Below are 72,089 nucleotides of genomic sequence, written 5' to 3' on the forward strand. Positions count from 1 at the left end.
ATATTATAGTAAATTAAAAATAGAATATAACCATGAAACCATATGACTTCTAATACAATAATCAAGTTTAGATATACTCTGTATAATTTAATTTCTGGCAATTTATTGAGACATCTTATGGCTAAGAATATAGTCTATCTTGGTGGGTGTTTACTGTGATCTTAAGAAAAAAATGTGCAGTCTACAGTTGTACAGTGGGGTGCTGTATAAATGCCAATAAGGTCAAGCTTTTTTATTTTTTATTTTTTGGTCTACGTGTTCTATTACCAGAGATATGTGTTGAAATCTGAACTATGATTGTGGATGTGTCTATTCCTTGCTTTATTTCTATCAACTATTGCTTAATGTATTTAAAATTCTGTCATCAGGTACAACTATACTTAGAATTTGATTTGATCATTTTACTATTATGAAATGCACTCATCTCTGGTAATAGACACTCTGCTTGAAATATATCTTATTTGAAATTCGTATAGCTATAACAGTTTTTTTATACTCATTTTTGCATGATATAGCTTTTTCACTCTTTTCCTTTAAACTTCTTTATATAATTATAGTTAAATTTTGTTACTTACACATAGCATACAGCTGAGTCTTGTTTATCCAATTGGCATGTTTATTCTATTTTCATCTAGTGTAATTATTGATATGATTATATTTCAGTCTATCTTTTTTTTTTCAATTTATTCCAAACATTCTTTGCTTCTCTGTTTCTCCTTTCCTGTTACCTTTTGAATTAATTGAGTATTTTGTCGTTTTCTATTTTATCTCCTCCATTTACATTTTATCTATAATCTTTTGTATTATCTTTTATGTGCTCTCCTAGAGAACACAAAATTTATCTTTAATTTATCAAAATACACCTTTAAAAATTATTAGAATACATTATAAACAACAGTACATTCCCATTTATCCTGTTCCTTCCTTTTGTCTTCTTAAAGTCTTATATTTTACTTCTCCATATGCTACAAAACAGCACTTTGTATCCCAAGCAAGGACATAACCTTCTCCTGTCAGGATGCTCCTAATGTTAGGGACAAATCAATCTAATCTAGAGTTGTACTCCATCTGTGCTTTAGTTAGATTCCATTCACCACCAAATATTAATACTAAAAACCAGATGAACCTCTGAATGTTACTTTCTTCACACAAAATCCTTAAGGTCACTAAAAAATTAGTTTCCAAATTCACCTAAACATTACCTAATGATCATAGATAGAACCCCACAGTAGACATTTTTTTACGTTGATGGGTCAGCCACCCTTTTTAGGAATTTCTGTTTAACTTTTTTATGTACCCAATCATTTTAGATTGCTATGTAAGTACTCTAGGTTAAGTAAGATAATCCCAATGACAATAGGTAATTTTATTATATGTAATTTCAAGGAGTAAGTGAATATTTTTAGAGTGTTAGCAGAATATAACAGTTAAGAGTATTGGTTTAACAATCAGCCCAGCCAGTTCCTATCCTGACACTTACAACTTGACCTCAGTCAACTTCCTTAACATCTTCTACCCCCAGTTTCCCCAGCCAAAATGAACAATTTTAGAATCTATTCCACCACATTGATTTGATAATTAAATCACATAGTAATAACAAACATTATTGAACTCTTAGCTCTTATCAGCACTAAAACTTGCATATAATTTACTTGTGTTAACTAATTTAATCTTCACTATTATTAATTGATAATGAATATAATGCATCTAGTACATTGTCTGTCACATTTTTAAAACTCAGAAGTTGCATCAGTTATAATTTCAATACTCCAAAGTATGATGGTTTACTTAAATAAGTTAGAAACCGTGTTACATTCTTAGCCAGGGAGTAGTTAAATATCATAACAACACCAGCAAATGCATACTCATTTATGCACACACACACACCCCCCCCCCCACAGAAATCAGTACAACACTTTCAAATGTCTAACAAAATATCTCATTTGATCTTAACAGTCCTGTGAAGTAGGAAGGTTGCATTTATAAAACATTTTAAAAATGAATAAATTAAAGTATATCATAGTTTAGTAATCTACTAAAAATCCCATGAGAACTTCATGGCAGATAACAGACATGTAAACAGACATCTCAGCTGAAGGCTCTTTTTTCTCTTAATTACACCCAGCAGTTTTTACTATATGAAGAAAATGATTTTCCTTCGTAATTTTTCATTCTATTTCTCAAAGCCTCTCTAAAAATGTCACTTTACTAGAATGTGTGACAGTGATTCGTGCCACCCAAAATTCATCACCTTCAGAAGATTTTTTTCACTTGATATTTGAATGGAAATTAGGATTTAATATATTACTCATTTTATATATAACTTCCCACAAACAAAGTTTTAATAAATTACTGTACCAGCATAATAAGCAACTGACGGCTCTAAGTAATCATAAACAGTAATAACTATGTTCACTGTTAGCATTTTAGTAATAATTTATAAAACATAATGAAGTTCTAATCAATCAAAAGCACACTATCAAAAGATATTTATTGGGCTTCCCTGGTGGCGCAGTGGTTGAGAGTCCGCCTGATGATGCAGGGGACGAGGGTTTGTGCCCTGGTCCGGGAGGATTCCACATGCCACGGAGCGGCTGGGCCCATGAGCCATGGCTGCTGGGCCTGTGCGTCCGAAGCCTGTGCTCCGCGACGGGAGAGGCCGCAGCAGTGAGAGGCCCGGGCACCGCAAAAAAAAAAAAAAGAAAAAAAAAAAAGATTTGTTTTGGTAAGGACTTACTCTAGCAGAAGTAGAAGTTATTGTTTCAAACCCCATAAAAGCATCCCCTAAATGTTCTTTATTTAGTAATAGGTTGTATGAATGTATCCAGAATTTTGACACAGTCTTCTTACTAAGAACAGAAAAAGAAACAGCTGGAATTCAAAACATCTCAAGACAAAACATATATGAACTCCTCAGTTTTTGTCAAATATCTTAATGGTTGCCTATTTAAAAATTAGTTATCTTGTAAAAAGAAGCTTCTGAGTTTTTGATAATCATATGCCTTGAATTGAGAGTATGCTATTCATTATGATTTAAAATGCTTCGTCTATGTTGAGTTTTAAAACAACTAGAGAAACAGATGTCAGACATCTAATGTTGCTATTCTCAATCAGAGATCATTTTTAGTTTAACTGTTCCTCCTCGCTGACTGTAATAAATTTGCTTTCACATGCATTTCTGGTCAGAAGAACTGCAACCCGTAAAAAATGTGAAGCAAGCTGAGATTTGCAAATGTCCCAGACTTTGTCAGTCTCCGTCTCGCCTAAAAGCAAGAATGTAGGTGTTAATTAGGAGTGTGTTTAAAGAGTTCTCTAAGTTTAAAAACAAAACAAAACAAAACAAAACAAAAAAAGTTTCTTAGAAGTGCTCTTAATGAAATCATTGAATAGATACAATGTCGTACTTTTGTAGAAGAGGTTAAAAAAAGGCGGTAGTGACTCAAAGACTATTTTCTTTGCAGTTTATTTCCTGGTTTTATAAATACATCGTCCAAATGAAATGGAAGTATACCCTTCTGCCTTAATTTTTATTTAGGTGAAGAACAAGGGTCAAGTAAGTATGAGAAATATTAGGTAATGGAGCAGGTGTGGCCGAATATGCAATTTAGTTCATTAAATTCTGCTTGCAGATGCAAGATTTCCTACAGACTTACCAGAACTATTCTCCAACCCACAGACTGAAAAAATGGGTTATACATATGTAAACATTGTTCCTTTAATTCTTTCAAGTTCCTCATATCTTATTAAAAGTGTATTTACTAACTCATGCTTAGCACCTACAATAACATTCTCGTAACTATACAAAATCACACCAAAGCATAAAACATGACTTAATATTATTCCTCTCTCATACTCTTCAAGGGAATTTAGTTACTGAGATGACTAGAAAGATCACATCAGGACAGTCCCGCCTATAATATCTGCATGAAACAAGGATCCAAAGCAATATTTTATAATACTCTTCCCTGCTTTTTCCATTTTAACCTTCTTTGTATTTATGTGCATTTATATAAATCCAAGCATAATACACAAGGTACAACAAATAAGCACATTGCTGACAGTGACTGTTAGAATTGTATTTCAAGAGAAGAAACAGCATACTTTTGAATTAAAATATCATTTAATATTTACCAATTATCAAGTTGTTCTACACCTTACTTCTGCAACCTCTTGTCAAAAGCTGCATGTGCCTTGCTATTTTCAGAGTAAATTTGTAACAATGGAGTAATCTAATTGTTAGTTATTTGGTTATAGCCATCTGTGGCAGGCCAATTAGAGAGCAGCCTGGAACTGGTTGAAGCACTTGTGAGGCACAGTTTATTTATAACTTGATATTTATGGGGAACTCAGTAGTAAAACTCAGTCTCATAAAGGACCAAAGTTGCTGTTTCTGCAATCCACAGTATATTGCACATAAAGGCCACTTCACCAGTCATTCATGAACTCAAGAGAAAGACCCAAGTTTTCAAAACAAATTTTTTCACTTTAGTAAGGCAATAGTCATGAGTAGTACACTGAAAAAACAGCTCAACTCATTTTCATCCAAATTTGGATAGCGGATTAAATACCAAACTAAAGGATCTTATGAGCAGCTCTACATAACTATTCCAAGTATAAGAAAAAGTGTTTTCAAATTGTTTTATCAAAAATCTAATCTAATCTGTAGCTAAGATCCTACCCCTCAATAAACTGAAAGAACACATCAGATTGAAATCAAGTCAGGAGAGGAAGCAGAGTAACGGAGGAATACCAGTACCAACAAAGAGCTGTGTGCCTGATAATACTAATCGCCACTTTCTTAGTCTGCAGAGATCGTTTTCTCTCAAGATGGGAGCTCAGCTGTATCTAAATGTGCAGACGCTGGCCAGGCTATAAATACAGTTTAAGAAATGAGTACATATTTGTAAGACTATTCCTTCTTAACTTGAGAGGCAAAATTAACCTATAGGTATTAAGATGCTTCCATTTACTAGGTTGGCAAATATAGTATATCCATATAAGTTCCGTATAACTGTTGCCAATGAGATGTTATAACTTTTAAAAATATTCTTTAACACTTTGTGCTTGATTATTAATATGGTATTTTTGATGAAGTATGGCTATGACATGCTAAAATTATCATTAAAATTTATTGAACATCAGCTATGTCCCAAGCACTTTGATTGCATTTTCTTACTTAAATTCTGCAACAAATTTGTGGGATTGTTAATAGTATCCTCCTTTTAAAACTCACAAAACTGAAAGCCTTATAGGTTAACTAATTTATTTAAAATCACATGGCTAATCATAGGTATATGTGGAATTTAAACCCAGGTCAGCTCTTCCTACCATATGAGTATAAAAAACATAAAGGGCTTCCCTGGTGGCACAGTAGATAAGAGTCTGCCTGCCAATGCAGGGGACACAGGTTCAATCCCTGATCCAGGAAGATCCCACATGTTGCAGAGCAATGAATCCTGTGGGCCACAACTACTGAACCTGAGCTCTAGAGCCTGCGAGTCACAACTACTGAAGCCCGTGTGCCTAGAGCCCGTGCTCTGCAACAAGAGAAGCCACTGCAAGGAGAAGTCTGCACACTGCAACAAAGAGTAGCCCCCACTCGCCGCAACTAGAGGATGCTGCGTGAAGCAACAAAGACCCAACGCAGCCAAAAATAAATAAATTAAAAATTTAAAAACCCATACATTTTCATACTTACATACGAATTGATAGATATGTATATTTATAAGAACATAGCAAACAATAAAGACATAATACAGAAACATAAGCCTTGTGAAATATCAGTGTTCTCAGTTTACACAGTAATTAACCAAAAGATTATATTGCAGAGCCAGATAATGGAGACAATTCCTAAATGTACCATATTGGGGGAGATGTCTTCTTCTTTTTTTTTTTTTTTTTGAATTTTATTTTATTTATTTTTTTATACAGCAGGTTCTTATTAGTTATCAATTTATACATATTGGTGTATATAAGTCAATCCCAATCTCCCAATTCATCCCACCACCACCACCACACCCCCTCTGCCCACTTTCCCCCCTTGGTGTCCATACGTTTGTTCTCTACATCTGTGTCTCTATTTCTGCCCTGCAAACTGGTTCATCTGTACCATTTTTCTAGGTTCCACATGTATGTGTTAATATACAATATTTGTTTTTCTCTTTCTGACTTACTTCTCTCTGTATGACAGCCTCTAGGTCCATCCATATCTCTACAAGTAACCCAATTTCATTCCTTCTTATGGCTGAATAATATTCCATTGTATATATGTACCACATCTTCTTTATTCATTCATCTGTTGATGGGCATTTAGGTTGCTGCCATGACCTGGCTATTGTAAATAGTGCTGCAATGAACATTGGGGTGCATGTGTCTTTTTGGATTATGATTTTCTCTGGGTATATGCTCAATAGTGGGATTGCTGGGTCATATGGTAATTCTATTTTTAGTTTTTTAAGGAACCTCCATACTGTTCTCCATAGTGGCTGTATCAATTTACATTCCCACCAACAGTGCAAGAGGGTTCCCTTAGAGGCTAGATGCCTTCTAATCATCAGAATCCCTGTGAATGTAAAAAAAAAAACCCACTTAAAAAAAAAGATTATAATTCTATAGCCCCTTTCCAAGTAGAGTGAACCAAAATATCCAGAGAGCAGGCCCAATAATTATTCGAGCTCATCAGGAGATTCTGCTGTTAAGTTGAGGAACCCCTTGACCCTAAAGTCTCAAAGGTCTACTAGTTTCCCTAACTTTTATATTCTGTGAGACCATTATATTAATCCCCAAACTTTGGTACAATTAGGAATAGGAAAAGAAAATAATTCTATTTGCAAACTATTTTTGGGAAGGTAATGTGCAAAGGTTATAAACACAGGCAATCATGATTTACCTACACCATTAAAAGCCAAAATCCAGGGCTTTTGCTATATCTGTTGTGTTTTTTAATATTACTCTCCTTTTTTTCTCAGATGATTTAGAGATGAATCTCATGGCTGCTATTCAGCCACATGTGATATTGGTACAATTATATAAACTTTCTGTGCTTCAATTTCTTTTTCTATAAAAAGTGCTCACACCACATACATCATTATTTTATTGTGAGGATTGAGGGAAAATTCCTGTGAACAGGCTTGGTAAAATTGAAAGACCTATGCAGTCATAAGCAGTTATGATTATTGATTCATAATAGAATACTGAAGTTAAAAATATATACCAACTCCATTCATAGTTCCAAGATATATCCTTACGTGCCCCTCCTATGGTCCTTTTAAGAAAGCTATCTCATCAGCGTTCTTACTTGTTTCACTTAAGCCTTGTCTGATTTCTCTTTGGCTTTGGACAGTAAGTCATTATTTTCAACTCTTTTTATCTTTAAGCATACTTATTTTAAATATTTTATAAAAATATAAGCCCCCATTAAAATAATTAATGCTTTCAGGCTTCTATGGTATCTATCAAATTCCAAAACATTAATAATTATACTAAATATATGATAATATTGGTATTTATATTGAACATTATTGAACAGCAAGAGAAAGTCAATTTGAATTCATAAAGCTAGTTGAAACTCAGCAATGCTGGTATAAGTCTCATTATAAAATATTGCATAGTTTATAATGGAAATGGAGTAGTCTTTCTCAACAAGGGAAAATGTCAGTTACAACTGGAGATTTATTTCAAAGTCCAAAGCCTGAGTCTCCACTAAGGTGTATGTGATATTCCCTCTGTGTTGAAAAGACGAAGAAAAGGAAAGGGGACATACTAGTTGGGGAAAACAAATATAAACAATCCAGTATGAATACAACACAAAGCAAAACAATTATTTTTTGTTGTGATTGGCAAAAAAAAAAATATCCTAAGAAAAGTTTAAATCTTAAATTCACTCCTAAATGTATTACTAATTGTAACATTTTTATGATATTCCCATTTTTAATGGGGTACAAAACTTTATTAGGAGACAATTCTCCATGTTCTGTCATGTTTCTGCACATCTATGAGGAGAGGCACTGATGTTGTTTGTCTCAGAATATCTTTTCAGAATGTTTGTATACTGAGCAACCTTGGAAGGAAGAAATGTAGTCTCTCCCTCTGAGCAAAGGGCAGATTAAGTTACAGCCTTTGAAATTAGAGATAGTCTCTCCCTTTGGAGCAATGAGCAGGCACACTTACTGTCCATTATGAGCACAGAATTTCTCTTCTGTAAAGCAGTCCATCAAATGTGCAGGTGTCCCCTGAATCTCTTCATGTCGTCCTGTGAAAATTGGTCCAAAAAAACTGACACAAGAAAAATGATGATGTCCCTGCTACTGCTATTGCTCTGGGTAAGAAAATATCCTTTGTCTCTGACCCAGGAGTCTCATGCCTTCCACCATGAAACTGTGGCAAGGCTAACTTGTTAGCCTGCAACTAGGATAAAATCTTGGAACCTTCTCAGTTCTTGACACATTTTCCAGATAAATGGAACTTGATGCCTTAGGCACACTTAAATAAATCTGATGCTCATACCTCTGAAGTAATGTTTCCTAAGTTTAAATTCAAGCTTTGTTAACTATTATCTGTATGGTCTTGGAAATGTCACATAATCTCTACAGGACTCAGTTTCATCATCTGGAAAATAAGGATAATGATGTTTTTCCTGTCTCTTAGGATTGTTTTGACGAGTTGAGCAAATATGTGTAAAGTACTTAGAATAGTGTCTCACATTTAATAGATGTTTAATTATTGCTTATTTTTATTACTTATTATTTTTATATAATTTGGGGGGATAGAAATATGAAAAAGAAGTCCATAATTTCATCAACTGTATAGGTTGTTATCATTTAGATACTCTTTCTGTTGTAGTTTTTTTTGATATTTATTTCCATAATTGTTAGCATGCCTAGAACCATTCTTTGAAGAAAATCTTTTAAAAATATATTACACAGGTTTTATTTAGGCACTTTTGGTTGCAAAGAATAGAAACACATATAGTTTAAATCCTGGCTCTGCCCCTTACAAATGGAACAAAGATCTTGGACAGTAAGATCATCAGAATGGTCCAAAGGAACTAGAAATTTGGAGAAAGATGCCATGTGTACTTGGTTTATTAAGGAATTTCAACTCTTTGAAATATAAACACAGAGTTGCGACTTAGGTTGCTTTTTTTTCAAAATAAGTTTTTACATTCTTTTTAAAAATATTTATTTATTTAATTTATTTTTTTGGCTGTTGCGGCATGCAGGGTCTTTATTGAGGCATCGGGCTTCTCTCTAGTTGTGGTGTGCGGGTTTTCTCTTCTCTAGTTGTGGCTCATGAGCTCCAGGGCGCACGGGCTCTGTAGTTTGTGACACGCGGGCTCTCTTTGAGGCGTGCGAGCTCAGTAGTTGGTGTCACTGGACCACCAGGGAAGCCCTTTAAGTTGCTTTTGATCGTGGTATAATAAAGTCCCCTTTTCATTATTGGTGACATTTCACGAGATTCCATACGTTTTTTGCACACTTAAATAACATTACCCAATAATATAGCTGGTTCAAAGTCTTCCCTATCCATGCTTCATAGCAATTTATATTTGTAGTTAGATGGAATTGGATGAAGAGAGGAACAGCTGAGCTGTGCTACACTTTCTTTTGTGGACAAATTCCTCCAGTGGTGAAAGCAGAGAAGAGAAATGAAGAGGCAGGTATAGTACATAACTGGTTGCCTGTGGATGTGGGATGTGACCCTGTTTTCTAATTTAGTCTGGTTTACCCTGGTACTAATAGGCTCCCCATAGTTTGCGTGCATGGTGTTCTTGGGGGTAATTTAAAGCTTTACTCTTGCTTTTCCTGATGCTCAGGAACCCTCTTAGAGAGAAGTATACTGATTTCCCTTCAATTTTTCCATTCAGAGAAGGCCTCCAATTCTCCTTTCTGCATGGTGGTGAGGTCTTGTCAAATTCTGTATCTTAACCTATGTACTTGAGATGTTAATTCAGATGTCAATTTTTCCCTATGTAAGGTAATATCTAAGAACAACTCCTCAAAGACAGCACCCCACCTCCCCAACCTGACCAGAGCATTTCCAGCCAGGAAGATAGATTCTCTCCTAATTACTGTCCTTACAACAAGGTGCACTCAGTTTTCTTTCTTCCTCAGTCTTCTTAAATAGACTGATAGTCGACTGTGTAGGGTGTCATGGGTGAGTAGCGGTTGGGCAGATTCTGCAAGTGTCTGAAATCTCAAGGGTGGCAGTTTGTAGCATGTGGGTAGTTTATTGCTTTTCAGTGTTAGCTTTCTTCATCTGTCATTCTTGAACACTTGGAAGAGTCCAACTTAACATCCTCATACAATTGTACATTATCAGAGATATAATAAACACTATTTTAAACATTAGATTATTTCGTATGTAGTATGAATTTTGGGCCTACTTTCGGAAAAATATAAATCCAAAAATATTATATTACAAAAATGATTTCCTAGTAATTGATTTTCTAGAGTTTCCCTGCAATCAATGACCTATTTTTTGTGCGGTACTTCCCTACTTGGTTCCATTCCATGTGCCTAGGAAAGGATGGGGCGTGACAAACACTTCTGTTTACCTTGTTTGATTGTTGTTATTTTATTTTTTTAAGTTTAATAGCAATAATAGCACATTTATTAAGCATTTGCTATGTCCTAACAGCTATAATAAATATTTTTAATACATACTTCATTTAGTCTTCATGCTAATCCTGGATGTTATTTTTTCATTATTTCCAGCTTTCTGAAGATATAACTGACATGTAACATTGCTTAAGCTTAAAATGTATCACATGACGATTTGATATACATGTATATTGTGAAATGATTACCATAAAATGGTTAGCTGACACTTCCATCACCTCACATAGCTACCATTTTTTATTTTTGTTGCTGATGATTGTTGCTATTTTAAATACACAACTCTTTGAAAATTATAAAATGATCTTTGGTAAAATAGAGTAGAGCAATATCACACTGAGTACATCAGTTTAGAACAGCAGCTTTGACCATAACAGGCAAAGTTCAAGGACAGAATTCTATTGTTCTGAACTACTAAATCACATTTACAAACCAGTTTTAAATTCATAATTTTTAAATATGTATCTCTCATAATTCAAAAGTGGGAATGCTCACGCACTTCTACACACACACTAATGACACAACATAAAAATGTCAAAAAAACTTTGTAAACACTTTATGCCAAACAAAAATAGAATGAATAATCCTTTTCCATGAAGTAAAAATGTTCTTGTCACAATTTTTTTGTCTGCTCTTCAGTACCTAAGGCAGCATTAACTAATAAATCCTGAGGTCAAAGAAGTAGATTCTCTGCCTTAGAGTTAAGAAACATGGAAGGGGATAGGAAGGTGGGTACAGCGAAAAATGTATATCAGAATATGAATTGGTACTTCGGTAGTAGGTCTTCCAGTTATTTTCCTGAAAACAAATCTAATTCCCAGCAAGAGCTGTTAATCGTAAAAAGACATAATCCATTTTTTAAAAAAAATTTGTTTGAATGGTATTTCTCCATAGGTGTTCAGCCACAAAGAGTTATGAACCTTTGCTTCCAATGTATCCATAGCCTTCCTCAAGCTGTGCCTGCATGGATCAGACTGCATCAGCCTCACTTTAGGGAGTATATCATTATGCTTTTATTCCCAATTGATGCAAAGTGGCTCTGTTATAACAGGAGGTCTCACAGGGAGTTTACAGAGTAATCTCCTTTGCTTTCATGTTGTCACTCCGTGAGTGTATCAGGCAAATTCTTGCCTTTCATACTGGTGAAGAGATGGGTAAAATCTCAAGCTTCTTAGATCCCTTAGGAGGATGTAAAATGTAAGGTAAATTCTCATAATACGATTGACTTGGAAAAGTTATCTGCAAATCTCAGTGGAGAAAACATGGTGAATGATTGTCTGGGCAACATGGAATGGTTCCTAGCCATCTGATAGCTCTGGACAACAAAATATGTCTTCTTGATAGACACTGCCCACATTTCTAACTGTTATATTTTGCAACTGTCGACTCATGTCATTAGACATGATTTTGAAGGCCAAAGGAGTAATATTTCATAGAACCAAAAATCAGAAAGTGATTTAAAAGTCAATAACTCCCATCCTGAGAAATATCTTGACCTCAGTTTCCAAAAGTAAATACAAGGAATAACATAGACTTACCTCCAATGCACCCATGTCAGAGTTACTAACGATAATTATTTGTTGTTTTTTCAATATTTGTAAAAATCTTCTTTGTGAATTATAAAAGTTTGTTGGTGTTAGTGACTTGGGAGAACTAACATTCTTTCATTAGAGATTGCTAAATTCTTAATGAAAAATAAGAAACTAAAGAAAGCTTCTTTTAGAGGTCCCAAAGGGGAAGCTTCCAGAAGGACAAAGCTGATCTTTAGTTTCTCTTTTTGTGTGATCAAAGCCTGAGCTAATTGGCCTGTAAGGACAAAATCTGATCCAATTTAGGACCCCCATAGAGCGGCCTTATAGAGGACAGGGAGTAGATTAAAGACAAACTCAGATCACTTGGGAATAGAGAGTGACTGTCTGAAAGCAGCACTTTTACATTTCAAATAATAAAGTACCTGACAATACAAACTTAGAGTTAGCTATGCTTTGAAGTAGAAATGTTAAAGCAAATAAAATTGAATAACAAAGAGTTATAGAAAAAACTGTATGAAAGGAAATTTCATAAATAAAACTTTTAGCAATTAAATGATTTAAACTAAAGTAGGAAAAGGAGACATATACTGAAAACTTGGTTTTTTTTGCTCTAATACTACCATTCACTGTGATGTTCTCTTAGGCTCTAGGAATTATTTTTGGTGTTAACCTCAGGGCAACTTTTCAGACTCTGTAAGTTCTTTTTTCTTATGAAAACTAGGAAGGCTTAAATTTATTTTAGTCTTCAGATATGTTTTACAGCAAAATTCTGAAAACATTTCATCGGATCACGTCTAGGAGCCCAATGCAAATTTCAGCACCCACAATAATTTGCTGTAATTCAACAGTACTTAATTTTATTGGAAATATTTCCTCTGTGCTGAAAAATGATTCTCTGCCCATCTTGATACACACTCACATACTTATACACAAACATGCACACACCTCATTTCACACTCACACATTTTGGAGAGCCTGGTTATACAGAGTGGAGAAAAAAGTTTGCTATAGAAAGAACTGCCCTCCCTGGGCTTCATACAGGCCTGTCCCAAGCCTTGGAGCTCCTGAGATTCACAGGAGAGCTTTGTTCCTGTTTGAGTTTCTATCTTGGCCTCATTCACATGGGCATTCCTTCCCCTACACACCTCCTTGTATCTTAAGTTCCTTTCTCTTTTTTCTTCAAGCCCTTGCTCATTGTCTCTGATTTTCACTTCATTCAAAATTTAAACCATTATCATAAGAGATAGGAATGCTTGGGAGTTAAGAATATGCAGGCTTCACAGTTATACAGATAAAGGTTGAAATCCAAGTCTAGAGAAATTGAGCAGTAATTATTAAATTATTTAGCCTCACAAATGATCAATTTCATATATATGTATCTAAATATGAATATGAGTATACATATGAAAATATATTTGTATGAATACCTACCACATTAGGTTTAAATGATTAAAAATAGTAATGTATATTAAATTCCTAGCATAGAATCTAAAATATAAGCAATCATAAATAGTCACTGCTATTAACATATCTAGATGTCTCCCAAATCATTGACTTTAATATTTCTCTCAACCCATTTTTAACTGCCCAATGGGACACTTTAACTCAGACTGAGCACATCATTTCCTAAACTACATTCACCTCCACATTTTCAGCCTAAACCTTGAAAGCATCTTTTCCTCATCCTTTCATCCTTCATTCCTTCTATTTAATCAGTGACCAAGTCATAGTGCATTTACTGAAACAGGTCCACATGTCACACACACTACAAGTGTCTCCTACCTGAACTTCAGATTTTTAGAAGTACTTTTAATCTTCGGAAGTACAGCTCAAAGAATATTACTATCTTGGTTGAAAAGTTCTGGTGACCACAATACCTGCTAGTTTTGAACAGAGTGGAATTTCATCTACGTCGTTAAGGTCTTCACAAAATCTTTCCTTACACTTTATATTCTAAGCAGATAGAATCACTTCCTCACGTTTAAAAATTTGTTTGTATCACACCTTCATTTGTTATATGATTTGTTTATTTGTATTCAGAAATATTTGGTGAATCAAATTCCATCGTAAAAAGCTGAATTCTGAACACTCCTGGATGCAAAAGGTAATCTAGAATATCAGTCTGTCAAATTTTAAAAGGTTCTTTTCTTACAGCCCATTGTTTTAAGTCAAACAAATCAATTCTCTTCCAAGGTAATTCTCTTAAAAGCTAAAGTAGGAAATTGATTTTTAAAAAAAGCTTAACAATGTACTCACATATATAACTAAAATTAATAGAATTCACTGACACATTCTTATACAAAGGAAAGGAAATAGCTAGAAAAGGATGGGGAAAAAAGCCCAATTCTGAAAATAGGTTTAAGGTATATCGAAATGCTAAGAAGTGAAAATCTAAATTTGCTCAGGTTTAAGCAGCCTTTGGGCACAATGAGATCAGAATAGGAGTAATGAATAAGATTTTGCATCCTCATTTTCCTGAAGTGATTGATACAAAACTGCACCTTCCTCAAATGTCTCTAGAGGTCTCAAGGGCTTTCTCATTTGTGCTTACCACAAAAATCCATTTCCACAGATTCTCTACTGCCCTGCTCGGCACAGCACTTTCCTCGAAGTCCGTTCCACTTCCAAAGGCCCCTGAGACCTCACCACACCAATATCACACGGTACCATGATTTCCTGACCTGTGTCTTGCTTTGCCACTTAAATATCTCTTCAACAATAAGCACGCCAATGTTTTCGAACGAATTTAAAGAGGGATTAGGCAGGGGTCACAATGCCTAGCTTTCTAAAGCATCTCTCTTTCCCTTTGACTTTTAGGTTACAGTATATTCTGCAAGTTCTCATGTGCAAAACTTTATTCTAGAAGGTCTCCATCCTGCGTGCAAATCAGCTCATGCGTGTGGACACCTGTGTGCAGCCAGTCACTAATTTACTAGACAAATATTGAATTCTCCTTTGCACTCAGCTGGGAATATCCGGCTACAGATGAAAGCATCCAGCATTTTTATCATTTGAAGCCAAGAATAATGGAAGAATTATGCTTGTAACACAGCAGATATGTTGTTTTCATTTTGCTTCTTCTTGGATAGTGAGCACCAATATAGATCATTCTGTATGTGAGAGTTTTATTGAGTCAGTATACCATACCACAAGTAGTGATTTGCAACCTTAGCTGAATTCCAGCTTGAAACACGTCTGCAAGTTAGAATTCTAAATTAGGGAAGAGTTTCTGGTAATTGATTACAAATTATATTCACTGAGAAAGACTTATATATGTTTATCTGTGGGATATTTGGATACCATTCAATAAAATTTGAGTCACAACTATGGCTGTTTACAAGGCAAACAACCTAATTACATGTTAAAACTATGTAAATCAATTTTAGTGAAATCTAATCATTCTGCACCGACATAAAGCCGGTCTGGCAAACAACCGTGTCAATACTAGAAATCATGATTTCAGTTTTCTCCCATAAACAGCAAGTATAGATTTTAATTAAACTATCCATACCTTCTATTAAATGTGCTTCCAATACAGACCTGTATATTGCTAGACAAATTTTGAAAATATAGCAATCCAATGATAATAATACTGGAGAAAAGTTCTCTGTGAGTCTTTTGAGATTTTACCTGTCCTGCCAGTGTGGCATTGACTGCCCTTAATTCTAGACTGTATTCATGAGGATGTTTGCAGGGTGAACAGCCTTGGAATATAGAGATAGTGTTTCTCTTCAGTGTAAAGGATGTGTTTGCTTACTGCCTGTTTCCTTCTAAAGCTAAGAGCAGGAATGCTTATATATAGAAGACTCAGTTTCCCTAAGCTCACAGTTCTCCTGAAATGCCAGCCATTCACCTGGTCCCATCTGTGTCACTCCCATAGGACTTAGGTTCAAGGGAATTTGATGCACACATACACATTTTCATGATGTTTATGGTGCTGTGAGTAACAAAGATCTTTGTCTCTGACCCAAGAGTCATGTATCTTCTGCCAGAATCCATGAAATTATAAAAATCTAAGAACCTTCATAGTTCATGATGGTTTTGGGGGATGGGACTGTGATGCTGACAGAGACAGTCCAAACAAAGCCCTCATAGGCTGAATAACAAGATTAGAGGGAAGTCCATGGGGATCAAGAGTGAATATTGGGTTACATTAATTAAAAAAGAAGGCCATTAGGCCATGATGGCTCTAATGCCATGGTGGTCTAAATAAGCAAACCAAAACCTAAACCTGTAAAGGTTTCAAGGTTACAAAATCAAAATGCTAAGGACAGCTAATCAAAGACAGACAACTAGGCTTTAAGCTATAGCCAGTTAAATAATTTCCTTTCTTTACTTCTGTACTTTCTCTATATAAGTCTTTTCCCTGGTTTCTTTTGGCAGGTAACTCCTAACTGCTTCCAGTTGGTTCTGCCCAATTTGAATCCATTTTTGCTCAAATAGACTTAAAATTTTTAACATGCCTCAGTTTGTCTTTTAACAATATTAAAGCAAATTGTATGGTCAAACAGACAATAAATAGTCTTCTACTTTATTGCCTGTAAACAAAGAGGAATTGAGAGGTGGTTTTAGGCCTAGTAGAGCGGAGTAGGTTCAAAGATAGCTGCTAAAAATAGTGCACCAAACTACTGATTTATGTTGCATGCCCTTGACTAACTGTAAGTGGATGGGGAATTATTTATTCACCTGGATTACTGGTGAATTACTGGTGATTACTGGATTACTGGTGGAAAGAGAGGAGAACAGCAGAGACTAGAAGTGTCCGCCATAATGAAACGTTCATTCCAAAATTTCTCTTTCAAAATACATAACACTGCTGCATCTGTTGCAGGCGGTCATTTTGTTAGTCACATTATAAATATGACAGAGGCTAACTAGTTATTTGTCAGACTATTTTCCCTTTCCTCTTGAGCATCTAGCTCAACGATGTCTCCTAGTTTTCCTTTTGGTTGGGTCTGGCTCAGTAACTGAGTTCTGAACAATGGAATACTGGTGAAAAGGAGAGATACAATCTGCAAGTCCACGGAAATTTCTGGTGAATTTCCCAGGCATTTTCTCTCTGCTCAGGGCAGCTGGCCTGATGCAAATAATCCAGTGGAGGACTCCAAAGCACTCAGGAAGGGATCAGTACATTTTTTATGGAAAGGGCCAGGTAGTCATTATTATAGGCTTTGCAGGACACATAAGGCCTCTAACACATACTATTCTTTCCTTATTTTTCACAGCCCTCTAAACTAGTGAAGAACCCAAGGCAGGTGACGAGAGAGGCACAGAGGGAAGGAAGCTGCATCACTGCAGGGAGCAGAGACCTCCAGTATTAGTATATGATATGAGCAGGTGATTCCTTGAGATTTTGAAATTATTGCTTTTTTTTTCTTGTAATGATCTACCTAATACTACTCTGAAAATATTTCTGACAAGTTCAATCTGATGATAAATTTCCTCAGATCATGAATAATTTGTTTAATTGAAGGGGAACATAAATTAAATTTATACTAATTCTGACCTTTAGAAAACACAGCAATACCAGATAAAGAACAGGTAACAATCTTTAAGGAGATAGAAAACACCTAAAAGATTCACAAACAACCAAGAGAAATTGATCTATTTGCCTTTATTTTACTGACAGTTAGCAAACAGCAGATTTGCCCTCAAGTATTTGTATTAAACTAACATATTGTAATATATGTGGCAGGTTATATTAACTCTGATAGTTGCTTCTTTAGTATTTAGAACATGAGCAACGCATTTTTTAGAAATTAAAAAAATCCCATTTTATTTGAAATGTTGACATCTTTTCTATCCATCTGCTAAAGGTAAGAATCACTTTCAATGAATAACTAGTTGCCTGCTCTCCTAACCATTAAACCAGTGTTCTTCCAAAAGTGGCAAATATATAATATTTTAAAATCCTAATATGCTTTGTGACCTAAGATGTGATTTCTCCAAAAGTTAAATGCTTATAAAATGTCAATATACTCCATTAAGCTCTAAATCACGTGTACTGTAAAGCAGTATAAATCCATTCAGGGCTTCAATACTTTAGACTTCACATTACATATACTTTTATACCCATATTATTCTGGTTAGAAATAAATCAGTTAGAGTGATAGGCTGACATTGAGGATAGGCTAAAATATTACGCTCAAGACAAACAAGCTTTCTTAAATGTGGTCAAGGAGGTGAAATGTTTGGGTATTGTTCTACCCCACAAGGTTACGGTAACTTGGAAGATAAATGAAATTATCTTGACTGAAGGCTGAGGGAGAGCAAAAGGACAGCTTGCCAGCATGAATCTTCTCATTAGAATGATATGCAATTGCTTTGAATTCAGCTTTGTATTTTTCATCATGTCCATACCATAACTAACAAAATTAATGGTCGGAGTTATTGTGCAATTACCTACCTTTTGACTATACAACTGCATTTAGATACACAACTTTAGTTTTTTTCGTCTTCTTTTCTGATTTTTTTTCTTTGTAATTGTTGACTTCTGTTAGAATTTGCATCTAGTTGTTTATACAGTAGTTTCAAGAAGAACTTGGGTGGCATTAAATAACCAATGATTATAATAAAGATGGATAATATCTAGATGTCAAATTTTGGCAATTTTTTCTAGGTCATGTATAGGAAAGATGTTTCTTGAAGAATTTCACATATATACATTAATATATGCACAACATACACAAATTCTACAAGTTTGAATTTTCCATGGATTAACAACCTTAGAGATATGAACATGTAATAATATCATTGTGACTTAACAAATATATACACTCAAAAAAGGAGATAACATGAGCCCAAATCAGGCTTATGTTAAAAGTGAGGCCACACATAGCACGTCTTACACAGTCTTAGAATTTAGGAGTGGCCTGGAATTTCAGATAAAATAACACAGACTGCAATTTGCAAGGAGAATAACCAACTATGAGTAAAATTTACACATATATTAAAAGGATGAAGAAATTAACACACAGAGATTAGGTGTCTTCCTCAAGTTCAGAATTCATCGACGTGAAGGACAAACTCCCAAATAATCAATCTATTGTCTGGCAATACCACCTCACATGTCCAGAACAGGTGACATATCTGGAAACAGTATGTGGCTTCAAATGTATCTTATTGCTAATGCTTCACTGGAATATGTATCACAAGCTCTAAATGTATTTTGTGGGTAAAACGGAAACTCTTTAGCAAACATTTAAAACATATCATTTAAATAGAATCTATTGCCTAAGTAGCTGCTTTGCAAAAGTAACTACAACCTGAGTCATCAGTATTTACTCTCAACTTTTATTAATAAATAAAAGTTGCTATTAGAAATACAGCATTCATGTAATAAAAATTCTAAAGAGTCCTGTTGAAATGCTGTACTTAAATGAGCTCAAAGAACATTTAAAATGTCATATATAGAAGAGTTTGAAATTTTAAAAAATATTATTAATTAAGAAATATTTAGTAATAGATTAAAATGCAAAATTCGGTTTTTAAACATCATTTGCACAATTAGGTTTTATAAAACTGCAAAAGATTTCCAGATTTAAGTCACAAAAGCATCCTTATTTAAGATAAAAATATCAGCAGGTCTATTATGATCAGCTTGTCTAAAAATTTTTCTAAATAAAATTCTTAGTTTTCTCTTCATCCTTCCAGATTTTAGCAGAGTGGTTCTACATTGGTAAAATTAACATCAGAAAGAAAAACCAATTTGTACAATAGCTGTCAAATTGCTTGACGACTAAACAAAATAAATGTGGGCATTACATGAGCAAAAAAATTAAAGGTAAGAACTTGAACATCAAGTTGAAACTCCAAACTATCTATTGCAGAGGTATGGAAAGGAGTGCAAGAGATGATGTCTGCTAAGTTGATACTTGTATGTGAAAAAGGGTAAAGGCATGAATTCACACTCTATTCCATTGAGTGGGTGGAATGAAGTTTAATATGTACAGGTCTGAGGAGGGACCTCCATTCACCACAGTGATGTGCTTAAAGTCTCAAAAATGTCTACAAATAGCTATTGGGTTTCCTTCTTCCCTTATCTTCCTCTTGAAGTACCATGGAATGAATTGTAACCATCACATATTGTGGGGAGGAAAATGCAGGTAATGTCTAATCACAGAAGAGCATATGCTCATTTTTACTGATATTAAGGCAGTGCTCCTAGTTCTACTGAAGTTTTAATAATAAATGAAAAAATAAATCTCCTATGGGTAAGTTTCTCTCAAACCTCATTATTTAGTTAATCTTGAACTTTGTGTTTTTTAACAAAACTTTTGCAAATAATGACAACAGACTAATATTGGAGTAAATATAGCAAATTAGATCCCAAATTATTTCTCTCTATATAGCTAATCAAAAATTGAATTAAAACTATCCAAAATAGCATTGCTTTTTAAGAAATAAGGAATGGATTTTGTTCCCACCTCTACCCTTCACATTCTTTATTGCTAGTCCTCTTTCTTTTTTTTCTCTTTTTCTGCTTCCACTTTCTTCCTCTATATACTAATCATTAGATCCATGACTTACTAGGTATACAGTGTGTACCAAGGCTTTTCATATTGTATAGCAAATTTCACAACACAGATACAGTGTGATGCCCAAGAATGCCATAACCAAGGAAGAGAAAAGATTTGTTTTGTCATCAAAGGTAAATTTTCTCTAAGCAAAAGAAAGATCAATTCTTCTTATCTAATAAATCTCCTTATCTTCAGCTGCAGCCCATTTATTTTACCCCTTCTATGGACCTAGAAATTGGGTTCAAAATTATTCCAAAAATCTTTACATGTTGTCACAACAGGGAAGAGTTCTTTAATGTTTTCTGGTATATGCAGAAAATTTTACTCTATTTCACTGAAGATTCTGCCATCTGTTACTGAGAATTTGTGGTGGGCCAAGAGGGGGTTGATTAGGGAAAATGTCAGGTATTGACCATACTTTCATGTTAACATCCTGAAAAAAACAAACGTTTAAAAATGAAAATTCAAAAAGACATTGAGGGACCTTAAATGCATACTATTATGTGAAAGAAGCCAGTCGGAAAAGGCTACATACTGTGTGATTCCAACTATTACATTCTGGAAAAGGCAAAACTATAGGTACAGTAAAAAGATCAGTGGTTACCAGGGGTTGGGGGTCAGGCATCTAAACTCAAAGAAATTCTGGCTTAAAATAATTTAAACAATGTCACAGACCAGAGTTCTCTGTTAAATATTATGTCTCTCATTGCATTTTTCACAGATCAAGAATTAATTATTTAACTAAATATTTAAAAGTATATCATTGAAACAAAATAGGAGATACATTTTGAATTGGACCATCATAGTGTTCTTCAAAAGCAAATTTAATAATGCCTGAAATGCAATGGTTCCCACAAGATATCTCTAGACAAGTGGCATTGCTGGGATGAGAAACTTGACTATGCAGAGCAGAAACTGCTATTTATCTACCACTCTCCATTCTATCATTTTTCCACTGACAGCATTTTAGCTAAGCATTTCATCCCCACCCCACTCCAAAAAAAGACTGCATTTCCCCACTTCCCTCACTAGGGTGGTTATATGAATGTCTTACAGGACATGAATGAAAATGTGCAGCTGTGCAGAATTTCTGCATGAAACCATTACCTTCGCATGTTAATCCTGATCTATCATGGACCATTTTGGACCAGGTCCAGGAGGGTAACTTTCCATGTCACTGTTTACCAGTAACACAGAAGGAGCTTGAACCCATGATGACTTTCAGGATGCAGCTAATTATTCGTTCAAACTCTTTAACAAAAGGTATAAATATCTATCTTATTTTCAGCTATGGCTTTCAGTGTCTGTTACACACAACCAAGGAATTTCCTACCTACCTAACAATATGAATATATCCTACTCAATCTAGGTATGCAATGTTAAGTATTCAAGAGGAAAATATTAAGCATAGTGTCCCCATAAAATGGAGTATTACGTGGCCATTACAAACTATATCTTGGAAGATGAGAACACCTCATTATAATTTAAATAAAAACATAAGATTTATTTAATTTTATAATGTGATTTCAAATGTAAAAATGCACAGGAAAAAAATAGTATGGAAGGAATGTATGCAAACTATCAATTACATATTTTTACATATGAAAGTTTTAGAGTAAATATTCCAAATAAACCCCAATATATAAGGAGCAGGAATTATTTTCATAATAGGAAAAATTAACCTTTTAAAAATTATATTATGCCTTTTCCCTCAGGTGTCTCTCATCTTTATTATGTCATTAATTTTCCGAATATTGCCACAAGATTAAAGTCTACTTCTCTCTCTTTAGAGTCACCAAAAAGAGCTTCTACATGCTATACTCAGACATTTAGTTTAGGTCAACGATTCTACAGTTACCAGAAATACCTACACTAAGATGTCAACTGATCATTTCCCCTCGTTCTTCAATTTTTCTCCATTGGTTAGAGGCTGATACACTCTTCCTGTAATGCTGATGTGACTCTTACTCCCACTTCCCTTTGTGTCTCTCAAAATAACCAGGCTGCTTATAGATCATTAGCATAGGTTCTTACACTTTCCTCTCAATGTCCTAACACTTAGGGTTTTCCTCAACTTGAGTTGCCTTTTCCCTACTTGGGTGCCTGGTTCAAAAGCTTCCACCCCTGTGAAAACTAAGGAGATTTTTCTCAACAGACTTCCATGTATTCATTTGCTCCATAATACACATTTACCACCATCTATTCCAAACATTTCAGAGGGCTGGTATTCAATGATAAATAAAAGAGATCAGACCCTTTCTTTCTCATAGTTAAATACAAAAGAGAAAACAAAAACAATTTTGAATAAACAAGATGACTGAATAAAATAGAGTTTTTAGACCAAAAACCTGAGGATGTGGGTGATGGGAGTAGGCTTCTTTAGATTGGGTGCTTAGTGGAGAGGGATTCCTCTTTGAGAAGATAAGATTTGGGCTGAAAATTGAATAAAACTGAGAATTGAATAAAAAAAGGAAGCTACTCTGATTATATGCCTTCTTTTATAAACAACTCATTATAGCAACTATTGAACTGGACTTAAAGATTCTCAACATCAGTGGCCAGGTCTTCTCATTATTATATTCTCAACAACTAGAGCAATATTTGCTCTATATGAGGTAATCAGTGATGTTTACTGAATACCTCACACATGACTAAGTAATTTTCTTACTCGACTGAAAGCTAGACAAACAGAAGAACTCAAGGAATTTTTTTCTGCTCATCTACTCAGCAAAGAATCATGACTTACACAGGAACACATCTGCAGAAAAGAGAGTTAAAACTCATTGAACAGAGCATATGTGCTACATACCGCTGCTGGAATTTTATATACAGTATCTCAATGACCACAACCACCTTCTCAGGCAGGTAGCATGGTTCCAATTTTACAAACTTTGAAACACTGATTCCAGAGAGATCATAAAAGCTATCCAAGGTCACAGGGCTGTTACGTGGTAATGCCAGGATTTTAAATAAGACTTCTTACTCTAAACACCAACTCCAATATACTACTGGTTTCAAAAGTGTGGCCCCAGAACCAACAGCATCAGTATCACCTGTAAATTTGTTATTAAAGCAAACTCGTGGATCTCACCTCAGACCTACTGAATCAGAAACTCTGGGGGTGGAACCCAGCAGTCTGTTTTACCAAGCTCTCCAAATGATCTGAATGTGCACTGAAGTTGGAAAACGGTTTCACTCTATAACAACAGCAACAAAAAAAGCCACAGAATTTCCTACTCTGCTCAGAACTTTCTTCTATTGCATAACTTATTTTGATATCCAATGAAAGTTTTACTATGCTCACCACAGAAAAATCATCTGGAATGCACTAAGTGTATTTTCAAGGAAAAAATCTATTTTTATGTGGGCATAAAGAGGTGGAAAGTACTAAATTATGCTCCTCGGCTAAGGTAAAGATTTTCTCCTGTCTCCATTCAAAGACTGAATTAATGTGAAACAGTTTCAAAAATTTGTCAATAGTGTTTACCCATCAAGATTATACTGTCTATGAGAAAAAAAAGATCGGAAGATATTTCTTAAGGTATGAACGAGAGATAAATCCCAGGAGGCTGAACAGAAATGTGATTAAATAGAATTTAGCAGTCTTAAAAATATGAGTGCAAACACATTTGAAATTTTTGATAATGTCTCCCTCAAAATTTTGTATTATTAATCAAACGAAAATTTTAGAGCAATTTGTACTGATTTAAAAAAATGCTGTTTTGTTCAGAAAAAAAATGAACAGATATGGAATGGTCTTAAATTCTGGATCATAAAACACCTTGCTTTATATGTACAATTTGTAGAAAATATAAAGCAAACCTGTATTAAACAGTATTATCACAGGCTCTTTCCCTGCCTGAAACCATGAGTCTCGTTTCATGTGACCTTAGGCAAGGGACAAAGGAGTCATTCATCTCAAAATTTCTTCATGCATGAAACACAAAGATGACTTCTAGTTTTGCCTTTCACATTAGAAATTAATGAATCAAAATATCACATCTGTGCTTCCTATTTTTATTTTTGTAGTAATTAAGATAGTCTCAAGAGTTTTCTTAGTCCAGGTAATGTATTAATGACAGAAAATATTCTATTCATTTAAATAACCTAGGTATTATTTAAATAGAACAAAAATATAGGATGTTAGTGTTTCCCTAGATGTGGGATTGTAGAAGGGACTTTGATGTGGGATGGTTGATGCAGAGATGCCTGGATATCAATAAACATTGATCATGGGCTGAGAACATCAAATCATGGGGTTAAAACCAAGCGACAAAGAATCTTGAGCCATAAAGGAAATAAGAACCAGATAGGCTGAAAGACTTTAAGGAAGAAAATGAAATGGGATCAAGGTTAGACTTAGCAGCAATGAAGGAAGGTAATATATAAAAAACAGAAGCTTGTGGTTGAAAGACAAGTTTCAGAGTCAAAGCTGCTCGAGTGGCTATACGTGAAAAATAAGTTTTCCTAAAAGCTAGAAGCAAGTTACCTCGTGTGATTTTCACAAATGATAAATATTTTTAACTTGCTCTGTATTTTAATTATTTTCCCAAGAACGTGTACTATAAATATACAACTTGTATGTTTAGAAACAGAAAAAAAGTTACAAAACCACTTTTATCTTTATTCTTCAAGATAACTTGCTTAGTATTTACTTTATGACTGAATTCTTGGTATGTTACCACCCATGGGCTCCAAACACTCAAAAATCTATATCTTACTTATTCCATTTAAAGTGGTGGAAAGGTGCAAAATGATAAATCCTACTGAAGGCAACTGTAAACAATATTTGATTCGTATATACTGAAACTTGTTATAAGTAACAAATGATTTAGATAGAGCACATTTAACACTGTCGAGCAATGAACATTTATTATGGGAATATCACAGCAGCTGAGGCTGTGGTAGATAGTAAACCATCAATCAGATGTGACCTCACAACAAATTGTACCTCATCAACTGCTTTAATATGTCATGAAGCTTCCAAACAGACATCACTGAACCATTTGTTAAGCCCAAACTACTTTTTCACTGACAAAGCTAAAGATATTTGGTATTTTCATTCATATGTAATATCAAAGTGAATCGATGGGATCTAGTCAACCAAAATAGAATTTCTATAAGGATGGGCCATTGAAATTCAGACCTTAGCTCCTCTACACAAATTACGTTAATGATGGTCTTTTATTCTATTTTTTTACAAATGTTGTAAGAATGAGGATTACACTTAGATTCTGAAACTCTAAAAAAGTCAACATTATTATTATATTACTTACAAAGATATGTTTTTTGCTTAAGTACATTGGAAGGAAAATGTCCTTTTCACTTATATTCCTGTTACAAACCTAAGTGTTAAGATATTCCCAAATAACACTGCAAGAAGAGCAAACATAAAAATAGCATAGTTGAAGGCTCATATACTCATACAGGCATGATAATCACACCATCAAGAAATGCTTCTTTGTGGTACAAAAAGAACTTATTGCAAAAGATGGTAGTCAAGCTTAGCTTTCTGATATTAAAGAATCCCCTTTATTCCTTTTGACACGTTGATTACTTATGAACTTTGTTTACCTCTGCAATTAATTGGGTTTATTTCTCTCTCTCTTGCAAATATATTGATACATAGTTCTGTTTTATTTTGTGTTCTTCCTTAGACTGTAAGGTGCTTGAAGGTATAGAGAATCTACCTCATTTAGTTTCCGCTCCATAGGGCCCCTCTCAGTTGAATGTACATTTCTTATATGTGTTCTACTGCTTTATAATCATCTCCCAAAAGTGGGCTTTAAAAAACGTACATAGAGCTGGTGAATTAAGAAGACTATTCCTAATCTCAAAACTCAGAGAAACAATAATAGACAAGAATTCTGCCTCTAGTCACTAGACAGAAAACATTCCTCTGTTAAAGAAATGAAAGAGAGACTTCCGGGGAAGATGGCGGAAGAGTAAGACGCGGAGATCACCTTCCTCCCCACAGATACACCAGAAATACAGCTACACGTGGAACAACTCCTACAGAACACCTACTGAACGCTGGCAGAAGACCCCAGACTTCCCAAAAGGCAAGAAACTCCCCACGTACCTGGGTAGAGCAAAGTGGAGAGATTCCCGCACAGGGGATCGGTGCCGACCGGCACTCACCAGCCCGAGAGGCTTGTCTGCTCGCCTGCCGGGGCGGGCGGCGCTGGAAGCTGAGGCTCGGGCTTCGGTCAGAGCGCAGGGAGAGGACTGGGGCTGGCGGCGAGAACTCAGCCTGAAGGGGGCTAATGTGCCACAGCTAGCCGGGAGGGAGTCCGGGAAAACTCTGGAGCTGCCGAAGAGGCAAGAGACTTTTTCTTCCCTCTTGGTTTCCTGGTGCGCGAGGAGAGGGGATTAAGAGCGCTGCTTAAAGGGGCTCCACAGACGGGCGCGAGTCGCGACTGAAAGCGCGGAGCCCAGTGACGGGCGTGGGACGCTGGGGCTGCTGCTGCTGCTGCCAAGAAGCCTGTGTGCGAGCGCAGGTCACTGTCCACACCGCGCTTCCGGGAGCCTGTGCAGCCCGCCACTGCCGGGGCCCCGGGATCCAGGGGCGGCTTCCCTGGGAGAACGCACGGCGCGCCTCGGGCTGCTGCAACGTCACGCCGACCTCTGCCGCTGCAGGCTCGCCCCGCACTCCGTGCCCCTCCCTCCCGCCCGGCCTGAGTGAGCCAGAGTCCCCGAAGAGGCTGCTCCTTTAACCCTGTCCTGTCTGAGCGAAGAACAGACGCCCTCCGGGGACCTACACGCAGAGGCGGGGCCAAATCCAAAGCTGAGACCCAGGAGCTGTGGGAACAAAGAAGAGAAAGGGAAACGTCTCCCAGCAGCCTCAGAAGCAGCGGATTAAAGCTCCACAATCAACTTGATGTACCCTGCATCTGTGGAATACATGAATAGACAACAAATCATCCCAAATTGAGGAGCCAGGAGTCAGTGCTGTGCCTCTGAGGTGGGAGAGCCAACTTCAGGACACTGGTCCACAAGAGACCTCCCAGCTCCACATAATATCAAACGGCCAAAATCTTGCAGAGATCTCCATCTCAACACCAGCACCCAGCTTCAGTCAACGACCAGCAAGGTACAGTGCTGGACACCCTAGGCCAAACAACTAGCAAGACAGGAACACAACGCCACCCATTAGCAGAGATGTGGCCTAAAATCATAAAAAGTCCACAGACACCCCAAAACACACCACCAGACGTGGACCTGCCCACCAGAAAGACAAGATCCAGCCTCATCCACCAGAACACAGGCACTAGTCCCCTCCACCAGGAAGCCTACACAACCCACTAAACCAACCTTAGCCACTGGGGACAGACACCAAAAACAACGGGAACTACGAACCTGCAGCCTGCAAAAAGGAAACCCCAAACACAGTAACATAAGCAAAATGAGAAGACAGAAAAACACACAGCAGGAGAAGGAGCAAGTTAAAACCCACCACACCTAACAAATGAAGAGGTAATAGGCAGTCTACCTGAAAAAGAATTCAGAATAATGATGGTAAAGATGATCCAAGATTCTATTTCCAAGATCCATAATCTTGGAAATAGAATAGACAAAATGCAAGAAACAGTTAACAAGGACCTAGAAGAACTAAAGATGAATCAAGCATCGATTAAAAACACAATAAATGAAATAAAAAATACTCTAGATGGGAACAATAGCAGAATAACTGAGGCAGAAGAACGGATAAGTGAGGTGGAAGATAAAATAGTGGAAATAACTGATGCAGAGAAAAATAAAGAAAAAAGAATGAAAAGAACAGAGGGCAGTCTCAGAGACCTCTGGGACAACATTAAGCACACCAACATTCGAATTATAGGGGTTCCAGAAGAAGAAGAGAAAAAGAAAGGGACTGAGAAAATATTTGAAGAGATTATAGTTGAAAACTTCCCTAATATGGGAAAGGAAAGAGTTAATCAAGTCCAGGAGGCACAGAGAGTCCCATACAGAATAAATCCAAGGAGAAATACGCCAAGACACATATTAATCAAACTGTCAAAAATTAAACACAAAGAAATCATATTAAAAGCAGCAAGGCAAAAACAACAAATAACACACAAGGGAATCCCCATCAGGATAACAGCTGATCTCTCAGCAGAAACTCTACAAGCCAGAAGGGAGTGGCAGGACATAATTAAAGTGATGCAGGAGAAAAACCTGCAACCAAGATTACTCTACCCAGCAAGGATCTCATTCAGATTTGATGGAGAAATTAAAACCTTTACAGACAAGCAAAAGCTGAGAGAGTTCAGCACCACAAACCCAGCTTTACAACAAATGCTAAAGGAACTTCTCTAGGCAAGAAACACAACAGAAGGAAAAGACCTACAGTAACGAACCCAAAACAATTAAGAAAATGGGAATAGGAACATACATATCAATAATTACCTTAAATGTAAATGGACTAAATGCTCCCACCAAAAGACACAGATTGGCAGAATGGATACAAAAACAAGACCCATATATATGTTGTCTACAAGAGACCCACTTCAGACCTAGAGACACATACAGACTGAAAGTAAGGGGATGGAAAAACATATTCCATGCAAATGGAAACCAAAAGAAAGCTGGAGTAGCAATTCTCATATCAGACAAAATAGACTTTAAAATAAAGACTACTAAAAGAGACAAAGAAGGACACTACATAATGATCAAGGGATCGATCCAAGAAGAAGATATAACAATTGTAAATATTTATGCACCCAACATAGGAGCACCTCAATACATAAGGCAAATACTAACAGCCATAAAAGGGGAAATCGACAGTAACACACTCATAGTAGGGGACTTTAACACCCCACTTTCACCAATGGACAGATCATCCAAAATGAAAATAAATAAGGAAACACAAGCTTTAAATGATACATTAAACAAGATGGACTTAATTGATATTTATAGGACATTCCATCCAAAAACAACAGAATACACATTTTTCTCAAGTGCTCATGGAACATTCTCCAGGATAGATCATATCTTGGGTCACAAATCAAGTCTTGGTAAATTTAAGAAAATTGAAATTGTATCAAGTATCTTTTCCGACCACAATGCTATGAGACTAGATATCAATTACAGGAAAAGAGCTGTAAAAAATACAAACACATGGAGGCTAAACAATACACTACTTAATTACGAAGTGATCACTGAAGAAATCAAAGAGGAAACTAAAAAGTACCTAGAAACAAATGACAATGGAGACACGACGACCCAAAACCTATGGGATGCAGCAAAAGCAGTTCTAAGAGCGAAGTTTATAGCAATACAATCCCACCTTAAGAAACAGGAAACATCTCGAATAAACAACCTAACATTGCAACTAAAACAATTAGAGAAAGAAGAACAAAAACATCCCAAAGTTAGCAGAAGGAAAGAAATCATAAAAATCAGATCAGAAATAAATGAAAAACAAATGAAGGAAATGATAGCAAAGATCAATAAACCTAAAAGCTGGTTCTTTGAGAAGATAAACAAAATTGATAAACCATTAGCCAGACTCATCAAGAAAAAAAGGTAGAAGACTCAAATCAATTGAATTAGAAATGAAAAAGGAGAAGTAACGACTGACACTGCAGAAATACAAAAGATCATGAGAGATTACTACAAGCAACTCTATGCCAATAAAATGGACAACCTGGAAGAAATGGACAAATTCTTAGAAATGCACAACCTGCCAAGAATGAATCAGGAAGAAATAGAAAATATGAACAGACCAATCACAAGCACTGAAATTGAAACTGTGATAAAAAATCTTCCAACAAACAAAAGCCCAGGACCAGATGGCTTCACAGGCGAATTCTATCAAGCATTTAGAGAAGAGCTAACACCTATCCTTCTCAAACTCTTCCAAAATATAGCAAAGGGAGGAACACTCCCAAACTCATTCTACGAGGCCACCATCACCTTGATACCAAAACCAGACAAGGATGTCACAAAGAAAGAAAACTACAGGCCAATATCACTAATGAACATAGATGCAAAAATCCTCAACAAAATACTAGCAAACAGAATCCAACAGCACATTAAAAGGATCATACACCATGATCAAGTGGGGTTTATTCCAGGAATGCAAGGATTCTTCAATATACACAAATCAATCAACGTGATACACCATATTAGCAAATTGAAGGAGAAAAACCATATGATCATCTCAATATATGCAGAGAAAGCTTTCGACAAAATTCAACACCCATTTATGTTAAAAACCCTGCAGAAAGTAGGCATAGAGGGAACTTTCCTCAACATAATAAAGGCCATATATGACAAACCCACAGCCAGCATTGTCCTCAATGGTGAAAAACTGAAACAATTTCCACTAAGATCAGGAACAAGACAAGGTTGCCCACTCTCAACACTCTTATTCAACATAGTTTTGGAAGTTTTAGCCACAGCAATCAGAGAAGAAAAGGAAATAAAAGGAATCCAAATTGGAAAAGAAGAAGTAAAGCTCTCACTGTTTGCAGATGACATGATACTATACATAGAGAATCCTAAAGATGCTACCAGAAAACTAGTAGAGCTAGTCAATGAATTTGGTAAAGTAGCAGGATACAAAATTAATGCACAGAAATCTCTGGCATTCCTATATACTAATGATGAAAAATCTGAAAGTGAAATCAAGGAAACACTCCCATTTACCATTGCAACAAAAAGAATAAAATATCTAGGAATAAACCTACCTAAGGAGACAAAAGACCTGTATGCAGAAAATTATAAGACACTGATGAAAGAAATTAAAGATGATACAAATAGATGGAGAGATGTACCATGTTCTTGTATTGGAAGAATCAATATTGTGAAAATGACTCTACTACCGAAAGAAATCTACAGATTCAATGCAATCCCTATAAAACTACCACTGGCATTTTTCACAGAACTAGAACAAAAAATTTCACAATTTGTATGGAAACACAAAAGACCCCGAATAGCCAAAGCAATCTTGAGAACGAAAAACGGAGCTGGAGGAATCAGGCTCCCTGCCTTCAGACTATACTACAAAGCTACAGTAATCAAGACAGTATGGTACTGGCACAAAAACAGAAAGATAGATCAATGGAACAGGATAGAAATCCCAGAGATAAACCCACGCACATATGGTAACCTTATCTTTGATAAAGGATTCAGGAATGTACAGTGGAGAAAGGACAGTCTCTTCAATAAGTGGTGCTGAGAAAACTGGATAGAGATATGTAAAAGTATGAGATTAGATCACTCCCTAACACCATACACAAAAATAAGCTCAAAATGGATTAAAGACCTAAATGTAAGGCCAGACACTATCAAACTCTTAGAGGAAAACATAGGCAGAACACTCTATGACATAAATCACAGCAAGATCCTTTTTGACCCACCTCCTAGAGAAATGGAAATAAAGACAAAAATAAACACATGGGACCTAATGAAACTTCAAAGCTTTTGCACAGCAAAGGAAACCATAAACAAGACCAAAAGACAACCCACAGAATGGGAGAAAATATTTGCAAATGAAGCAACTGACAAAGGATTAATCTCCAAAATTTATAAGCAGCTCATGCAGCTGAATAACAGAAAAACAAACAACCCAATCCAAAAATGGGCAGAAGACCTAAATAGACATTTCTCCACAGAAGATATACAGACTGCCAACAAACACATGAAAGGATGCTCAACATCTTTACTCATTAGAGAAATGCAAATCAAAACTACAATGAGATATCATCTCACACCTGTCAGAATGGCCATCATCAAAAAATCCAGAAACAATAAATGCTGGAGAGGGTGTGGAGAAAAGGGAACACTCTTGCACTGCTGGTGGGAATGTGAATTGGTACAGCCACTATGGAGAACAGTATGGAGGTTCCTTAAAAAACTACAAATAGAACAACTACCATATGACCCAGCAATCCCACTACTGGGCATATACCCTGAGAAAACCATAATTCAAAAAGAGACATGTACCAAAATGTTCATAGCAGCCCTATTTACAATAGCCCGGAGATGGAAACAACCTAAGTGTCCATCATCGGATGAATGGGTAAAGAAGCTGTGGCACATATATACAATGGAATATTACTCAGCCATAAAAAGAAATGAAATTGAGCTATTTGTAATGAGGTGGATGGACCTAGAGTCTGTCATACAGAGTGAAGTAAGTCAGAAAGAGAAAGACAAATACTGTATGCTGACACATATATATGGAATTTAAGAAAAAAAATGTCATGAAGAACATAGGGGTAAGACAGGAATAAAGACACAGACCTACTTGAGAATGGACTTGAGGATATGGGGAGGGGGAAGGGTAAGCTGTGACAAAGTGAAAGAGCGACATGGACATATATACACTACCAAACGTAAGGTAGATAGCTAGTGGGAAGCAGCTGCATAGCACAGGGAGATCAGCTCGGTGCTTTGTGACTACCTGGAGGAGTGGGATAGGGAGGGTGGGAGGGAGACGCAAAAGGGAGGGGATATGGGAACATATGTATATGTATAACTGATTAAATTTGTTATAAAGCAAAAAAAAAAGTACATAGATGTAAGAAAATGATACTAATATTTATTTGAAAGAACTGTGTTTTCACATTCTAGTATTCAGATAAATGTCTTGGAGGCATATTATGTATTTTGCATGATAAACTGGATACCTGAAAGCCAGATTCTCTTGCTAGTTAGGCCTCTGAAAATGTTCTGGTGTAGCCACAAGGAAGACTGAGTTACAAGATGTCTTAAGGAAATGTACTGCTGCTCCTGATAAAGTAAATCAAAGGGACTTTGCAGAGGATTTGGAAAAAGGGGCTCCAGAGTGTATTTATGTTTTCACTCCAACTAGAAATAAATGTTTAACATGAGGAAAATTGCCTTTAAAGTTTCTATTAATTTTTAGACAACAGTCTACCATGAACCCCATTGCTTGCAAGTTCCTGCTGTATGCCAAACCACAAAGCAAGGCTGCCCCCTGACTCTGAGCTGTTTCTCACCAGGTCATGTAGGCAACTAAGGAGACCAAGGAGACTACCTTTGCACTACTTATCCCCCCTGGTAGGGAAATGGGATGTTTTCTGTTTTCTATAAAATATGTTGAGGCCCTGGCCGTGGGTTCCTTTGCAACAGCACCGTCTTGCCCTGTTGTGTCACCCTGTGAGACTTGAGGGCAGGGGAAATGGAGCTATCACACCGATGTTCCTGCTGTTTACCATACTGTGCTGTGAGTGTACAGTTTTTTCACTGGTTTGCTCTTACTCATTGAGCCTTCCTGTCTACTTTTGGGGGCTACGAATTCTGGCAAGCCAACCTGCTTGCTGGCATAGTCATTTCTTTTAGAGTCTTGTTACTCATCACCATTCTTTGTGAGGTTGGGGATCTCCCACGACAATTAAGGCCATATCTTATTTAAAAAAATACACCTTATATTAGGAAATTAAATACTAATTTAGAGAAAATTTCTCAAAGAGAATTTTGAAAAATATATGATGCTGAAGTGTTATCAAAATTTCAAGTCACTACAATTAATACTTCTGGAAATGATTTAACAGCATATTCAACGAGATTCTGTTTTATTTTCATTTTATATAACCATACAATCTGACAATTGAATGGGAACATAGAGAGAATCTTTCTTAGCAGATAGCCATGCATGATTCCCTCAACCATCTCGTGATAACACATATCAACAGCCATACGATATACATGTGATTTTCAGATGCCTATGGTCATTAGGGCATTATATATGAATAATCTGAAATCAGAGTTTCCTTAAAGTATCAATTAATTTAGCTAAGCATTATTTTCCTTTCTTTATTCTTCCTTTCCTCTTTTTTTTTCTTTTGGTGGAACATACATTTAAGCATCTAGGGCAACTCTCTCCTTTCTCTTTGAAGCATCAGGCCATCTTTTTCCATCTTTCCACATGACTGTAAAAAGTTATCCGAGTCTCCATTTTCCAAGGTAATATGCATCTAACTGTTGCGGTACGTGGGTCTCTCACTGCTGTGGCCTCTCCCGTTGTGGGGCACAGGCTCCGGACGTACAGGCTCAGCGGCCATGGCTCACGGGCCCAGCCGTTCCTCGGCATGTGGGATCTTCCTGTTCCGGGGCACGAACCCGTGTCCCCTTCATCAGCAGGCGGACTCTCAACCACTGCGCCACCAGGGAAGCCGTACTTTTATTTTTTTAACATTCTTTATAAGAAAAGTGTTCCAAACTACTCAACACCCTATGCATCACTGGCTGTACATTCTATTCCACTGTTTTAAAAAGCATAGCATCTAGACTATTTCCTTCCTAAAATCTGCATATTGTATCAATATAGCCAAAATGTGGATTTACCTACATTTTCTAACATTCACATCACATTGCCTGCTTAAATTAGGATATTTTTCGCATGAAGTTATTTTAAGTCATTAAAAACATGTGTGGTTTGAAGTCATTCAGAATTCATCTAGGGATGCGGCAGCACCTCTTTCTCGTGTTTTCTTATCCCCCTCCCATTTCCCCTTCCTTTTCCCCTCCCTTTCCCCCAGTCTCCCCCCTTTCACCATTTCCCCTCAGAGGCACTTCCCCCCGGTCAGGGGCAGAGCCGGTCTCACCCCCGACCCCCGCCTCTCTCCGCCCCCTGCCGCCCCCGGGCACAAGTGGCAGTGGCTGGAAGAGCGGACCGGCCACGGCCTCAGGTCCGGGGGTGTCATGGAACTAGTTCGCTGACCGACCCACAGGCCACAGCCATGCATCCCGCTCAAGCGCTAGACCCTGCGCCCTCCGGCCCAGTTCCCCCTCTTCTCCCTCCTCAGTCGGCCCCGTCGCCGTGCGCTGAGGAAAGCGAGGTGGTAACGGCCCCTGATGACCCCGGTCACCACTGTGAGGCCTACAGCTCTGCGGGGGAGGGGGGAAGGGAGGGGGAGGGGGAGGGGGAGGGGAGGAGAGGGGGAGTAGAAGGTAGCTACATCAAGCTGGGAGGCAGGCAGATCCAAAGGATAGCATGAAGTTTCCAGGGCCTTTGGAAAACCAGAGATTGTCTTTCCTGTTGGAAAAATCAATCTCCAGGGACGCCCAGATGTGGAAAGTGAATGTGCCAAAAATGCCTACAAATCAGGATCTTGAACCACTGGGCTATTAGGTGTATGAGAATTACCCAGGAGGCTTCCTACGGATTCCAGGCCCCTCCCAGACCTACTTTGCTTGTGGTGACAACTATGGAATTTGTATTTTTAAAAAACTTCATAGTTTTATTGATATGCTTTAGGTTTGGGAAACACTGATTTAGTCTAACCACAAAATTAAAAAAAAAAAGTTCTGACATCTCTGATAAGTGATCCTCTACTTTGGATACTTTGTCCATTCCACCATAGGAAAGCTCTACCAATTATTGGAAAGTTTTTCCTGAACTGAACCTGAAAACTGCTTCTTTCTTGTGGCTACTTCCTGGTTCTAGTTCTCTCTGCTGGAGCAGTACAGAATAAATTCATTTTATATTTTAAATGATACTCCTCCCTTTATCTACTTACAGTCAGGTGTTAAGCTCACAAAGTCATCTCTTCTCCTGGTTGAATATCCTTTGTTCTTTAACCATTTTCATTTAACAAGATTGCGCCTTTTACCATCTCAGTTTTTCTTTTTCTACATATACTCTTTTTTTTTTTTTTTTTTTTTTGCGGTACGCAGGTCTCTCACTGTTGTGGCCTCTCCCGCTGTGGAGCACAGGCTCTGGACACGCAGGCTCAGCGGCCATGGCTCACGGGCCCAGCCGCTCCGCAGCATGTGGGATCTTCCCCAACCAGGGCACGAACCTGCGTCCCCTGCATCAGCAGGCGGACTCAACCACTGGGCCACCAGGGAATCCCTAAATATACTCTTTAATTTACTGTGTTTCTTAAATCATGACATTTGAGTTGTGGTCATTAATGAGCAATAAAGTGAAACTATTACCTCAAAAAAAAATTAACCTAAAATATTTATATTTATGCAGCTAGATTTTATCATGAGCTCTAACCATCATCATTCAACTGGAATATATAAAAAATTCTTATTAAATACTGGTATGTAGAATCAAAAAATGATTTTTAAATGAAGTTCTACTTCCTGTGATACTTGAACTGTGACATTGCTGACCACCATTCTTAAATTTGAAAACATTTTTTTTCCTGTAATTAAATAAAAAGAAGATTAAAATATGTTTCAAATATTAAATTAGAAAGAAATTCATGAAATGTAAGCTATGCATAGCTAATAAACAAATATATGTGTGTATATATCTTCAAGTATGCTACTAATAAAATAAATTTAAATTTAAATAAGGGAATACCATATTTGTATATCAAATTATAAAAAATAAATGATAATTTTCTATACTTTTAAAAGTACTTTCCATTAAGCTGAATGCAGTTTGGGTCAACATGTAAATTTACACTGCTTTATGCAATGCTTTTTGGCATTTTGAGTCAAGAGCCTTAAAATGATCATACCTTTTGAGGCAATAATTTCACTTCTAGAAACCGTCAAGGGAACAATCAGATTTGTGCTCTAAGATATGTACAGCAGAATAATAGTGTAAAATTGGACATAGAACAAAGTTAAGTAAAAGAAAAATAAGAAAAAATTACACTGTAAGAAAACAATAATTTTGTATACATATACTCTAAATTATATATATGTGCATTATGTAATGTAATATACATATGTACTAGTATGTACATGTATGTGTGTGTGGATGCCCATATACAGCTTTTATATATTTTTCTTGGTGTTCATATACTTTTTTCTTGGTGTTCACATGCATATATGGGCAGTTTTATATATGGGAAATATGGAAAATAAATATATGGGGAAAATACTAGATGGGGTTGAAGTGATTATCCTTAGGGGGTAGGATAAGGTGACTATTCTTTTGGGGAGGGGTTATGGCAAGTTGGGGTTCTCTTTAAGATTTTTCCCGTATTTCCAGCATTTCTACATTGACCATGAGCTATTGTTTAAGTGAAAAATAAATTGATCTGAGCCTTTAAGCTTACTTAGTATCTATCATCTGCTAACATGCTATGATAATTACTAAAATTTGTAAACAACTCCTATTTGCCAGACCAGGGGTCTCCAAAACATGCAGAATAAAACATTCAGGGACACCAAAATTTCAGTACTAAAATAGTTTTCCATGTTTTCCAACATGCTTTGTTCTTGTTACCTAATGTTCCTGTAATTATCTTTAAAGACACAAGGGACTTCCCTAGTGGTCCAGTGGTTAAGACTCCACGCCCCCAATGCAGGGGCTCCGGGTTCAATCCCTGGTCAGGGAACTAGATCCGCATGTCACAACTAAAGATCCTGCATGGCACAAGGAAGACCCGGTGCAGCCAAATAGAAAAAAAAAAAAAAAAAGACACAAGGTTCATTTCTCAACTAGTTAGACATATATTTTCTACAATACTCTCAGATTCAGAATAACTGAATCTTGAATAATACTCTGATCACTCTCATTTAAATCCACACAGCTTTTGTCACTGTAGTTATTGAAGCTAATGCCATTCCTTTTGGATCAAGGAACAGTTATGCTTCCTTCCCAACTCCTTTCCAAATGTTAGTATCAAATTAACTCACAGGAAAGCTTGATTAATAATAATGTCTTCATACCTCAAGTGGAATTCCTGGATAAGAAAACAAGAAACTTATTCAACATTAACTGCTTTGGCCTATAGACTGACTAAAAGGCAGAAAAAGGTATATAATTCAAGCTATACCCAACCTCCACTTATGAATATAACCTGATACCCAACACTCCCAAACATTTAGAAGGTAGTATTTAAATTACTTTTTAATTTAAATGAAGGGACATGTTGAGTCAGAATGATATAATCAGACTTGCTTCTGAACATATTCATGATTTTATTAACTTAATTATTTCCATATCTAGAAATGCATATCTAGGAAACAATAAACTCAGTTTAATCTACAATATATTGACTGTGAACTTCTGCTAACTGGTTCTTTTTTTTGCTTTAGTACCATAAGAGTGGACGGTTATAATGAGGACCCTGACCCACGGTGATATCCTGAAATATGAAAATATACAAGAGTTTGCAGTGTAATATTAAACACAATGTTGCATCTAAGAGTATTTTAGGTTATTTCATAGGCATTCCTATTAGGACTGATTGATCTGTTTGTAATATTTCTATTAACACTAAAACTTCATTTATCAGAAAACCATATTCTCAGATCACAGCAGATAACAGGAAATTTGCATTTGTGAGGAGTTTTGTTTTGTTTTTTCTTCCTCAAGTAGATGGGGAAAAAACAAGCATTTGGGGGAGAAAAAGTCTCACTTAAAATCAGATTTTATTTTACCCATCAATAAAATACTCCTGTTCTCATATACTTTTTAAAAATGTCCAGATTCACCTGGACATTTAAGCATGATTTTAAATCTACAAAATCTATGTAAATTACCTTTACATAGCCCCAAATAATTATCACATAGCAAACATGCTACTAGGCAATTTAAAGGATGAAAGCAATTGTCAACTGGTTAAATGACAGGGAATATCCCTGTCTACTTTTCTGCCCTATCAACTTTCCAAACATCCATTTACAGAGACATTTAGAAAACATCCCAACTTAGTAGTTGTACATTTTTCTGAATAATGAATTTTATTGTCTATTTAAGGTACATATAAGCAACACCATTAACTGAGTCCTGACTAGAAAAGAGCACAAAACTTCACTTCAAGGAGAGCATCACACGCCATGTCTCAGTAGCGTTTTATTCATGCCTTGTGGTTTTTGAGGCCAGAGAAATTACTTTTTTCCTTTCTTAGTGTTGAACTCTTGACACCTCAAAGTACTTCCGTAAGCACCCATGTTTTCTCTTTCAGTTTCTTCCTTTAAATTGGGTCCTGATGGGCGGGGAAAACATAAGACATTGACACTGACTATTTAGTATGATACAAGGTTCACTATATACCAAACTTATCGATTGTGATAATGACAGACAATTTTATTCAAGCTATGCTGCAATCCTCAGTAGAACTTCCCCTATGTCTCCATGTTTATGTATTATTCAGACTAATAGTGACCCTGAAGTAGAAAAAGCTTCTTGTCTCTTAAAACTTTTATTTAGAGGAGTTCAAAATACACACAGCTGAGTGCTCTTCTGTGTGCATTTAATGTAGAGTGAAAAGCTGTTTGGTGCTCATTTTAGATTTCACTGGCAACAAGACAGATGAAAAAGTGTGTGCTAGGAGTCAGGAAGATATATACGAAAAATTAAAAGTTTAAAATTAATTTGAACTTATAATGTAATACACCACGTAGAAATCTAAAAATCAATTTCCAAATGGAACAGCTTGAAACTTTTTCTTGCCATCTGGTTTTGGACCTGGCTCATTCAATTCCAATTTTGCCCTTGTGAATACTCCAATTTTATATATATACATGGGAACGATAATCTTCATGCCACCTAAGCATATCTTGTTTGATTTCCTAAAAATATAGTTTTTGTTTTTCTTTTCTACACTACCAATATTTCCCAAGTGCCCTCTTAATCATGGACACACTTGTCTTTATTTTAAATTAGATGTGCTATTAGTATTTGATTTATTAGCATATTGAATAGCAATTGCATTTTATTTGCTAAAATTTTTTAAATGCATGTAACATTTGTACATCTTTAATGAGCCTAAAATACAGACTGATGAATTCAAATGAAGAGGGGGAAGAAAATAAAAATTTGGCTATTTGAGTTGTAAAGTAAGAGAAAAAGTAAGGCCCGATATATAGACAGAAGATTAAATAAAATTATGTATGGCAAACATTGACACAAGGCTGACATACAAGAAGTCCCCAGGAAATGTTAGCAGGTAAATTTTAGTGTGTGTGTGTGTGTCTGTGTGTGTGTGTGCATGTGCGTTAATAATAGTAAGTAAAAGGTTTGAGTATATTTAATTTTTTGAAGAAAATGTTTATTGAAAAACCACTGTTAGTTACATTATATATACTATTTCATTTGTTCCACACAAAATAACATTGTGAGAATGCTGAGAATTACAGACGAGATTGGGCGCATTCAGGGTAGTATGGCCGTAGATGAGAATGCTGAGAATTACAGGAGTCAAATAGCTCGCCTTAGAGTGTACAGCTAGTATATGCAGAGATGTAAGCAGAAATTGGATGTCTCTGTTGTTCATTGATGACACACTCAAAGAAGTTTAGCAAGTGTGAGCTACCACACCACATTATTTAATTAGCTTTAAATGTATCTGTAAGATATTGAAGCCAAAATGTTTGTAATCAAAATTGTAAGGATATGAGCTACAATAGGATATGTAAGAGAGCATCTTCTCAGTACATCTACCGATCAATTTATTTCTTAATAATCCAAGGTCTAGTTGAAAGTGAATGACAGTTACAAGTAAAACTGACTTCGCTGAAAGTGAATGACAGTTACAAGTAAAACTGACTTCTAATGATTTCATCACACGCTTTTAAACTTAATAACTGTAAGTTAAAATCTTGCTTTGGAAAAATATGCTACCACTTCCAAATTACTTAACTCATATACCCATCCACTTGCCTAGATTCTTCAAACAGATGAATAAAATCATACTTTTATATATACATAAAGCATTTAAAATTATAGCAGTATATCTTAAAGATCATCCAATAATGTAATTATGATATGAAGAACTCTTTTTAGAACATATACTGAAGCTTCAAGCAACATGTTTATATCTCTTTGAAACTTCTATAAAAATGTATTGGGGCTTCCCTGGTGGCTCAGTGGTTGAGGGTCTGCCTGCCAATGCAGTGGACATGGGTTCGAGCCCTGGGCTGGGAGGATCCAACATGCTACGGAGCAACTGGGCCTGTGAGCCACAACTACTGAGCCTGCGCGTCTGGAACTTGTGCTCTGCAACGAGAGGCCGCGAAAGTGAGAGGCCCGCGCACCGCAATGAAGAGCGGGCCCTGCTCGCCGCAACTGGAGAAAGCCCTCGCACAGAAATGAAGACCCAACACAGCCAAAATAAATAAATAAATAAATAAATAAATAAATAAATAAACATTTTTAAAAAATGTATTGTATAACATAACTTATAAATAGCTGATAAATGTCATAACCACATAATTTACACTCACATAGTTAAATGCAGCAACTATAAAATATGGACTATTTATACATAGAATATATTCATATATACATTTATATACTAATTTATATACACATACAAACTAATTTATTGCCGTGGTAACACAAAACCACTTAATAGTTTTCATGCAAATTATTTGGCACTGTCAAACCACTTCAGAAGATGCTTTGCCCAACACATATTATATTGATATAAGGCAAATAGTTTTCAATAACAGTGACATTGTTAAACTCTTCACAGTGAGAGAAGATCAAATCACAACTTGGACTTTTATTCTAACACAGAATTTGGTGTCACTGCTTTTGTTTTTAAGCTACGAAAACGTACATCTTGCAAATTTAATGAGGCAGGAATACTACAGAGATCTACAGTATGACGGGTATCCGCAAAATTACCCAGGTAATTGGCACCATGTTTTGTTCCCTAAATATTGCAGTCATCATATGACTTATCTTACCAAGACCTACAATGGCCACTTGTTTCCAGTTCTATAAATTCTAGTTCACTCTCTGCCCGACTCTCAAAGCTATCCTTAACTGATTCTGTTGATATTACCCCTAATTCTCAACATGTTGCCCATTGGAATCAGATTGGTTACTTGACTGTCCCCCAGATGTAGCATACTGTTGGCCTGGATCGGTGTCTGGCTCCAAAGTATACTACTTGATAACTTTAGTCAAGTTGTTACTGTCATATGACAAATGAGGATGATAAGAATAACAGAAACTTTTTGGATAGGGTTGACACAAGCATTAAGTTACAGAGATCAAAGAAATTAACATAACACCGAGCCTGGCACAGAGAATGTCCTTAAAAAAAAAAAAAAAAAAAAAAACCTTGCTCAGCTGTATATAGCATATAGCTCTATATTTCCCTGTTCTCATTATTCTGGCTGTTATCATTTGAAAAAATTTTCCCTTTTATATTTACTTATTTATTCAAAGCCTTAAAAAACTATATACACATAATCTACAGCTCATTTATTTTACTGGTTGTTTTTCCAAATGTTTCTTTATGCCTATCTTCTGTGATCATTTAAATTGTTTCTCTTGAGAGTATTCAATATTTGTTTGAATGAATGAATGTATGTATTTTAGGTTTCCTACTATAGTATATAAGCACAGTATATGCATATAGTAGATGGACATAAAAATAGTTTACTAATAGTACAGTGCATGTTGGTCTACCTTGAATGTACAAATTACCAACATAACATCTTTGGGGACCCTGAGTGGAAATGCACGATTAGCAAAACTCTCTGTCTAACAGTGAGTCAAATTTAACTCATTTGGCAATCAACAACCTCAGCCCCAAATCCCTGCATGTGTCTCTGCAGTGGTCCATGCAATCCCTAAACAGGAATGGGACATTGTGTTAGATAAATGAAAATTCATACTAGTTAGCCAGAAGCAATTCTCAGTCCCTTATGGATTCTAGAAGGCACTTCAGTTACATTCCTGCTTGCCCTAAAATAAATTCTTTATTAGCTGCCAACTATTACATTAGAGATTTCATGATGTGCTCCTGTCTCCAGAACATATTATTGGACTTTGCCCAGCTTGATAACTACTTCTTTGATGACAGAGCTTTTGACATTGATATGAAAGGGATTCTACCAAGCATATGTAGAGTCTATCTTAATAGTCTATGTGGTGAACTCTTCATACATCGACAGAAGGAACGAATTTCTATACTCATCCTGGCAACATGTCAAGAGCTATAAATTGGCAGTACTGAATTAGCTTATTAAACCATTATATTTTCCTGAGTAATAATACCAGGCAAAATTTTTCTAATGTGAGAATATAGGCTTATTCATTTGGCATTTTGTATAGAGACAGAATTCAAGGTGTAGCCATTCAAATAAATATTATTCATAAATGCATACTTTTTTTTGTTGTGTCTGCATACTATTAATTGGACAACATCCCACTTATTTCTACAAAAAAACTCCATTACATAATGGAATCTGAAGCATATATGCTAGGCTTAATTTGATGTATAGATTTTTTTTAACAGAATTTGGATTAGATTTCAAACTGAATCTGTTTAGTATAAACCACATACTGCCTAGAAAGTAAAGGGTTCACAACTACTTTCTCCCTATTATCAAGTACAGCTATTTTTCCCTTCTAATCCTAGGATATAGACTCTTTCCGTGACCATATCACCATGCCTTTCTACACACCAAAGTTCCGAAATCGATTATTTAAAGTTTATATTTTAAGGTGAGTTGTCTCAGATATTAAATAGCTAAAGACACTTTGAGACAGCCAGTTGCTTTCTCATTTTAAGAAGGGGTTCACAAATGGAAAAGACAAAGTAAAGAAACATAAAAATCAGTATAAATCATCCAGAAGTTAATAAGTGGTTTGTAGAACAGATTGAATGCTGGAGCTGAGCTCAACCAGTTTTACCCTAAATAGTGGTTTTGATATAATATCAAGAAGAGAGTAAGTTCAGATTATAATTTGGATATTTGTAGTTTTACTCCCTGCTACCCTCCAAATGGCACCAAGTCCAACCTTAGTTTAGTTTTGTTGTTTTGTTTTTAATATCACAGTCACCTTATTTGAAGACATACCAGTTAAAGGGAAAGAGAATTCCTCCCCCCACTCTCCAACCCTGCCAAAAAAGTAAAGTCTTAAGAATCATAAATTACAAGTTTCTAGAGGGGAGAAATCTGTATGTATGTGTATATATGTATACTTGTATATACCATATATATATATATGTTTTTTTTAGTGTTTTTGATAGATCAAGTTTTGAATACCTATTGAATATTTAATAAATGACTTTCAAAAACCCAATGTGGAGTGACTATAGAAACCCCTTTTTAGTGTGTGAAGTTGTATATCTTTTTTAAGGTACCAGTTCAGGACTTTGGATCTTTGATTTGATTTCTACATTATAACTCTAGAATTGTCATCTTTCAGTTATTTTTCTTAAATTCTACTCCTGGACAAAGGTAACCGTAAGGACCAGCGAGGTTAAATGGCTGAAGCACACTATTAAATGAGGCCATAGGCCCTGATGAATGCTCTGGTCTCTGAAAATGCAACGACCTTAAGATGTAATGTGCTTATTTTCTTTCCTTTTCAGGAATATTATCTCTTGTTTGGATGACCTTGGTTTCTTAACCAAACAAAAGCCTTTAACATATAAAAGATCCCCAGTCTTAACTGATCAAGGTCACTATTTGATTCACATAATCTTTAATTTACTTAAGCAAACAGACCTTATTGTAAAGTCTCATCAATTTCCGAATTTCTATTTTGAAATTTTAATTCTTTATCAAGTAACAAAGCCTGTGACCATAGCTATATTTTACTTTCTTTTTTCCTTTTTTTTATACTCCATTAATTTTGAAGGTTGAAGGTTTGAATTTGAAAACTAAGAAGACAAAATTGCTCTCAGATGGAGGCCTAATGTTAGCCATGATCCATCTTGAAGCAAAAATTTTATGGCTCAGTTGTAAACCCTTTGAAAATGTAGCTTATAATGTAAGCGTTGACACCATCTTAACAATGGATTCACGAACCCCTATACTAAGATATCTAAGGTATTTCATTACTGTCAATTTATCTCACTTTTTAAAATTAAATAACCTATTCAAAAATCCTTATTTCTTTTTTAAGTTCCTGAACAAAATTTTCTTTGTGGAATTTGGCTAATGAATGTTCTCCTTGGAGTGGAGAGAGGTAGGAACTAATGGATACACACATACAGAAACTTGCACTCATACCTGATCAGGGTGGTGTGAGTCCATATATTTTCAGATAACACTTTTCACAGGTATATCCTGACTTTATAAAGGATATACAGCTCCTAAAACTATATTCTTTAAAATGGATCAGCACTCTGCTTCCTGGGCAGTAGTTTTCCCCATTTTGATAAAACTGTATACTCTATTTGTAAGTTAAATATAAACAACTTCTTTCTACCTATTTTCTAACATAAAGAACACTTCAAAGGAGATATGGGGATGTATGTCTATGTATGGCTGATTCACTTTGTTGTAGGGCAGAGGCTAGCATACCATCGTGGAGCAGTTGCACTCCAGTAAAGATATTAAAAATAAATAAATAAATAAATAACCCACAATCGCTGAGCTGTAAAAAAAAGAACACTTCAGGGTTTCCCTGGTGGCACAGTGGTTGAGAGTACGCCTGCTGATGCAGGGGACGCAGGTTCTTGCCCCGGTCCGGGAAGATCCCACATGCCGCAAAGCGGCTGGGCCCGTGAGCCATGGCCGCTGAGCTTGCGCATCCGGAGCCTGTGCTCCACAACGGGAGAGGCCACAACAGTGAGAGGCCTGCGTCCCACACACAAAAAAAATAATAATAAAAGAAAAAGAAAAAAGAACACTTCAAAACTCTTTCCAATATCCCCCCCATTTATCATCCAATACAAAATGCATTTTAGTAAGTATTATGTGAATTTTCAAAATCACATGGCAACAAGTATGTTACATTAATAATAAATAGGTAAGTAAAATAAAATTTTGAGGTTAAAAGTGAAACAGTAAATTAGAATGGAAGTTAGACCAAAATGACTGTGGATAAGATATACTCAGGTCATAATTTCTAAGACTAAGAAAAGTCTATCATGCTCAAGCATCAAGTTATTCTTATAAAGTTCTCACATATACTTTGCTGATTTTCTCAAATGCTGTTTTTCAAACAGCACTAGAGAACATAAACAAAATTTTCAACAGATCTTAGTATGGTTGTTAAGCGTACTCTTTGATTTCTGTATCTAAAAAATACTCTCATTATCTTTTGAATTTATTGGAAAAAACACACTCATTTCAGGCTTAGCTTTGGAATTTACTCTTTAGTTGTAGGGAAGATAAGGTATTAAATCTATTTATTGCATACAGATGGAGATTAAATAATTTAAACAAATGAAAAACAGAAGTGGTGATTATACACAGTACAAAGAACATTCTACATTTTGCATGAATATTCATACTGTTCAGTTTCCAGATTCACAATCTCACATTATAAATTACTTTTGAACAACAACGTTGCTTTCTGTTTTCCTTACTGCACTACTTCCTACATGAGTCTGCCACAATTTTCCAAGTTTTAAAATACTATAAATACATTCATATTTTTCTACAACTAAAACCGAAATTTAAATGATATAGTAAAAGTAGAGTGATAAAAATGATTTCCCAACATTAGAAAGATAAGATATAGCACCAATTAAAAAAAAAATGTAACACCTAAAGTCATAGAATACTTTATTCCCAGTCTAATTTTTCAGGTACTTTGCTTATTCATCAAATAATATTTATTGAGCATCTATTAGGAGCAAGATTGCATGTTAACAAATATGAATCAAAAACAAAATTTCTCTTCAAATAACTTACAAAGTGGCAAACAGACATGTATATACATAAAAACTGATAAATGCCTTCTAATCTAAAGAAAATGCCCTAGCATTCAAAATATGAAATATTACTTTCAGCACGTGGTTGAGGGGCATTTGAACTGGTGGTCAGGGCTTCAGAAGCAATATCATAAAAATGGGCTTATAGGTATTAGGCACCAGCACATAGTTAATTTTCTTTTTAACTTTTAAGGTCTAAAAAAAAAACCAACCTACCTCAAATTCCAAAAAACATCTAAATAACTGTCAATATATTATACAGGTCCATGCAAATAAGTACATAATATCTAAAATAGTACCCTCTGAATATTCCTACGTCACTGCTTCAATGCACCATAAAGTAAAATAACATAATTCCATAGAATGCTCATAATACATTCTAACCCTTCACAGAGAGCGGGGGAGATAACTGCCAGAGAGGTTTTCTTTGCTTAGCAAAAACAGACACGGACAACCAGCTGCTGTAATTTATAAAAGGAAGCAAGTATGAACGTTCTGTGAAAGAATCTTTTGAACTGTCAAAAGTTTTGATAACTTCATGCTCTGTTGCCATAGTTTAACTCGTATCATAACTGAGATGCCTGAGTGAACTTGACAGACTCTGGGGAGATTTAAATGGAGTCAAGGTGAACGAGTTGGGTGGGCCTTAATGACAGTCGGGGTTGGCTCCTCCCCTTAGCTTGATCAGCCGTTGCTCTGATTGGCCAGTGTTTTTGTTGGGCCAGGGGTTTGTTTTGACAACCCCCTTTTGCCCTAGCTTCACCCATTTACAACTTTTACACCCATTCTTCTATTTATACATATTTACCTCCCATTTTCACCTTTGAGAGTAGCTATAAAAATAAAAATTTAGCTTAAAGTCTAATTTCCAATAGCAAAATATTTTTTAAAAACGATATAATTTTAAATTCCATTTATGTTACATATATTGACCATCTACAATGTAAACTTCTCTATAAAGTTATGTTCACTGGAATGGAGCTATTTACATCTTTTAGACTTTCTTCCTAGTGAGAGTAATTGAATACAAAATAATTAGGTCCTTTAACCCTAATGAAGGTGATGCCAGCAGTGTATTTAGGATTTCTGGTTAGTTTATCATGAATGCAAACTTATGATCACTTATGCTATGCTCTGACGAATCAGATGAGACATCCACCTTCCCCTGAGGAGTTCATATATTGTGATTAAATAGAAAAGCATGTGCCTGAGGGAAAACCTGCTGGCCTACTAACCTATATTTGAGATTCATGTTCATTGATGAGCTTAAAAATCCCTTGGTAGCCAACAATAATCAGCATTTTTTTCCAATTGTTCTAAGTCAGCTTACAAATACCTGTTTTGAGCTGCCAGGCTACATGCTGTCTGTTCCACTCCTCACAGGCCACAGTTATTCACTGATCTAGGATGCTCCTCCCTGTCCCTGGCCCCCTAACCCCTTCTCTCAGAACGGTGGACTCTGTTAATACAACAAAAATTGAAATTGTCACCGTGGGCAGGTTGCCATATGGAGGTTGACAGCTGCTCAATCAGATTAAGACAAATGCACCTAGGCAATGTGAGTGCAAAAAAAAAAAAAAAAAAAAATCATTTCAGAAGAAAACTCTGTTGCTTTGTTATTATTACTTTTCCCAGGATTTTTAGACACAGAACATCACTTTTGAAGATTGTTCTGTAAATCAGATAAGCTTGAATCAGTATTGATATAAAGCAAGTTTTAAAAGGTAAAGAAACCATCTTTAAAATTTTGTTTTGAACCTTGATCCTCTTTGCTTCTGGCCATAGTTTAATTTAAGAAGCCTCATTCTCCCTTTCCACCCCACCCAATGTATACATATACTTCCCCTAGGTATTCTACAAAATAATAAAACCGCTACTTCTAGAAAGAAAATAATGTTGAACAATTGTAAACTAATGCTTTAAAACACTGCAGAATATGCCAAGAGGAAAGTTAACAGAGTTGTGCAACTGACACAACCATCAGTAGCCAAGCTCATGAATAAATAAATATTTACAACATGTATATATACATATCAAGGTAAAGCTACTTTGCAGGAACTCAGAATCTGCGGAAAATATTCATGCAATGCATAGACAGTGACAAAAAGAGTCAGTAAAAAAAAGAAAAAAAATTTAAAGAACAGTCAACATATTTAAAGTTATTCAGCAACTTGCCTGATCTTCTTAAAATACACAAGACTCTTTTAACAATAAATAAAAAATGTTGCTATGATTGCTTGTTCCTAACTTGACTGAGTCATATCATCATTGCACAGCAGAGCTAGCAAATTTCTAGCTGAGATAGTTAGTGTACGTTGGAAAAATCAGTAATATGTTCAAAGATGAAACATTTCAGACCTGATTTACAAATGAAATCCAGTGCATCTGTATTTAAGGCAGTGTGCCATGAATAAATGCCTAGGAACACATGCCCTTTGAAATAAAACTTTCTGACTAGGTTAACAATTTTTCTAAAATCTTGCAGCTATCTTTCTCACTGGGTAGCTAAGGCTCCAAAGCCTACTGCTGAAGTTTATCACAGGAAATGATACTTTTACATGGTAGAACTGCCTACTGTCTTTGAAAAATGTATATAGGAAGTAGAAGTTAACACTCCTGACATCCCCTAGAATTGATAACACCATACATCTCTAGATCCCAAGCCACCAAAAAGCTGCCATGCAGGCTAACATAAATAACAGCTTGCAGTTTGCAAGGAAAAAAAATCCATTGATAACACCAGGAAATACAGTAATGTGATGATACAACTTACAAGGCCCAAAGATCACTTGCAGCTCGCACTCCTTGGGGCTGCATCTGCACTAACCCATCGAAGCTAAGTGCTTGTTGGAACTTTTCCCTCAAAGGTACAGTAGGTGGAAGATTTGTAATATCTTTAATGCAACCAAAGGAGACACAGAAAGGTCAAACTGAAGGGTCTCATGTATTTAGAAATTCCTGCTGAAATGCTGTGATAAATTATTAAAACTTCTTGTTAATGTTCATGCTTCTCTTTAACCTCACATTGGAACATGGACAGCCAAGCAAAGGTGGGCAGACCCAGAAAGCATTTCTAGAACTGAGATAAAAATATTAGGTGAAAAGGATGCTTCTGCAAAGCAAAATCCTCAGATATCTCTCATCAAGATTTTCCCCCAAAACATGTACACACTGTCTGGAAAGTCTCTCCTGAGATATTTCTGCAGCATCATTTTGGCTTAGAGCATTCACAGAACAGGTACGCTGATAACTTGTGTTTACTATAAACAAATGGCACTCAGGTAAAGCAGAATCAACTGAACTTTATAAAAAAGCAGGTCCAAAGTCTCACAAATTCTCTCTCACCTCATAATTTTTCAACTAAAGGAGAAAATGGATTACAACACTCTGAAGTATTGAAAGGCTTGTTCTCATTCAGCTGATTTTTTTTCAATAAAGTTAATGCAATTTATCTTTATTAATACATCAACACTGATGGAGTCAGCTAGAAAATTAGTGCTGGCAGCACCGCATTTCAAAACATCCCTCTGATCATTTCACAGAATCTGCTAACAATTCAGGGATCTGACATAGAACCCATTTCTTTTCTAAAATAATGAAGCTTCCTAAGGATAACACATATATTCTTGCACTAGGGCAACACTCATCTGGCTCTATATGCTCCCTGCTGCAAACAATCCTCGTAATGCTTTGCAAGCCCACAAAACCAAAAATTCCCAAAATATATTTATAACAATAACAAAGAAAAACTCTTCTTCTTAGCCACCTACAACACACATCTTCTTTCTGGAAATAAAAATCTGACTCCGAACAGAAGCAGTTGCTCTACCTTTTAGCTGTCTTCAAGTTCCCATTGACTAGCCTTGCTAACTCCATTTAGATCTTTAACACAAAACTTTCATCACTTACCCCCTTTCCAAGGTTTTCCTTTCCAGGGGGTTCGAGTCAGCTTGCTCAGAGTTGGTCCAGAGAAAAAGATCATCAAAACGAAGAGAAGTTCAAGCCTAGTAATTTTCCCCACTTTCTCTGATGATAACATTTCCACAAGTTAATGTCACAAAATTCCTCACATCCTCTTCCCTCCCAGTTATTAAAATAGCATTAATCATTGAAAAACCTGAGGTAGGTGTTGTTTTGCCATCTTTAACAGCTGAAGTAGCAGCTCCCTGCTGTAGCCCTGAGCCAAGCTACATTTCTCACGATCCAGCTCTTTCAGCCCGCAGTCAGCACTTCTCCTGCTCCAGGAGCTATAAAATAATTTCTGATCTCCACTTTGCTTTCAGTGGGAATATATTCCTCAGCGTTCTGGGAGAGGCTTGATTGAAAATGATAAAAACAGTAATGTCTGCGTCCAGCAGAAAAGAGAAGAGATGTCAGGATTGTGTGAAAAAGATGAGAAGCAGTTGCACTGACAGCTTTCAGGCTGCTGTGTGATCCTAATAGCCGTGCAACCAACCAAATTGCTCTTTTAAGAGTAATAAGGCTTCAGTGAAAGCCGGTGTCACTACCACTTGGGTGGGTAGTGCTGGGCTTGAAAATCACCCAGGAACCACCACAGATAACGACTGCTTCAGTCCCGCTTCAGAATATTAAGGGCTGAGCAAAATATAGTATGCACAGAGGGTAGTTAATCTATTGTGTGAATACAGGAGGATTCCAGCAATGTAGCAGGGAAAGACGCTGAACTTAAAATCTATTTAATTTTTCCTTCATTTCACCTCGTGACATTAAAAGAAGATTGCATCTGCACTAATTACTAATAAAAAGTCTGAAATATTTATTAGAAGGGCATAAGTGTATGATTTTTATCCCAACAATAAAACCGACAGGGCAAGTTATCAATAGTTTCAGTTCTCTTCTGTATTAACGTCAGTTTATTTGGGCATTTCTGTGTCACCCAAATGAACCCACCATGAATGCTGTAAGCAAACATTTGGAAATACCAACACACACACTCTCAGGGCTGTGCTAATCACACTTTCAGGGAAACATTTTTTTGTTTGTTTGTTTGTGTACATCACCATGGAAATACAGAAAGCTCTCCAAGTCTCTCAGTCTTTTGTAATTATATTTGTGAAAACATTACTGATCACAAGGTGGGGTTATAATTAACATCCAGGCACATGACTACGCCCTCGATAAAGAGGTGGGTGAAGGCAAATCAAATAAAAGAAATTTCGTCTGTACTGACTGAAGTGAATTAGCACGATCGAGACATTCTGGCCAATATTTGAAATCTGTCTTAGTGTTATCTATATGGTCACTTATTCCTTTAATCAGTGAGCCACAAGGCATGAATTATGCATTTATGTACTTTAAGGTAATCAATTGCTATATAATGATAACTGCCAATTTTATGACGTTACCACTTTCAAACTGGTTAATAAATTGCCATTTTCAAATCATGTTATTGGAAGAGGTACTTTTAGAAGAATAATTTATCTTGGTAAGATTAGCTATATTAAATTTGAAATTACAGTTATTAAAATTTGCTTTTATATACAGGAAACAATGTTTGTCAAAGATATTATACGGGATACACACAAAAAATTCTCAGATTATTCCTTAGTTTAAAAACAATAATCAATTTGTATTCAACTTTTAATTAATTTGAAAACTTCTGAGGGAAGTGAGAAAATTTCATATCATGCTTATTTTATAAACAGTGAATTTAAATTTTTATGTCTCTGTATACTTTAAAATGGTAAGTTTAAATTTAAGTTGGAAATCTATTTTCTCTTTACCAGTCATTCTTAATTTTTTTTAACCTGATTCTTTCCTCTGTCCTCATAAGCATGTAAACAGATGTTGCAGATGTTGGTAAAATGAATTGGCCAACTCCCTCACCGTCACCTTCTGAGGAAGATTCTAGACCCAAACTTATTTACTGTCTACTGGCTCCATTCCTCTTGAAAGAAAGAACATAACATTTCATAATTAATGAGTTCTTTATTTTTCAATTACCTGGGCCTTAGGTTGAACAGGAAAATATCAAATGGGTTTAAATATGATAAAAAAGTTAGGAGAGATGTACAATATTTCAGAAGGGCCTGACCAGAATGAGGTTAATAGGAAAAGCAGTCTTTCTTCAATATGTGATATAGTTGGCTGGGTTGACCCTAAGAAAATGTCAAGGTTAGATGTTCAAAATTTGCTTCCTTCTTGGTGACCCCCGGTCAACACCAGCTCACAGCTCTCTCTGGTGGAGAAATTAAAGTGGGATTGGAGGAACCAAATCACCATTGCTCACGGAAGGAAAGCCATTCCCCTCTAGAACTCATCTGGCTGACGTGTGAAGTACTACTCAAGCTTTCTACACACTAGAATGAATAAGAGGAAACCTCAAACGGGTGGGAGTACCAAAGAGAATGAACAGGTGTGCAGTTTGAAGAAAAAGAAATATTGAGTAGAAGGGCCAGTTCACATGAGACAAACTTCTACACAGGTGTGAGTGTCAAAATACCTTGTTACTATTAATACTAAATTAGCTAACTTATTACAAGTTCTAAGTACTTTACATGAATTAACTCATTTAATTCTTACAAAAACCTAATGAAGTAGGACTAACGATCTCCATTTAAGTACATTAAAGAAACTGAGGCACAGAGAAATTAAGTCACTTGTTTGAACTCAAACAGCTCAGCTCCGAGCCTTTCGAAATCCCCGTGCTATGCTCTCTGCTAAACTGCACTCTCTGTACTCTTAACCCTTTTGAACTAGGTGGCTCTGAAGTTACATCTTTATATAAAAGAAGAGCAAATAATGATTGACCACTCAACATATGCCAAGTTCTATGTGTAAAGTGCTAATTACATGCTTTACAGGTTTTAGTTGTTTCATCTTCACAACAACCTTGTGAGATGAACCCATTATTCATACTTTACAGATGATTACTTGTTCAGTATCACATAATGAGTGAAAGACAGAGCCAGAATTGAATACTGCGTGGTCTCAGAGTTTGCCATTCTGCTTCTGTTTCCAAAGTCTGGTGCATGGGTCTGGGGAAACCATATAGGACCCCAGAGAGGCTGGGGAATGAGAGAACTGAGGGGGCTCTTATGGCATCTGTGACATGGAATCTTCCATGGGTTGTTGGCAGCTGCAGAGAGGTCTAGGATTGAGAAGTTTCCAGAGAAAGTCCCCTGAGAGAGGCAAAAAGAATAAACTTCCTCACCACCTGCATGTTCTCTACGGAAAACACGAGGAAAAAGAAAATCCCAGGGAGACCTGACTTATGGACAGTTACGATAAAACCTAATAAATGTTTTAGTGTAGGCCATAAAAAAATTGTCAGGAAGACTGCAGAGAGAGAGAGTCCTGTAAAGGTGGTATATACAGTAGTCCCTCTTATCCAGAGGGGATGTGTTCCAAGTCCCCCGGTGGATGCCTGAAACCAGGACAGTACTCTACCCTATATACGCTATGTTTTTCTTTCCTATACATACATACCTGTGATAAAGTTTAATTTATAAATTAGGTATGTTAAGAGATTAAGAGTAATAACTAATAATAAATAGAACAATTATAAAAAATATGCTATAATAAAATTTATATAATTATGGTCTCTCACAATTTAAAACTTATGAATTGCTTATTTCTGGAATTTTCCATTTAAAAATTTTGGACCAGAGTTGACCACTGGTAGCTGAAACCTCAGAAAACGAAAACATAGATAAGGGGTGGGGATGATACTCTATTAAAACAAAGTGCAGGGAAAGATGGAAGAAAGACTTGATTCAGCAAGGATATTCCAGGCAGAGAAGTTGGAGTTCTGACTGAGAATCAAGTGATAAGCATATATTTTAGAAGTAGGTCAGGGCAGGCAAGAAGCAGAGCATAATCCAGGCTGAGGGAATAACATGAGTATGGTCACAGAGATGCAAGAAAGCCTGAATACTTCCAAGAATTGCCAGGAAGACAGCATGGCTGGAATATCTGAGCATATGAGTGAGTAGCGGGAGATGGGGTAGGAGCTAGATTAAAATTTTTAAATATGCTTACTACCAAAGGTCTTAGGCTTTTCCCTCAGTGATAGCAAGTCAATAATGCATTTAAATCAAGGAAATTACATAAACCAAAATGAATTTTCAAAAAAAACTCTTTGGCTGCAGTATGGTGGAGAGCGAAATTGGAAGCAGAAAAACCATTCCAAGCAAGATATATTTTCAAACTGAACTAAACCAGTGGGACTAAATAGGAAGAGACTAATCTGAAATAAACTATAAGATTTAGTATCATAATTCATTAATTCAACAAACATTTAATAACCACATATTCTGAGCCAGGCAAAATGCTAGATATTTTAAGATGAATAAGACAAAGGTTAATAAGACCCTATTACCAAGATGCTTATATCCTTAAGAATTTGGGGACTAAATAAACACAGGGAGGAATGGAACACTGGTCCAGTGTCTCTCTCTTCTTTGGATATGTCTTTTTTTTTTTTTTTTTTTTTTTTTCGGTACGCGGGCCTCTCACTGTTGTGGCCCCTCCCGCTGCGGAGCACAGGCTCCGGACGCACAGGCTCAGCGGCCATGGCTCACGAGCCCAGCCGCTCCGCGGCATGTGGGATCCTCCCGGACCGGGGCACGAACCCGCGTCCCCCGCATCGGCAGGCAGACTCTCCACCACTGCGCCACCAGGGAAGCCCTGGATATGTCTTTATAAGTTAGATTTTGTCTGACCTACTAACATTTGCTCCAACTTTGACAGTATTAAGCAAGACTTAGTTATCTTAGCAATTACATTTATTTTTATTCTAATACAACTATTCGTTCTATTCTAATAATATTCCCTAACTTCTTGATATTTATGCTCAACAAATACCATCTTATCTTTTATTTATTTTCTTAACAAGGATATAATCTCACTAATCTCTGATACTAGGTAATAATGGTGTAATGTCAGCTGTCCTGCTATGTTTTAAATTACTGAAAATGTATAAAACCTTTCCTACTGAGTTTGCAGCCAAAAAGTATTACTAAGCATTGGAAAAGAATTAGTGGATTTTTGTGTCAACATATTTTCTTAATCTCACAGATTATACTCTCTCCATGAGATATGACTGCAGACCAAGCAGGTCACGTTTCCGAAAATTCTGTGAGTTTGGCCACTAGGTAACTAGGGGGTTCTTAATTATACCTTTTCCCCAGGGGACATCTGGTAGTGTCTGGAGTCATGTGTTGGTTCTCACAAGGAGGGGGTGAGAGGATGTTACTAGCCTATGACGGCTAGAGGCCAGGTGTGCTGCCACTATCCTATGATGCACAAGACAGTCCCTGCAACAGAGAATGACCTGGCCAAAAATGTCAATAGTGTCAAAACCGAAAAGCTCTGAAGTACCCTCAGCTTGTCTGACCACAAGGTAATGATTCTTCTAGCCACTTGTTTTGCTTAAGTATATTCAGAACAAATGTTCTTCTTTTTTTTTTTTTTTCTTTGCGGTACGCGGGCCTCTCACTGTTGTGGCCTCTCCCGTTGCAGAGCACAGGCTCCGGACGCCCAGGCTCAGTGGCCATGGCTCATGGGCCCAGCCGCTCTGTGGCATGTGGGACATGGGATCCTCGTGAACCAGGGCACGAACCCGTGTCCCCTGCATCGGCAGGCGGACTCTCAACCACTGCACCACCAGGGAAGCCCAAAAAACATCTGTTTTCACCACTCTTAAGAAATCTTTTGAAAGATTTTCATTCCTTTTTTGTTTGCCAGTGGTTTCTGCAGAGTGAATATCTCTGAATCCCTCTGATTTAAGATCCTGCGGTACCCAAGGATCAATGGGCTGCAGGAACATCGGTTATGCTATTAGCCCGCAATTATAAGAGATGACAAAGTAGGGCTGACTCTGTAAAGAGATCAGAGCAAAGTGATCTTTCAAACTTTCAAATGAACTCCTAATACTGCATTTTGTCATTGTCTCTTTTCATTTAAAAATTCAAGTGGAGACTTATATGTCTTTATTTAAGGGTTCTAGTTTTGGTTTTACTACATAATATGCTCTTAAAAACTTCAACTGAGAAAGTCAGATTGATATTTTGCTCTACATAAGCTCGTTTTGAAGAGTGATTCTCTTTTTATTTTTTTAATAGCTCCCAGTAGTTGAGTGTGTGCCAAGACTTGTCAGCATCCCAAAGGGGAGGATCTCCATCAACACCTAGATTTAGGCTAATTGGAAGCCCTGAAGAGTGATTCTAAATGTTGGTGGGTCCATTTGAGTCATCTGGAGACATTATGTGGCCAAAGCTAACTACAAACAAAGTAGTTTTCATTCTGGGTAGACATGTGAGTAGCCAAAATTTGGGGGTTACATTCTTTTAGAAAAGGGGAGTTTATTAGGCCACAACTCTGTGGTTTTAATTCAGTAAGCTATGTGTGGGAGCTGGGCACATGTGTTTTGAAAAAAATCTCCTCCATGTATCTCTGATATGCTACTCCAGTGTTCAACAACTATCTTGAAAAGAAAAGCTTATCTATGCTTGCTACCCAGTCCATTATGTTTATATACATATTGATAAAAGGAAATTAGAGTCAAATTTAAAATTTAATGTGTTTGGGGAATTCTAAGAAAAATTAATTTCCAGACTATGTTAACTCATATTTAACCTAAATTGCAAATGATTACATGTCTGTTCTGTAAAGAAGGTGGAATATGGGTCCTGGAGAGGCATCCTAGTGATTGTCTAGAGAATAAGCCTTGGAATCTAGTCAAACATGCCTGAACCTATAATATATACTTTTTCTTCATCTGAGGAATTTTCTTGGGCTTATGTAAAGTTCATTAAAAGGACAGTGCTAGAAAGCTTGCCATGGTCCATTGGCTATGCTACATCTATCACATAAAACGTTTCATATCTATAGGAGATATCAACAGGGTGTTTTTAAAAGAAATATTATTGCTTTTTAATATTTGTACAATAAATTTACTCTAACACGAGATAGTCTTTCCCTCAAAAATATAAAATCAAAATAGTCTTTCTAGATGAACAGCTAGAAAGTCACTAAATCACAGTGTTGCCAAGTCCCATGAGGATATCAGTGGAGTATGTATTAATATATATGGCTGAATCTGCTCTGGCTCTCCCCAGAGTGTTCTTGAGACTCCGGGAATACTATAATGTTGGTTTAATTTCAAGTTAAATGGTAGAGCTCCCGAGAATAAGTGTCTATGTGTGAATGTTGAATATGCCAGATTTAACTGTCACAGAACTAACTTTGATTTTTTGAAAAAAGCAAATAAACTGCAATTCTCATGTCATTTACAAGTTGAAAAATGGTGTAAATTTTAAACAAATTGAAAGTAATATTCAAGAGATGTAAAACTGAATATTTTTGCAATGTCTAACTACCTGCTATGACAAATTCCTATTATCAATTAGGAATTGCTGAAGGATTAGCTGTAGGTTTATCATACAGTTATATATCAGTATAGAGTTACATTTTAATTGTCACAGACAAAAAAATGACAGTCATATAAAAAATATTTTTTTCTCATGAAAAAGTCTGGATACAGACAATTGAGTGTTGCTCGAAGAAGTTCTGAGACATTCAGGCTCCTTTTACCTTTTTAATCTAACTTTACTGAGGGAGAGTTGACAATTAAAATTGTATATTTTTAAGGTGTACAACTTGAGGATTTGATATATGTATACATTGTAAAATATTCACCATGAGCAAGGTAATTAACATATCTATCACGTCACAGTTACTTTTTTGTGTGTGTATGTGGTTAGAACGCTTAAAATGTATCCCCCTATCTTGTTTCTCCAACAAGTATGGTTTCCATTTTCAAGAAAACTCAGAATTCAAGAAGTTCTCTCCATCTGCAGCTATTAAGTCAGCAAGAAGGAGGACTAGGTAAAGGATGGGGGAGACTGACAGAGGCGGAAGCAACTATCTCAGAGAAAGATTTAGGAAAATGGCCACATGCCACTTTTGCTTACCATACACTGGCCATTTTTCTGTTTAAACTAGCTCTAAAGGAGGCTGCAAAGTGAATTCTCTATTCTGGCTGCCATGTTACCAGCTAAAATTTGGGGTTCCATCACTTTCAGAAAATTGGAGAATAGGTTTTGGGGAAAAACAATTGTTTTTCTCTGACGTGGGCCTCTAGCATGAGATATTATGACAGATGATAGATCTTCAAAAAAACTTTTTAGTATTAGCTTTTTTCTACTAACCCAATGACCCTTATTATTTTAGAGGCTTGAAATACCACATGTAATGAGATCAAGTTTATAATAAAACTAGCTTATAGTTTATAAACTTACAGCTTATAGACCCATAGAATCTCAGAGTCAGATTAGGCTGAAAACCCACCTAGTTTGTAGAGAACAAAGTGCAAACATTCTACACCAGTGGTGTCTTAGTTTTTGCTTAAATACTTCAAGGAAAAAAAATATATATATATTTTTAAAGACCATTCCTGCATTGATCTCAAATGTTTTAGATGCTCTTAATTTCTAATCATTCGTTCTAATACTACCCTTCAACACAATGCCAAAAAATATTTCTTTTGTTAATTAAGACAATTCTTTGAATATTAGGGAAGAGCTGCTTCTGTCCCTTGAGTCTCAATCCCACAATCACCTTCAGGCCAAATGACCTGTTTTTCATGAACACACATTTCAGACTCATTATCATCTAAGTAATCTCCTTCCTTTGGATTTCTGGATGCTATTAAGTCAATCTTAACATCTGATTCAACGGTATGCATTCATACTAAAGCACAAGACATTCTTCATTTCTTCTTTCTTTCTAATTCAAGTTGAACTAGACATAACAGAAGTGGTCTGTCAGCTGTTCCCAGTACCCTTCCCCTTCCTGTCCCCACCCACCAAGTTCCCTTTGTTTAGATGGAGAGCATGTCATATGACAAAAACATGACTCCCAATTACTTCTACAGTCCATTTGTCCTGTATCCTCTAGCATTAAGCCTAATGATTTTGACAAGAAAACCATCACCTGGCTCTATTTCCTTTTCTGTTGCATTTCAATTTAACGTGACCATGGGGACTATTCATCAGCCTCTGAAATTTCCAGGAAGAGGCCTTCATTTTTTGCTTTTACTTTAAGTCATGTAAGCTGTTTTAAAACAACTGAAAATAATATTTTAAATAATTATGCTTAATAGTAAAATTTATATACACACATTGATGTATTAATATACATATATATGCATATGTGAATACATAAGCACTAAGGCCTAAGTGAGAGAATTTGTTAACTAATCACCCTTAACAGCAAAATAGGTTGCCATTAGTCAAGCCTCAGGTTAATTAATTCACCAGATAATGAATGATATAAGTCCTAGCACTTCCTTCCTAACTGCTTATTATTCCATCCAGAAGACATGTTCTCACTGAGCAGCCTGGTTTCTGCTTCTGTGGATGCTGAATTTTAGCACTAGATCTAATAACCATTTTCTTGGAATAAAAGATATGGAATGTAATTTTTCTTTGACATAGACCTATTTAAAGTTGGTTAGAATAGTGGGACCACTTAGGATTGAACAAATGAACAACTTAGGGAGCAGCTACAGCCTGCCATTGAGGCTGAAGTAGATTCCTTCTAAGTAATAGCAACTAAACATTCTAGGCAGTAAAATCTGTATCACTGCAAGCATGACCTTCTCATCAGATCCACCTGATGAAATGAGTCATTGAAATGTTTCTTTTAGGTAATGTGAATGTCTGACCTTGTGTCAGTAGCTCCATTTGTGCCCTTGGCTAAGTGTCATTTAGCAACTCACTCCCAACTGCTTAAGGAGCATGTAGGGAAGATAGAAATCCAAACTTTAAACACCAACTTTCAAATATAGCTGGCATCTTGTCCCCAGACTCCAGACTGATATATCCAACTGCTTATTCAACATCTACACTTGGATGTGATAACAGTGAGAATTTAGGATGATTCCCATGAATTTCACCCTTTCATCTTCTCCTACTCCCAATATTACTCCTCTGATGCTGTTCTTGTATTATAAAAAGAAAAAATATATGAGTGAAACTAATCAAATCACAAGAGATCTTTAAAAGCAGAGAGCTTTCTCAAGCTGGCAGCAGAAGAGGAATGCAGATGGTGAAGTCAGAGAGACCTGAGTCAAGAGAAGAATTTGATGGAGCATTACTGTGATGAAGATGGAAGAACCATGAACAATGACTAGACAGTGACCCCTCTCATAACAACCAGCAAGAATATAGGGACCTCAGTCCTACAACCACAAGGAACTGAGTTTTGCCAACAACCTGAATGAACCTGGAAATGGATTCTTTCCCAGATTGTACAAATAAGAGCCCAGTTTGGATAGATCCTTGATTTTGGCATTGTGAAACCCTAAGCACAGAACCCATCTGGACTTCTGACCTAGAGAAATGTAAGCTAATAATTGGGTGCTATTTTAAGCTGCTAGGATAGTGGTAATTTGTCATGCATTAATAGACAAGTAATACAGAAGTCTAATAAGTATCTCAAATTCAACCTGTTGAAAAAACAGCTCCTGATATTTCCTCTCAGTCATGTTTCTGTAGGCTTCTCCTTGTACTTAATGGCAACTTCATACTTCCAGTTGTTCAGGCAAGAAAACCTGGAGTCATTCTCAAATCCTCTCTTTCTCTCAAAACCATTATGAAATCCATCTCAAATTTGTTGAATCAATGTCTATAAAATATCCAGAATCTAATCAGTTCCTGGTCTTTTCCACTACTCTCACCTTCACCTGAGACATTAACATCTTTCACCTTTCATTGCAAGAGTCAAATAACAAGTCTTCCTAACTCAACCCTACCGCACCTTCTTCCTGCATATTTTGTCAACACAGGTGACAGAATAATCATTTAAAAACCTTAGTCATATCACATCTTTTCCCAAAACTCTGCATAATCTCCCCATTTAACTCAGAGTAAAAGCCAAAGCGCAGGCGATGACCTGGAACATCTTTCATGATCTGTCCTTCCCCTGTCCAGTTTGAGCTCATCTTTTCCTATTCTCCTTTTCACTCACACTGCATCAGCCATCTGGCTTTGTTAACAGTTAAAGGATCATGTCAAAGACGACGTTTTTGCCTTAGACAGTTTGTTCTAATTGCCCCTATATCTGTAACTTCAGCTTCATCAAATCCCTCATTTGCTTCAGGTTTTTGCTTAGATTGTGCCTTCTCAATGACAGGTATGCCTACCACCCTTGATGATGATCACCATTCTCACTCCAAGCACTCTAGATTTATCTTTTGCTACTCAGATTTTTTTTTTTAAATTTTCCCATAACACTCATTAATTTTCAACTTGCTATTTACTTTACTTCTTTACTGTGTTTTTTATTTGTTTTCCATCTCCCTCTAAATAGAATGTAAGCTCCTTGACAACAGGCATTTTTGTTAGTTTTGTTCACTGCTATGTCTAAAGCACCTGAATATTTACTTATCATACAAAAGAAACTCAGTAAATATTTGTTAAATGAAAGAATGAACTGCAAGCACTTTGGGACACTGATGAAAGAAGAATATTATCTATATATCTGAGGCTCTAGGTTGCCCCTGGCAGAGGAATGTTCAAAGGGACACTGAATAATTATAATGAAACAGAGTTGCCTTGAACACATTAATCTAGCCATAAACCTAATTTAAACAATAATAACAAAGTTTGATACTGCATCTCTCTGGGAATTTTCATGATAGGATAGAAAGAATATGCATTCCTGGCTCTACTACTTATCAGCAGTGAGACTTTGATTAAAATTTTAATCATTCTGTGTCTAATATTCTTCATTTAAAAAATCAAGATAACAATATATATCCTAGGGGGTTATTTTGAAGTTAAAAGAGACCACAAATTAAAAGTGCCTGGCAAGGCATATATAGTCTAAGAATATTAGGTTTCCCCCATTCTGTGCATTCGTTAACTTCAGATTGTTGAACAACTGCCAAGGGGTTGAATTCACCTAAATGATACCATCTGGGTCTTCCCTGGTGGCACAGTGGTTAAAAGTCTGCCTGCCAATGCAGGAGACACGGGTTCAAGCCCTGGTCCGCAAAGATCCCACATGCCATGGAGCAAATAAGCCTGTTTGTCACAACTACTTAGCCTGCACTCTAGAGCCCATGAGCCACAACTACTGAGCCCATGTGCCACAACTATTGAAGCCTGCACACGTAGAGCCTGTGCTCCACAACAAGAGAAGCCACCGCAATGAGAAGCTGGCACACCGCAATGAAGAGTAGCCCCCGCTCGCTGCAACTAGAGAAAGTGCGAGCGCAGCAACGACGACCCAATGCAGCCCCCCAAAAAAGATACCATCTGAGTCCATGTCATTTATTTAAGAGAGTTTTTAAAATACTTTCCCTCATCCTGATTCCAGAATGGGACTCAGAATAATATTCCTAGAGACATAATTTAGAGACCTCACCCCTACTTCCAGAGTCTTAGTTTGGAACCTCAATTTCCCTGGGTCTATACTTGATCCAAACTTATACGACATACTTCCCTCTGATCTCCATTGACTTCTCTCCCACTCCATTTTCCCTCTCCTCTTTACTTCCTCCCCTACCCTTGTACAATCCAACCTAAGTCATCCTTGAAACTCCTATACAGAACCTGGACTAGGTGTTTGCACAGAGCATTATTCACTTAGGAAGTGACCCACACTTCCAGGTCCTCTGTGATGGCATGTCTTGGAGAATACTCTATTATCTCAGGGATTTTATTCCTATGTTTCAGGTCTGGGATTAGTGAGGATTTTTTCCAGCGAGCATTAACTCCAGTCTCTGATGGTCTCCACCTGGGGTCAGTACTTTAGGTACATCTTAAACCACAGCTGCCCTGTGGGAAAAAAGTCAGATAATCTATGTGACTATCTGTGCTCCTTGTATCTGCTCTTCTTTTATGATTATTATCCTTTTAAAAAGTATATGTTAGGGCTTCCCTGGTGGCGCAGTGGTTGAGAGTCCCCTTGCCGATGCAGGGGACACGGGTTCGTGCCCCAGTCCGGGAAGATCCCACATACCGCGGAGCGGCTGGGCCCGTGAGCCATGGCCACTGAGCCTGCGCGTCCGGAGACTGTGTTCCGCAACGGGAGAGGCCACAACAGTGAGAGGCCCGCATACTGCAAAAACTAAAAAAAATAAAAAAATAAAAAATAAAAAAGTATATGTTATAGCATTCAGAAAGAAATTAGAGTCCTACCTTGAAACGCAATTGCTCTTCTAAACACACTCCTTCATTTGCTTATGTTTTTCTCACAAGATCCCTTTGGGAATTAAATTTTTTTTTTAACGTTTGTCTTAAGTGGGATATTTTTTAAAAGGTAAGAAATTGCTTTCTTCTCTCTAAATCACTTTGATCTTTTTTTCTAAGTACAATTCCTAAAGCTGAAGTTATAAACATCATTTCCCTCCCTGAAGAAAGATAATTAGGCATCATTTTAAAAAGAGTACAAGTATGCAGTAAGTGACATACCTTGACACATGGGTATAGTTCTAGGCATATGGCACTCTGCTATGGCATAATTATACAGTGAGGAATTTCCATATGATAAAAATTAACAATTGGGTGGGCCAATAATGTCTCTATCTGGGTTTACAGAGGTTGTCAGGGAGATTGAGTGTTCAGTACAAGTGTGGCACGACTATAGAAGGCATTTTTAAATAAATTTATTTATTTATGCCTGCCTTGGGTCTTCGTTGCTGTGCGCGGGTTTTCTCTAGTTGTGGCGAGTGGGGGTTACTCTTTGTTGCAGTGCACGGGCTTCTCATTGTGGTGGCTTCTCTTGTTGCAGAGCACGGGCTCTAGGCGCGTGGGCTTCAGTAGTTGTGGCTCACAGGCTCTAGAGCGCAGGCTCAGTAGTCATGGTGCACGGGCTTAGCTGCTCTGCGGCATGTGGGATCTTCCTGTGCCAGGGCTCGAACCCTTGTACCCTACATTGGCAGGCGGATTCTTAACCACTGCGCCACCAGAGAAGCCCTAGAAGGCAATTTTTAGAAGAGGATTTAGGGTGGGCAGCCTCCCCAGTTTGGTGCATTAACCTCTCCTTTTACAGACGATGAAATCCAGTTTCAGAGAGGCAATGGCTTGCTCTCAAAAATTAGGTGGATGGGGCTTCCCTGGTGGAGCAGTGGTTGAGAGTCCACCTGCCGATGCAGGGGATATGGGTTCGTGCCCCGGTCCGGGAAGATCCCACATGCCGCGGAGCGGATGGGCCCGTGAGCCATGGCCGCTGAGCCTGCGTGTCCGGAGCCTGTGCTCTGCAACGGGAGAGGCCACAGCAGTGAGAGGCCTGCGTACCGCAAAAAAAAAAAAAAAAAAAAAAAATAGGTGGCTATTTGCAGCCTTAACTTCCTCATCTATAAGTGGAGAATTTTCTGCGTTTTCTGCATAGTATTAGAAAACATAAAAATTTGGGTTCTTGCACCTAAGATCATCCCGTCTACCTACCATCCCACGTACACTGTATGTTAGACAATTGCCTCTGTGAACTGACTGAAGGATTCAAGGAGATATGCCGGTTACTCTGGGGCCTCAAATTCTGCTACTGGAGACGTATTCCTTGATATCAAGTTTCACATCTCCTCACATCCCCCCACTTTTTTGTTTGTTTGTTTGTTTTTGTTTTTGTTTTTGATGTACGTGGGCCTCTCACTGCTGTGACCTCTCCCGTTGTGGAGCACAGGCTCCAGACGCGCAGGCTCAGCAGCCATGGCTCACGGGCCCAGCTGCTCCGCAGCATGTGGGATTCTCCGGGACTGGGGCACGAACCCGTGTCCCCTGCATCGGCAGGCGAACTCTCAACCACTGTGCCACCAGGGAAGCCCTCCCCCACATTTTAATATTATTAAATATTTTATTTTCCAAGCAGTTTTATGTTCTCAGCCTATTTGAGAGGAAGGTACAGATATTTCCTACATGCCTCCAGCCCCACACATGTATAGCCCCCCATTAACAACATCCCCATCAGAGGGGTACTCTTACTATAACCATGAACCTACATTGACACATCATTATCACTGAAAGTCCAAGGTGGTCTTCCCTGGTGGCTCAGTGGTCGAGAGTCCGCCTGCCGATGCAGGGGACACGGGTTAGTGCCCCGGTCAGGGAGGACCCCACATGCCGCAGAGTGACTGGGCCCGTGGGCCATGGCCGCTGAGCCTGCGCGTCCGAAGCCTGTGCTCCGCAACGGCAGAGGCCACAACAGTGAGAGGCCCGCATACCACAAAAAAAAAAAAAAAAAAAAAAAAAAATCAAGGCTTAGAGTATACACTTGGTATTGTATGTTCTAAAAGTCTGGACAAACATATAATGATATATTATCATATCATATACCATATTATCATATAGATTACTTTCACTGCCTTAAACATCTTCTGTGTTCCATCCTTAATCCCTGGCAACCATCTTTTTACTGTCCCCATAGTTTCACCTTTCCCAGAATGTCATATAGTTGGAATCATACAATATGTAGTCCAGACCCTTTTTTAATATACCTCATATGATGTAAATAAATAAAAATAATGTGGCAATTGGTTTTTAAAGACATGTAGTTAATTAATGAGATATTAATGTAACTGCAGTATTTAAAGTTGCTTTTTAACCTTCTCTCTTTTCTTGTAACTGCTATTCCAACAAGTCATCCACTCACCTATTTTTAAGACACTGAATACATAAAGTGACTTCCAAGAAAGCAGCCAAATATTCTATTTGGGAGGTTAGGCACTGGCACTTTATGTAATTCCTCAAAGAATGGCCCTAATTCAGCATTACTGAGTCACAGTCCCATAGCTACATAGGAAATATTTACACAGTGCTGACTCTATTCCAGTAATCAGGTAGGTACTGAGGCAGGATAGAAAGATAACTAGTGGAATATAAGAAGTGTTTTGACAGACACATAAAAAAAATACCACAGGAGAGAGAGGAAGGCGAGACTGATCCGTATTGCATGGGGTGGGAAGAAACAAAAGACTTTAACTAAGAAGGTGCTACTGAAACAGGTCCTCTGAGGGTAGGCAGGATTCTAATTTTTATTAATGGAGGAAGGGAAGCAGTAATTAATTGAGCAAAGGTACAGAAACTGTGTATTAATTTCCTGTGGTTGCTTAACAAATTACCACAAATTTCGTGGCTTAACACAACGGAAACTTACTCTTCTCACAGTTCTAGAGGCCAGAAGTCTGAAATCAGTCAAGGTACCAGGGCAGGGCCATCCTCCCTCTGCAGGCTATAGGGAGAAGTCCTTCTTGCCCTTTTCACCTCCTGGGGGCTGTCCACATTTCTTGGCTTCCTTGGTTTATGGCCACATCTCTCCAGTCTCGGCCTTCATCGCCTCATCGTTTTGTCCTGTGTGTGTCGTCTGTTCTCCTCAGTATGTGTCTCATAAGGACACTTGTCATTGAATTCAGGGCCAACCCAGCTAACCCAGGTTGATCTCATCTCCAGGTCTTTAACAATTACATCTGCCAAGACCCTTTATCCAAATAAGGTATCATTGACATGTTTAAGGGATTTTAGGTTAATATCTTTGGGGGGAACATTTTCGAGTCCACAACAAATGGGAATGCGCTTTATGATCGTCTGTGTACTGTCTTTTTGTTGGGGGTTTATGCATGGAGTTGGGTTCACGGCCAGTAAGGGCAAGTTATTCCTTGAAACACCTTGGGAGTCCAGTATTACACTAACATTCCTTACCGTGATCCTGTTTTGAAAATCATTAGTTTTTAAGCTAAAGAAGTGTGGCTATTGTAGAAACTCAACACTTCTTTCGTCTTTTTTTTTAATGAGGTAATAGGCTCAGGAGGGTTAGACAATTTAGACAAAGTCACATCAGCAATTAAGGGCACCTTAAGTGGCAAATCCAGATGCAAATATAGTCATTCAACTTTTAATGTCTTCTGGATAAGAGCTTTTAAACTGCATTTTTCCTTTCCCCCCAGATTATTGAAGACAAACCACACACACACACACACACACACACACACACACACACACAAAATTCAAACAGAATGGTGTATACCTCACTTTCATCAATGAGTCCTTAAAAGGCCAGTCATAAAGAATATTCTTTTATAACTCTGAGACAGGAAGGAAGGAGGAAGGGCACAACATTAAAAGAACGGCACAATCTTAGTAACAGGATATGACATAAACCGGTTAGAACCAACTAGGCCCAAGATGGTGGAAGACTTGACTTCCCAGTAGACCTCGAGCCTCATTATATGCTCATTGTAATATATTAGCATGCTAAATGAGACACCCACAGGTGCCGTGACAATTCCGAAGCTGACTATAAAAGGACAGAAAGTGGATGGTGCCCCAGTTCATGGAAATCCCACCCCTTCCCCAAGAATATTCCCCCCACTTGCTAGCCTATGAAATTACCCTGCCCTTAAAACCTGATCATGACCCCACGGCCTGGGGCCCCTCTCGCCTTCTGAGGTGGCCCACACTCTGTCTACAGAGCGCGCATCTCTCTAAACTTGCTTTCACTTTACTATGGCTCGCCCTTGAATTCTTTCCTGCGCAAAGCCAAGGACCCCAACTTGGCGTTCCATACCAGGGACTCACTCAAGACCTGGAACATGACCATCCTCTTGTGCCCCATTTTTCCTACAACAACTCCAGTATGCAATGGAGACTTTTTCACCAGTGGAAAACAAGGATGTACATATACTGTAATATTTACAGCAACATATTGTAATTCCCTGTTTACATATCTGCTTCAGAGAAATAAAAACTTCTTGAGGGCAGAGAGTGCCCAGCGGCAGTGACAAGTTTTGCCTCCAAATCCACATCCCTTTTAAGAGATTCTTCATGAACCTGGTTTTGGCAGCCATTAGCACCATGTGACTACACTCCCAGCCCCAAATACCACAAGAAAATTACTCTATGGGTTGAGATACACTTTTTTCAATAAGCAATTGTTATTGGTGGAGTACATGGGTCAAAGGCCATAATTCTTGTTTTGAGATCCTATTGGCTGTCCCCAAGTATCTTTCCTAAGTGCCTCTTAACCTGAGCTAGTAACAAACTTGACCTTATTGACAGAACATCTCCGCATGAGCTGAATGAGAACATCCTATCTGGGTTAATGGCCTCCTGAAACTCACCTCTGATCTTCATCAAGAGAGAAGTTTGGGAAATGTTACCTGCCTATAAATAAAAGGTCTTAGGGGCACCAACACTCATTTGAGGAATAGGGAAAAAACCACTTTTCATCAAGACACTTTTTCACCTTTATGTTATCCTTTACCAAAGAACCAAATTCATAATCAGAGTGCAAATGCTTTTGCCCAGATCCAGCTGACCACTGGCTATTACTTGCAAGGCTAATGACCAGGTGAAAATTCAACGAAGGTATTTCTAAATCTCTGTATATTTTACAGACAAATATTCCACCTGTCACAACATGCCACTTTTGAAAAACAAAACGGATTCTATCTCTTCAGTTGCTGATCAATATGGTGAAGTATCACACCCTTGTGTATTAGAGCAGGCATGGAATTACTGACTCTAGTGTGCAAAAGGAAAATACAAAAATCACAAAAAAAGGCATAGGAGGAAATGATATACATGGGAAGTGACATCTGGCTAAAAATTGGACAATGGCTCATTAGGGCCATATAAAGAGAGGAAAGCCATCAGCCCAGCAATGGCCCCCTTCAAGCTACAACATCAAACAGATGCACTGTATCACATATAACTTGCTTAGAGTCTCTTCTCAGAAAAACCTGGTCCTCCCCATGAGGCAGAGACAGTAATGTTTACCAAATATTTCACTTGTTCCCTACATTTTTTAGGCTTTTGGTAGTAGCGTGGAGCTGTATGACTAGAAATGACCAATGCAATGTGAGCTAAAGTGATGGGTATCAATTCTGGACTAAGCAGTCAAATGCATGTATGGAATTCTCCACTGTCTTCTCTTGCCACAGGGCAAGTGGAGGACTAGTGCTTTACAGAGAATAGCTCTGGGGTGATGGAGCTTCAGCCATATCAGATCCCTGAGTGATTTACGAAGTAGAGCCATCTGCATCCCCTCTGCTCATCTCTTACTCATGTGCCATAAGCAAGAAATAGACTTTTATTTTTTGAGATTTTGAGGGCCTTTCTTCTAAACTCTCTGAGTCGAATATGTGAAAGAAAAGCCAAGTCACGGTAAAAGGAAAACTGGGAGTAATAGAAAGAATAGGAACTCAAAAGAAAAGTCATGTGTTCTTGACCTTGCAAATCCAAGGAACCTCTAACCCTACCAAAGCTTGGAAAGGTGATCCTGAGGCTATAGAGTATTTCTTGAAATCCTGGTGCTTTTAGCAGAGACACCACGGTGAATGTTCACATTCCACAAAAGCAACACCAGCCTGCTAAGTATCCTCTAGCCAATGAATCAGGATCAATCAGACCAGCAGCTCTTTTCTCTTCCTCTCTGATTTTAACATGCTCTTTTCCCCTTCTCATCTTTTTAGACTCAAAAAACATGCAACAACTTGAATGGTTGCCTCTATTCCCTCTTGCATAGAACATCTTTCTGACTCACCTCCTGGCATATGGGCCTGCAGAGTTTCTGGTTCAATCTGGCCCCTTTGGCCTCTAGTGTCATTTCTGCTTAGCAAGGGAGGGGCTCCCTGCCTGTGAAGCTTGCTCATTTGAGGGAGTAGATTTAGCTACTTGATGAAAATGTTTGATTTTTCTGAGCATTTATTTTGCCCTTTCCAAGGGCACCCTTTCTAATTCCCATAACAACAGAGGCTAGCAGACAAGAAGCCAGCTTCAGGTCTCAGTGGATTCTAGCTTGTGTGTTATTGCTATCCCTGATTGCCTGCAGTTTAATAGCCTTGTACAGTTTCCTTTTCTCTGGTGAGAGAACTGTAATACCTAGGGAGATTATTTTTCTTCATTTGAAAAATTTTTTTTGGTAAAGATGCCTTTTACAAATTCAGTGTTATAACAAACCAAAACCAAATATTATCTGGAAAAAAAAATCGAGCACCTTGTGACCTATGACATTCAGAAATCTCATCTTCTAAAAATCATTAAATAGTGCTGCTATTTACCGTGGTAACAGGTAACACGGTAGGCTAATCAGATCTCTACAATAATGTAAACTGAAATAAAAACATGATGTTAAGCTTGCTTTGATATTGGGGAAAAATAGAGCAATTGAGGGAATTATATGCATTATTATACTTTAAAATAATTTAAAATTATCTTCCTCTATTCAGCAAAAATTTCTCCAAACTGCATGAAGATCTTTTCCTTTCTTGTTTAGAATGTGTGATTAATTTGTCATTCTTTGTGACTTCATTTAAACTTGATACCCAGATTATTCATTTGGATAAAGCATACTTGTCCACGTTGTCCATGGCCACTGATGACCTTTAGAAGTCCTTCCAAAGCACAGAGGAAACTGGAAGGACAGAATAGGTGGACTAAAAAGCCTCCATTCTTTAAGGGCAATGGTTGCAGCTGAAACATTTGTTTTTTTATCATGCTTGACAGAATCCTCATCCATGATAGACTCTTAATAAACACTTAATTGAACTGTTTCTGTAATAGTGAAGCTTAAGGAAATGCAGATACTCTCCTGATGGCTGACAGTAGTATTCAGGTAGGTGTTGGAGGTGGTCCCCTTCCTGACTGGTTTGTGTGAGTGCTGAGAACATGACCTGCTTACTAATGTCACCTTCACTGGCCTGCTTGCTTCCTGATTATTTTAACTAACATATTTCCCTGGACTGTATTTTTAGAGCAGACCAATTAAAAAATATGGATGCAATGTTTTCTGGTGGTTCTAAATTTGGATTATGAGGAAGGAAGACAGAAATGTAGAGAGAAGCATCTGCGATTTAGAGACTTTTTAATAAACTATTATTATTAGCAGAAGAACCATTTTCAAATAGCAACAGCTAACGCTTGAGTACTTTTGTTG

Source organism: Hyperoodon ampullatus (assembly GCF_949752795.1).
Source record: "Hyperoodon ampullatus genome assembly, chromosome: 5".
In the NCBI taxonomy this organism is placed as follows: Eukaryota; Metazoa; Chordata; class Mammalia; order Artiodactyla; family Ziphiidae; genus Hyperoodon; species Hyperoodon ampullatus.